This window comes from Aythya marila (genome assembly GCF_965140915.1).
Source record: "Aythya marila genome assembly, chromosome: 31".
NCBI classification, from domain to species: domain Eukaryota; kingdom Metazoa; phylum Chordata; class Aves; order Anseriformes; family Anatidae; genus Aythya; species Aythya marila.
Window position 1 is genome coordinate 91,269 of NC_139072.1, and position 61,122 is coordinate 152,390.

The window sequence follows — 61,122 nt, forward strand, 5'->3', positions numbered from 1 at the left end:
ATCTCCTCCTAAAGCTGTGGCCCATACAAGTCCCGTAAATTTTCTCCCAAACTCATTTCCTTTAGAGAAAAGCTCGATATTTACCACCCTAAAAAAAATATCACCCCCCCCCCCCACATTACCCATCATTATTTTGTTGTAACCACCCTGAGTAAACGTAGACCATAATTAACCCCAGGAAAATAAAAAAAAAAAAGGGTATCACATCACTCAGCAAAGCCATTACATCTCAGAAATGGCTGCAAAAAAAATATTTATTACTTCCTATGCAATGCATAATGAGCACGATTCAAATCAGAGCCAAACTCAGTGCTCCGGGTCACGTCATGGGCTCATTTTGATTTTATATAAATTCTATTTTAAACTTTCGATGTCACTAAGACGCTAATTTGAGCATACCCAATTTGAAGTTAGCCATAATTAAAATTTCTGCCTTGCAATTGCATGGGACACTAAGAGAAAACACGCCAGCTGTCCCCCAGACAGTGCAATTAAAAGGCAGGAAAAGAGTCGGAAATAGATTTTTTTTCCCTCCTGACCTCGCTGTTGGATTTTTTTTCCCTGTTCGATGGATGTTTTTGTGTGCTCATGGGCCCGCCTTGCACCGCCTTCACATGAGGATGCTGCAGAGTGGATGCGGGTGAACTCCTGCAGGTTTCCATGGTCTGAGCTTCAAGGACCAGCTCTGTGAGTGCTGTTCCGGTTATGTAGGTTTTTTTGGCTTTTTTTTTTTTTTTCTGTGATTTTTTTTTTGAGCGTGCTTGAATAAAAGTATATTTCTTCCATATTTCGTGGTTCAAAGGTCAGCGCCTGACACTGAGGCTGAAGCATTCTCTCTTTTGTGTCCCCGGAGAAAGAAAGACATTATTTTTTTCATTGCTGCCTAAGACACCTCCCCACCCCTTGGTGTTTTTCCTTCATTAACATCAAAGGAGGAACACTTTGCAGCCCGAATACAACCCAGCCGTCAGCCCAACATCTCCATGAGACGTCCTGCAGCCCTGGAGAATTCCCACAGCACCTGATGTTGTTCTGTAATACCCAAAAGTGGGGTAAAAAAAGGGGTTGTGGGGGGAGTTGGGGTGGGTCTTCACCCCCTTCACACAAATTTATGGTGGGGTAATGGGGAAAAGCCACCCCAAAGAGCACACACTGACAAGCAAGCCTAAAATCCCCCCTGTATGGTGCCAGAGGGACCCTTGAGAGCCCATAGAAGGTGCCACCATTGTCACATCTCAAGATTTTCATTATATGCTCGTGGGACTCGGCTGGGTCTGTGCCATGAGTTGTTCTCACCATCAGAGGTATTCACCCTCGAGGACTTTGAGCCTCTTCCAGGATACACCTCTTTATTTAAAGCCACCTCTTTCAACACAGAACAAGTACTCCCCTTCTTCCCATGCACACAGGAACGCTGTGGGTTTGACCACCCTGCTGCCTGGTTCCCCTTCTCCTGCTCAAGTTATTTTGGAGGTTTTAATTTCATTTTTGCAGGGAAGGGCAGCACTTTCTTCCTTCACGAGGTACACACTCCCTGCTTTGCATAAGCTGCTATTACCAACTATTATACAAATTACTTAAGCTGCAGCTATTAGACTAAAAATACAAGATGATCCTAGCTATAATGATAAAAGAGCAAAGAAAATATCTCTAGGGCATCAGACAGTCGCATGAAAGGAAAGCTTTGCCACTCTATTTTCCATTGCTCCTCCAACTAATGCTCATAATTAAGTAAAAAGGGGAAAGTCTTTTTGCTCTGCTGTTGTCTCTCTCTCTCTCTCCCTATTAAGCTATTTCCTTAATCAAGTCGCTTTCAAAGTCAAACTACAACAAACAGCCTCCCCTAGGGGATGCGTGGCCCATCACCAGTCCTTGAGTTAACTGTACTTACACACCAATCACCCGAAAAACAGCACAGAAAGTCTCTCTGAGGTCAAGTTGTGCGTGCATTTATGTGAGCCCAGTCTCCTCTCGATTAAGGACCTTGCTGAGGAAGACTGGAGAAAAGCAGAGCACGAAAGAAGAGAAGCAAGAAGCCCAGCTTGGATTAGTTGTGCCCTTTTGCATTGTTCTGGCAGCATAGAAAATGAGTTAATCATTGTTTATTTCTCATTGTAAAGGTGAGAGCAGGATAAAGTCGTCTTTGCATCTTGAGAGCCAAGAAACCCCACACTCACTAAGTAGAAACTCAAGAAAAATGCACAACTTATCCCAGAAAATGGCTCCTGTTCCCCAGAGCTTCCCTTCTGCAGTTGATGCAATGAAAAACCTCATTTTCCAAAAGCCAACCAGTTTGTGCTACAGAAAGAAACACCCAGAGGAGGAAATCACTGATAGTTCCAACTGTGGTAGGAAGAGTTTGATCTCACACCCCAGCACCCTTCATACTTTTAGAGCCACGGCATTTGGGGTTGTGCTTGAGAAAAAAAAAAAAAAAAAAAAAAAAAAAAAAAAAAAAAACACAGATTTGGTCACTCTGCCTGCACTTGTCATGAAGCAGCAGCAGATGTATTAATATAATATAATATTTGTATTATATATTTGTATTTTCACCTCTGGGAGGATTGTTGCACGGTGGGGATGAATCCAGCCCAGACCATTCTGCTTCCCAAATGCTCCACAACCACTCCCTGCATTGAGCCTCAAAAATAAAGAGTTGACTTCACCCAGAAGCCAGAGCATCCCTGCCAAAACAACCTGCAGCTTCCTTGCCATAAATCACCCCATCAGCAAGACCTGTCCCTAAAAAAAAACATCAGCAAGACCTGTCCCCAAAAAAAAGTAGTGGGTCTTCTCGTTTCCAGACTGGAGGGGAATGACTGGACTGGAGAGGAGCTCATCCATCAAGAGTTTCTCTCTCCAGTGCAAGAAATGCTCTTAGAGTTCACCTTCAAGGGCATTACACCGTGTTAATGGGAATATTCCACGAATCAATTAGCGGAGGTTGCTCATCGTGTGTGACCACCAGCCTTACTCTGACCGTCCCCAGATGCCCTCGAGGGACCTGAGGACTGGCATCCCCAGCCACCCCCTGATCACTCCAGCCTTATGCTGGGAAGTTCTGGTGTTCTCAAGCACGAGCACGGGGGACGAGGTGGAGGTGGCTTTCCTTTGTTTGCTCTTCCTCAACTTGCAAGGCTTCAGACGGCTGCGTTGGCTGCGGGACTCCATCCTCTCCCACCCTGGCAGCAGGCTTTCACTCCCACTCAATCCTCTCGATTTCTATTTGAGAAAGTCATGACTAACACCATTATGTCCATTCCCAAACAGATGGATAATAAGATCATCGACAGGGAGAAGGTTTCCGCCAAGCACAATTGGCACCGCAGCCTTTTTCCCCTTATCACCAGCTGTACATGTTGTTCTTCATTTTCTACTGTTCCTCCTCAGCTGTGGCCCCAGGAAAACCATTTTATGGCCTCGACAGGACCTCCCCTAGACCAGCCTCTGCATGGTTCTGCTACCTCTGTTGTACAAAAGCTTTACTTGTATTTACATGAAAGTTAGTGGCTTTCCTTCTCCCTGGCTGTTGGTTTTGTTCGGCAGCTTGGATGAAGTGGAGGCAGTGGTGGCGAGGAAGCCTGTACCTCCTTAAAGCCTTAAACCTCCTTTTTCAGCCCCAAATCACCACCTCCTGTTTCCAAAAGGATAGAAATTTGCCTCCAAATTCTCTGCTAATTTTTTTTTAAGTTCAAATAGGAAAAAAAAAAAAAAAAAAAAACAGCTCCAAAGTAGGTTGTTTTGTATTTCCTAGGAGGAAGCTATGGGGTTTTTCCACCTCTGTACAGCAAGCTGACAGACCGTGTTATTAAATCATATTGCGTTACGGAATCCTGAAATTGAACTAGTTGAACATTATTTCTGCCCGTCCGAAGTATCCACCTGCCTGTCGGTTCCATTCGCGTCGAGCTTTTGAGCTGCTTTAATAATTAAAAAAAAATATATAATGAAGTCATTCTTACAGCACTTTGTTAAAACTTAATATGCGAAGGAGATGATTCAGTACTGAGGCAGCACGAAAAGTGGGTGAGAGACAACATATAACCAAGTGACAAAAAAAATATAATACAATAAAAAATAAACGGAAAGCGGCGGCTGAACTATTCACCCGAGTCCAAAACAAGCTCGTGTTCCTTGCAGGTTCAGGACCTGCAGCTTGCTTCAGACAAGACAAAAATTGCCAGCGTGCCTCTCCAGAGCTTTTCAATATCATACAGAGCTTTTCACTTCAGGATTTAATTTCCTTTCTCCAGGAGCCGTTCCCCATCTCCTGATGATGGGAGGTGGCATTCGGAAACATCCAGCTGCCTGCTGGAGGATGTCTGCCCACCCTGCAGCAACCCCTTCCTAAAGCAAGTTCAAAAAAATAACAATAATCAAGGCTGAATTAAAAAATTTCTTCCAACTATTCTGGCACGTTACTCCTGAGAATGGGAGCAGTAGCACATTGCACGCAGCAGTAATACCTTAAACGCTTGTTTGATTGGAATTGCTCTGTTTGCAATTATTTTCCCTGAGAGTTACTTAAATACTGAAGCCACAATATGCCAGCGCCAGGCCCCCAACTTTGCTTCCTGAAAGAAAAATTAAAACCGCTTCCATTGAGAGGGAAGATTATCACTTCAAAATCCCATTTAAAGACAATTTTGCCTGCTCTAGGGTTGATGCATGAGCCTGTAAATCCTTCCTGACCACTTCAGGGCAGCATTAAGAAAAATTCCGGTGCAGAACTAGATTTATTTTGAGCAGCACGCCTGATCCTCAAGACAAACTTCACGAAACAGCGAATAAAACCCACATGGGCTGGTAAAGAAGACGCTGCCCATGCAGGAACCCACACAATTTCTTACACCAGCTGTAAAGCAGTGGTTAAGGTCAGCAGGTGAGTTGGGTGCTTCTGCCTTGCACCAACACTGCGTGTAACAGGGCACACCCTAGGGTGACTGTTCATTACAGCATCCCTCCTGGTCCTGCACACATGCAGATTATCTTTAAAGCAGAGAAATTTCTGCTGCTTGCATGTTTGAGCTCCCGAACATCATTCTTGCTCCCTTCTCTGCTCCTTTTGAAATAAAAATCTTGCTGCCAGACACAACGCACTGGCTTCCACTGCATCCAGCAAGCAGGGAGAGATGTCAGGAGTTAGCATATTTTATCACTTTGGACACCTCCACTGCAAGTTTGGGGCTTGAGAGGGACGTAGTAGGGGTAGAAACCTTTAATATTAATGTTAGGGAGACAAACTCTGCTAGCAAACATGCTGCTGCATTTCTTTGCTTTACCCTGGGGGAATAAAACCTGTTACTCGTGGCACAGGTCAGGTATTCTGGAGTAGACTCACGTTTAGTCATAGTCAACAGCCTGGATGAGCGTTAAGGAACAGCTGTTAGCAAAGCCCCACAAACAGCACAATCCTGTTCTTACTCAGTTTCTATTAAAGAGGCTCTCAAGTCACCAGGTATGATTTTATTAGGAAGGACAGGTCGTATAAAATACAGGCAAGTAGTTCATCAAGTCAACCGGAGCAGGCAGCGTGTAAGCAGCACAAGCAGCAAATAACCCAGCTAGCTTTCCAGGGAATTAAAGGCTGAACTTGATGGAAAAAGTCCCAGAAAAAAAAAAAAAAAAACTTAGCTGCTGGCTGGGGTCAGCCCACAACTTGTTATTGCCTTTCGACAGCAAAAGGTCAGAACACTTAGTCCCATTGCATGGAAAAGTGTTATTTATCACGGACAGACTTGACTGCTGTATGCTGGGCTATAAGCAGTAATACAGGCATTAATCTTGATGCTGCCACAGAGGTGAAAGTGGCCGGGTCGGGCACTTTTGGAATTTAATAGGAAAAAGTTCAGTGAGCTCTGCTACCAGATTATTTCGTTGCTGTAGAGGAGAGTTAACAAGCAGTGCTCCAGCTGTGAAATGAGAAATCCCTGCCAACATGAATGCAGATGCTTGCTTTGTTACCAGCAAACTGGCTAACCACAGAGGCACCAGCACACGAGCACGAGGATGCCACAAATCACGTCTGAGCACGCACACGAAGGAAATGAGCTCCATTTCTGTAAAGTTGGAAAAGTTAAAAAAAATAAAATAAATGGTTTAAGTTGTGGCATTTCTTTCGGGATTTCACTTTGAGACTGAACAAGCCTCGAAGTGTGAGGCATTAAGTGATGAGCATTATGAAGACTTCCACTTAGAGGAGCTGGGGCTTCAGCAATCATGCTGAATCAAACCAAGAACCACAGCGAGAAGAAGCTGAAAGACAGAGTGTATTTATCCTTAGTTCTGACGAACAGCAACTCCTTGGATGGGAATGCATCTTAACTTGGGCAGAGAACAAAGCCAGAATGCAAACCAAAGAGCTTTTCATCTTTAGGCTTACCCAGAAGGTCTTCTCCATCTCCATTTCCATCTCCACATTCCTCCTTCTGTTAATTTTCCTTCTACGATATTCAACATCTGGGGTTATCACAAAAACCAAGCAGTGGTCTTGGTTGTGTTTGCCCTAACCATTTTTTGGGGGTGATTGGTCTGACTTTTGGTTTCAATGCAGACTGATGCCATGCTTCTTCATTAACTGGAGCAAATGAGCCTCATCTCACCACCTTATGCTGTTCACAAAGCCTCGGGTCCGTATTTAACTAACAGACTACTAGCAGCAGCTTCCCTAAAAGAGGCACAAAGAGGACCACACGCATAGAGATTTTGCCAATTTGGTCTTCGTATGACACTGCTTTCCCTTCTGATGACTACCACAGCCCCCTACAAAGAATCACGGCGGAGAGCATCGGAGAAGAAATAAAACCCAAAGCAACCCTCTGTTAATGTGAGAGCATTCCCAGGAAGAAGCAGCGCGGTGCAATGAAAGAGTGGTGGCAAGCGAGATCAATGGACTTCGTGTACCTACCTTCTCGCCTTTCAATAATAATAATAAAAAAAGGATCATTCAGAGGTTGACATGGTAACCAGCTGCAATGTGGCACGCATATGGCACTTTACAAAAGGACGGCCCCTATTGAGGCAAATACGCGCTCGGGTCCGCAATGCAGCCCCGGTGCTCCGAGGAGAGGCTGCGTGCGGCGGGCTGGCATTAATTGCCACATCTCGAAACTGGATTTTGTTATTTTTGGAAGCCTAAGCCGAGTTCTGGTATTTTTCGTGCAATAATCTTAGACTGCAAAGTATTGAGAAGAAATGCCGAGCTCCAACCAGAATGGAGAGTATGCAACAAATCTCCCTATGAGACAAACTAAATTTATGACAAACAAGACAAATTAAGGCCAAGAATAAAACAAAATGAGCATCCCAATAGTGTGAAGCAGGTTGGAGAGAGCTCCAGCAGCAACGCAAGGATCAGGTTGAAACAATGTGGACAGTTTTGGGGATCTAAAGCAGTTGGATCACATTGGTGACCATGCAGCATCACCAGTGCACATTGCCATTTAGATGCCAAGAAAATGGGGAGGAAATCGAGCACTCCAGAAGTGTTCATCCTGATTTTCTGAACAGGTCAGCTCAGGACACACGTTTACTACAAAGTCAGCTCCTCGGGGTCCCCAAGGAAGACGCATTCTTCACAAACATCTCTACCCTTGCTAGCTGCCTCACCTTGCCCTGCAGAGCCCAGCACAATGCTAAAGCCTTTTGGGGAAGCCGTGTAGACTTCCCAGGAAGGAGAAGGTCAGAAAGCACCATGGTGAGCATGAATATATTTGAATATACGTCTCGTTTCGTCCACAGGGGATTTTTAAACACCAGATATAAGCCAATATTTCGTTAGGAGTTAGGGGAGACTGTGTAACCCCGTTAGCTTCACAGGGGAGCTTCGTTAGGCCAACAAGTCAAGTAGGGGAGGCTTTTGAGGGACCAACCCCAGCAGGACTTCGGGAAGATCTCACTTCAGCAGCTCCTTGGGATCCTCCAGGTCAGCTGGAAGCTCCAAACAATCATCTGCTTGGGTCTGGAGACCCAAGAGAGGTGAGTTTATGTCAGTCAGCTCCAACAGGAATGAATTTTTGGAGAGGAAAAGGATGGGTTCAAGAGATGACCAAGGGAACGTGTTCTCTGCCAGCGTTGACTTCTCCATATGGATGGCACCGATTTTAGAGCTGGCAGCAAGGCTTCATCGAGTAGCTTCAAAGTAACTCAAGATGCTCCCCATAAGGTCCAATGGCATCTTTTATGATTGTTTTAATGCTCCCCTGGTTATTGCTTCCAATGTACAGAGAGCCTTTTGTAATGTCTGCTTGGAGGACAGGGACAAAGAGGATCACTGGCTATGGAAGAGCCTCTTCTAGGGCAACAGAGCAGACAAACGACTAGGCTGAGCTGAAACCAGCCAACATCTGTAAATCCCCACTTAAAAGAAAAGTTTAGTGCAGAAGTCACATCTTGAACCAGCCTCCCAGCCTCACCCCTGTCCTCCTAGGAGGAAATCATCAAGGTCAACAAAGTCTCCTCATCTGAAAGCAGAGAGGCACCACGAGGCCAGGAGATGTGGGTGGAGTTGTAAAGGAGACGTTCAGGGGACCAAAAGGTATTTATTGGCCTCGTAAAGAGCCAGCAAAAGTAAAATGAGGAGGGAGCATTTGGCAGCAGATTTGTCCAGCCTCAGTGGCATAGCACAGAGATGCCAGGACTCACGGTATGAAAGGACAAATGAGGAACAAGGGGAAATAAGAGAAGGGGACAGATGACAAGAATAGGACGTGGGCTGGCTTTTCAGAAAAACCCGCTCACGCTGGCGTGCAAGCCTGTAACATTTAAAGGCTGCTGGAGCCTCGGCAGAGAAGGGTACTCTGATCTGCGATGATTCACAGCGTGAGGAACACAGATAGGATATCCAGCCATCTCTAGAAGGAGGTGTCACAATGCATTTCCAAAAAGCCACTCTCCGTCTCTTGTTAGCTCAAGGAGACAGCCCTGGAGGCATGGCAACAAGTGCTGAAACACGGTATTCCGCTGAAAAGCCTTGCTAACTCTTTTGCTGGAGCTTCAGAGAGTTACCAGACAATTGGTTATCACGGTGACAGTTCATGTGGGCTCTGAGGCGCTCAGCTAGGTCTGTAATTCCCTCTAGACAGGGATGGGGATAAGCAATGAGGTGCCGACATCCTTGTCAAGGCAGCAGGGGTTAACCTAACAAGTAGCACCTAATTCCCTCCTGCTTTATTTCATGGGCATAGAGCAGAATTCAAAGCAGCTCGGCCTTGCCTTCAGTTGCAAGGATTAAAGGCACGAATGCTCTCCCACTGCTGCACTTAGGAGTTGTAGATTCACAGTTCAGCTTGGAAAAGACCTCTCAGACCATCTAGTCCAACCCTTAATGCAGTATTAAAGACCACCACTAAACCACTCTACTAAATTCTAAATCTACACCTTTCTTGGAGACCTCCAGGGATGGTGACTCCAACGCTTCCCTGGGCAGCCAATTCCAATGCCACGAAACCCTTTCGATAAAGAAATTTCTCCTAATATCCAAGTTGTGCCTCTGGGAGCTGGATACAAGTGGGAATGGAAAATGGAGACCACTTCCAAAAAGCTCAGAGGAAAATAAACCCGACAACCAACCTGCTATTGTATTTTACTGCAGGCGGGCTGCTTGGAAAAGTTTCCTTCTCGTAGCAGCAGCACTGCCGTGCTTTCCCCTCCCAGGTACAGCAGGGAGTCAATTTGGTTTCGAGCCTTATGGGAAGAATATTTTGCATAGTTCCTCCTCCATCAAAGGATTGTTTATTAAACCACAGGGTCTAATTTGCTGGTTCCCCACAGGCATGAAGCAAGCTGATGGGTATTTAAGGTTTATATCAGATACCTCTCCCACACTGATGCCAATGGAATATTTCGGGCTGAACAAGGCATTTGCATTCTGCTCAACCTTCCTCCTGTGCAGGAAAAACACCTTCTCCATGGACTACAAGCCTCGCATCCATTATACATGAGTTGCACTTGCAATTCTGCAGCCTTTGCTTTCCTCCAGAAAGCCAGACACCAATAACTGCTTCTAATTTTGAAGTCATCAGCGATGCAAATAAATTCAGATTGCAGCCTTAAGAAATGCGGTTCCTCCCCATTTCAAATGCCTCCAGCCTACAGACGTTAACAGATATATATTTTCTTGATCTTATTCTAGGACAACACACAACTGGAGAGGGGAAATAGCTGGCGGCGCTCTGCTCAGGCAGCATCTATAGGACCAAATCCTCATCACACCGGTCCCAAAATGGGACCGCTGGGCTGAAATGACCACGGGGCAGTGATGCAAGTGCCTCCGAAAGCAATAGGAGCTCCTCAAAGCTGCTATTTGGTTTTGCTGGGCCACCTCGAAAGCCAATCCACCACCAGAGAAAGCTAGCTCGGGTTCAGCGGAAATATTGGCTGTATGTTTTACAAAACGATCGTCAACAGCTACAGTTAGGAGGGATTGCTGTAGTAATCAAGGATTTCTTAAAATAAATAAATAAAATAAAAATAACCAGGAGCTATAAGCCGTACTTGGATAGCAATTTGTCTGTGCAATTCGTAAGTCGCATTTTTACATCCGCGCTCCATTGTGTCTAGGAGTTGCTTCTGTTTCCTTCCGTTGGCATTTTTCCTACCTGGAGGCTTATCACACAGATGTTTGCACTGCCTGCTGCCAAGGCCCTGGATTTGACACACGCTGGCTTTTAATCTCCGAATTCACGCGGTTGTGTTGTGGCCAAACAACCGTCGGCTGCTCCAGCTCTCTGCTGGGGCTCCTAGCAAGCAGCTGGTGGGCTGGTAAGGGCAGGCATGGGGGTCCCGCGGTGGTGATAAGAGCCTAACACCTTCTCTTGGTATTCCAAAACCCACAGTGGAGGCTGCCCTTTATCCCTGTGCAATTCCAAATATCCTCAGAAGCCAGCTCCTGAAATCAAGGAGACCATGAACAGGTCGTGTCGGGGCTCACAGGGTAGTCCCAGGGCAATTCAGTGATGTCTCAGCAGTTTCTTGGTCCAGCTTTCATCCACAACATCGTTTTGGGGTGTATTGTCTAGTTTTGGTGCCTGGAAACAACATCCAACATGAGCACAAGTCTCCTGGGGACACGAGGAGAAGCCAAAAAGGTAGAGCTGGCACTTGGCACCTTGGGGTTTTAAAATCATGAAACAAAGAGAAAAATGGTGATGTAGGGAGACCTCAACATTCAGCCCTGTGCAATGGACACAACAAGCTCAGCGTACAAAGGAAATCCCTGTAGGTCCCTGCAAGAAGGAGGAAAGAGAGGCATGAGGTCAATAATTTGGGGGGAATGTCAAGGGATTTGAACACCAGCGTGCACCCAGTGCGTTACTTTCATGACCCCAAATTGCGAAGACTTCCTCTGCAGCACGATGCTCAAATGGAAAACTTGGGAAGATGCACCAAAGATGGGTAAAAACAAGGAAATATTTGGTTTAATCAGATCCAATATTCCCAAGCTGCAGAAGGAAGAAGCCTTGGACCCAGCTTTCCTCTGGGCACTTCTCGTTGTGCCATCATTAGCATCGGGCACGCACAGATTACACTCATTAGCATCCCTCCGTGCACAGCACCCATGTGTCTTCGTCAGGGAAGATGCTGCTTGCTGTAAATATTACAGCCTGCCCTATTCTGGCCTCTTTGGAGCGTGAATCACGTCTCCAGATATTTTTTTTCTGCTTGGTATTATCCAGGAGTGAGTCACGGGATGGGAGCGGGACGGCAGCGATCCTCAGCCCCAAACCTTCCTGGGCCAAGCTGCAATCAGTCCGCTGCCATAAATAAGTTTTTATTATTTAATTCCTGTAGTAAATTATTTAATAGACAAGGCTGCCTTCTATTCTCTGTATCAATAGATGACATTGTCTCAAAGCAAAGAACCGTCCCCCCAAAAATACAGTCTTTCCCTCTACCACACTTAAAAACCACAAGGGGTGAAGGAAGGATTTGGAGTGTTGTAGCTGCTTTGGCTAAAGGAACAGAAAAGGAAGGATTTTGAAGTGTATTTTTTTTCCTTCTTCTATACCCTTTTCTACATATGCCTGCATATTGTGCATGGAAAAGGAGTTTTTCCATGGCAAAAAAATGATTTTTTTTCCAAGGCAAGAAGGTCACTTTAGCAGTTCGGCAGCAGCACAGCCACCTTTGCATGGGGGATGGCACACAGCTCCGGAGCGTGTTCCTGTTCCCCTTTTAGGGTCACAGAAAATCCCAAAGGAGCCCAAATAGACCTAAACCAACCCTTCGAGCCCCCCTGCTTGGACCGGACGAGCCTCACCCGATGCCACAGAAGTAAAGATGCTTAGCCCTACTTACGCCTATTATTTTCAATTTGTTTTTTCATGAATCTATTTTTTCACGAGCTGAAAAAAAAAATAATCCACATGATTAACTGGCAATTAACAAGTAATTCCAATCACCGGGAAGAAAAAAAAAAAAAAAAAAGGAAAAAAAAAAAAAAAAAACCACGTTGTAATTAACGTCTCATTCCATAACTGCAAAGAAAAACCCTTGTAATTAACAGGCAATTAACGGGTAATTCAATCACTGAGGAAACTTGTAATTAGCAGGCGATTCACGGGTATACCCCATCAGTGAAAACAAAGTTGTAATTAACACGCAATTAAAGGGGAATCCTCGTCTGCTAAAAGAATAATTAACGGGTAACTAACGTTAATCCCGACTAATCCCCACCACCAAAACAAAAAACACCCAAACAAACAAAACCAAAAACCAAATAATTAAAAAAAAAAAAAAAGGCGTGGAGTTAAAGGCCAATTAAAAGTCTGGAAAAAACTTATAATTAAAGGCCAATTAATGGGAAAACCCTATTAGTGGGAATATATATATAGATACACATACTATACACTATATTAGTGGGACAATATATACACATAATATTAGTGGGTGTATGTATATATATATTAGTGGGAATGTATAGATATTACTTGGAATATATAGAGGTATATAAGTGGGCATATATATTATATTAGTGGGAATATATATGCATATATTAGTGGAATATATATATTATATTAGAGGGAATATATATATAAGTGGGAATAGATATATATTAGTGGAAATATATATTAGTGGGAATGTTTAAATATATAAAAGTGGGTATATATATTATATTAGCGGGAATATATATATTATATTAGTGGGAAAATATATATAAATACATTAGTGGAATATACATATACATATATTAGGGATACGTATATTAGGGATATGGTTTAGTGGGGACTGTTAGTGTTAGGTCAGAGGTTGGACTCGATGATCTTGAGGTCTCTTCCAACCTAGAAATTCTGTGATTCTGTATTTAACGTGCCGTTAAGGGGGAGCCTGTTTACCAGGAAAAATAAATAGATAAATAGATATTGTAATTAACTGGGAAGTCCTTTTGCCGGGAAAAATAAATAAATAAAAAGAATAATTAACGGGGAATCCCATTTACCGGGAATAGAATAGAATAGAATAGAATAGAATAGAATAGAATAGAATAGAATAGAATAGAATAGAATAGAATAGAATAGAATAAAATAAAATAAAATAAAATAAAACCCCCTTACAATTAAGGGGCAATCCCGTTCCCGGAAAAAAAAAAAAAAAAAAAAAAAAGTAAAAAAAGAAATGAAAAAGGAAAAAAAACTTGCACTTTTGGGGCATTTCAGCCAGAATTCGGATCCCGGGGTCGCGCCGCGCCGCGTCCCCGCCTCCCGGTGCCGCCCCCCCGGTGCCGCCGCTGCGCGGAGCCGGAGCGGAGCCGGAGCCGGGGCGGAGCGGAACCGGAGCCGGGGCGGAGCGGAGCGGGCGCGGCCCCTGCGGCAGCGGCGGGGGCCGGCTCCGCCGGTGCGGGAGCCTCCGCCGGTGCGGGAGCCTCCGCGGGGAGCGGAGCCGCGGCCATGGGCGGCGGGGGAGCGGCGGGCGCGGCGCGGGGCGCGCCCCCGCGCTAGGCTCGGCCCCGGGGAGAGGTGAGCGGGGATGAAGCTGAGGAGGAGGAGAAGAAGAGGGGGTCCGGGGGGGGGGTCGCTACCGGGGGGATGCTCCGGTTTGGCAGCGATGCCGCCGCCTTTGTCCTCCCGCTTTGGAGCGCTCAGCACCGCGGAAAATCAGGATGGTGATGGAGGTGGAGGGGGCTCGGAGGTTTTTTAATTTTTTTTTTATTATTATTTTTTCCTTTCTTTTTTTTTTTTTTTTTTTTTTTTTCCTTTTTCGCCCCACTAGTTGTTGATAAATTGCAGTGTCATTGTCGGCTGTGCCTGCCCTGTCTCCGCCAAGGGAGGTGGGATCCACCCTGCCCATTGCAGGCGCACGCCGAGCCCCGCGATGCAGCTTTTTGCAGAGAGGAGGGGAAAAAAAAAAAAGAGAGAGAGAAAAAAAAATATGTCTGGCTTGGAGTCGTGAAGGATGATGGCTACTGAGCCTTTCCAGTGCTTTTTTTGGGGATTTTTTTCCCTTTCATCACTCCTGGGTGGCATTGCACACCTGCTTGGTTTGCAGTCCTTTTTTTTTTTTTTTTTTTTTAGGATCTTGAGTGCTGCGTGCCCTTTCTGCAAGCAATATTCGGCTGTGCAGCCAGGGGACGGGGCGGTGCAGAGGGGTGTGAGAGAGGCCCCTGGCAGCTCGAGGTCACATCCAAGGGGCACGACCTTCCAGGCTTGTTCTCTCTCCAAAAAGGGGCGAAGGATGCTCTGGGTACCAAAGGATGCTCTGGGTACCAAAGGATGCTCTGGGTACCGGAGCATTTTTATAGGGGGTGGTTGTGCTGTCATTGAGCCCCATAAGGTGATTCTCTGCAGAAAATAGAGGAAAAAAAAAAAATGACTGCATTGATTGTGGAGCTGGCCTGAGTTTTTTCATCCTCACCCACCTGGCGAGCAGAGCAGGGCAGGAGCTGGGAGGTGCTGGGCCACGTTACCCAGAAAATCAGGGTGGAAGCAGGGTTGTGGTCTAGCAGAGGAAGGCTGGCTATGAAGGAGCCCCCAAACCACCTGCAGTCCTTGCCTGCCGTCTGCATTTTGCAGCTGGATGTGTGTCAGTGCAAACTCTTCCTGTGAAGCATGCAGGGCGCTTAATCTATTTATAAACCTAAAAAATACCTTTTACAGCCTATTAAAGAAAAAAAAAAATCAGCAGCAAGGATTGGTTGTACTTAATGCTCAATTTTTTAATGTGCCTGGATGACCATAATTCACAAGCAACCGACTGTTATTATTTTTTTTTCCCCCACCTTCTCATAATTTCGGGGGAAATTACATGTTCTTAACCTCCCGTGTGATTTTTCCAAGTTGGTAACCCGGGAGACTCGCCGATCGCCGGCGTTGCTGCAGGCAGTTGCAGCATTTTCTCTCTCGATGCTGGGGCTGGGGGATTTTCCTCTGCCTCGCTCGCCGCGAGAGGGCCCGTGCCCGCGTGCTTCTGGCGATGTGCACGTGGGGAAATCTCATCCCCACCTGGGATTTGCACCAGTGCTCCCAGGGCTGGCGGATCCATGCTATTTTTTTCCGAGCTGCTGGGGTGTTTTTAGTGGTGGTGTTATGGGAGAGTGCTGCTAGTGGAGCGAGGAGCAATGGGAAAAAGCCCCATGCTGTTAGAGTTGGTGTTGCCACTTAGCACACGGGTTTTATTCTCACTCTGAATATTTAATGTGGTTTCAGCATGGGGATTTTATTAGATCAGGAAAAGAGCTGTTGTTAAGTGGTCCGTGATCCTGATCCGTGGGATTTGCGCCGTGTGCTTTGATGCCTGATGCTCCCAAATCCCAGCAAAGGGCCTGGGTGGCTGCGAGACGTTGGGTGCTGCCCTTTGGGTGCTGGAAATTTTGCATGGCAGCTTGCTCGAAGGCTAAATGAACACGTTTATGGTCCGTGGTGTTGGCTCCTGGCGGGAGCAGCGTATTCAGCTGCTGTTGGCATCGTCAGCGAAACTTTCTGCTCGGTTAAAGCAGCTCCCATCATTTCTGGTAGTGACATGAATGGGGCGGGATGCTCCTGAGAAATGTGCTCCTAAATGAGCATAAACCAAAAAAATGTGTTGTTTGACATCTCACAGCCCCTGTCTTCATGATGGTTTTGGTTTCTCTCCACAACACGTGCTTTTTGGGTGTCCAAATCCCATAAGGACCTCTGTAGCTCCTAATTTGCTTGAAATAATTTGGTTTCTCTCCATAATATGTGCTTTTCAGATGTCCAAAAGCCAGAAGGACGTCTGCAGCTCCTAATTTTCTTGAAATTTTTTGGCAGGAAGTGGCTGGATAGAGATTTACTTAGTCTATCAATCCTTTCTGTGCCTCCCAGGTCGGGCCACGGAGAGGGGACGCTGGATGCTCAGACGAGGACGATGCGGGCAGCGCTCTGGACGGGCTCCCTGTCTGCTCCAGGTCTTTACATGATGTAGGAGATGGATGGACAAAAGCTAAATGCTTCCTATTGCATCTGCAGGTACGAGAGAAGCTTGTGCTGGCCTCAGCTCGTCCCCAAGGCTTTTAAATAATGATGGTTGTGGTTGATATTAAGGGGAACTTCATGGCGTGGACCAAGAGGTCTTTTATTTTTTGCTGCTTGAGCCCTACTTGGTTTTAGCTGGATTCCCCCCTGGTGCTCCTGCTGCTCAGTTTCCCTCTTCCCTTCCTTCACATGTTGTCCCATAGAAAGAACAAAACCCAAAAATCTGCTTCTAGCAGATGCTTGCAAGACAAACCCCTCTCCCTGGGTGAGACGGGCACTCGCTCATCCCAAATTGGGATTTTTCTAAGTGTTGGGTGCCTAGGGCAGACAACGTGACATCTAGCATTGAATTCATTTTGAAAAATGGGAAAAAAATACCGTTATCATCTGCATGAAGGATTTTTTTCACTAATGTGGATTGAGTAAAGGGAGTTTTGTTGTGGTGGGAAATCCTGGATCCTCTGTAAACCCAGAAGAGACTGGCTGCTTTATTTTGTTATCCCCGCTTCTCTGATCCAACTCTTAGCCCCAGAGTGGCAGGAGCTCACCGTCAAGCAGAGTGCCTGTGAAATATGTGCATATTCTTTTCTGGTCGGTAACAATCACACTTCCAGACAAATTTCGAGGATCACTGAGCCTCCGCTGAGCCCTGTCGTAGGCACTCAGCGCCAAGACCAAATAACTTCTTCTATCACTGCTCCGTGTGCATTGACTTTTCTCGTTCAGAGCTGAATTATTAATCTTCCCGTGGATTTTCTGTGGCACCCAACCAGCTTCAGACGAGGCTTTATAATATAAAAGTGTGAAGTTTTTGTTAAATTTTCCCCTCCGCCAATTTTAGCAGCTGCTTGTTTTCTAGGTGCTTGCAAGCATGCACTTTTTTGGAGAACAAATATATCCAAAATAGCTTTTTAGTCATTCCCTTGTGTTTTCCCCATTGTCCTTTTTTTGGCAAGCAAGCACTGGGCCAGGTGAGCAGGGAGCTTTAAACGGATGATATTTTACCGAGGTTTGTGCAGTCTTGGATGAAATTTAGACTCCTTTCCGTGTTCTGGCATGGCTCTGAAGGTTATGCTACATCCCCTGGGCTGCTTCCATCCCCTCTGGGATCTCGGGTGGTGACCGGCTTATAGATGGATGCCCACAGAAATAAGGACTTGGGGGCACTGGGCTGGAACTGGGCAGCACTTTGGCAACGAGAAATTCAGGATTGGGTCTTCTTGTTTAATTCTTCCCTCCCTTAAATTCAGGGCGAGGTGAGGAAATGCAATTTAGATGGCAGCATCAGTGCCCTCGTGATTTTGGTCCCCCTCTACCCTAAAATAACTATTTTACGGTACCTTTCTGTACGATTCCTGTTGTCGGAGCCATAGTGGCTCTCCTCAGTGCTGGGATCTCAGCGGTGTTGGAGCAAGTGGTGGTGCTCACGTGCATCCCACGCTGGGTCCCTGCTGCTGTGCTGCTCCCGGGAGGCTGCAGATCACGCTGACCTCCACTTGCCTTTGAACCCCGGGAGCTGGGAAGCGCTGGGGCTGCAGGGAGGAGTGGAAGTGATGGGAGGTGGGAGGGAGGCAGACAAGCAGCGTGTAAAAAAAGCTTCCAAATTGCTCTACTAAAAGAGTTAATAGCTCATGCCCACGTTGCTAGTGGTGTGGGTTTTTTTTTTTTTTTTTCCTTCGTGCATGTCTAACATGAGGCAGAATCAGCTCCGAGCTGGATATGCTTTGCATTTCGGAGCTGTATTTGCCTGTCTGCTTTCTGGGACGAGTGCTGGGAGCCCTGGCTGTGATGGAAATAATGCGTATTGATTGGAAAACGTCTTCTGGAGGCTGGTTTTGCAAAGCCAGCATCTTGATTCCAAGCACAGGCATGGTGGAGGAGCAGTAAATGAAATGCAGGGGTGCACCTCTTGGAATGAACCAAACAGGATTATTCCCGCAGGAATCCGTGTTTTGGGAAATATCCCAGCAAACTGGTGATGGGACTTCTGCCGTGCCTATAAATTGCTATATATATATGTGCAGGATGGAGCTGGATCGTGCTGGTTTTCGCGTTGGCAGAGGACCTTTTGTGGCTGTGATGAATTAGAAGTCTTTCTTTTCCCATTGCTGGCCTCCTTGGATTATTTTGCCAGCTGACCTTTATGTTCAGAAAAGCCTTCTTTCTCATTTTTCTGCCTGGGAAAATGGTTCAGGCTTCACCTTTTGCTTCAGCTCCGATGGAAGCCGTAGAGAAGGATGGATTAGGGCTGGACCAGATGCCCTTTGCAGGTCCCGTTCCGCCCAAAATTATTCTGCAGATTCATGGTATATAACAGCTGCCAAATGGCATTGGTTTGTTGTGGGTTTTTTTTGGTGTGCTCTGCGCTAGGCTTTAGTATTTCTGCATAATAATGAGCGATGGGTGGCAGTGACATGTTTTGCAGTCTGTTTGCTTGTCTGGGCTGAATTTGAGCCAAGCCTGGACCAAGGAGGTCATGTCACTACACGGCCGCTGTGACACCGGCTGGGGCTGCGACTGCTCCAACCACAGCTGGTGGCTCCTCCTGGGGAGCTGCTTCGTGCCCTTTGCTTGGGTAACATGAGGAGAGGGAGCCCTTATTCCACCCCCTTTTTAATTTTTTGGGCTTTTAAAACACTGATCTATTTAGGCTGGTTGAATTAAGCCTCTCCCTTCCTGCTGCCTCCGCTTGGCCTCCACGAGAGGCTGGAGGTGCGGAGCGGCTCCTCCTTTCCAGCTGGAACAAAGCACGGCTCCTGGCACGGGTCCCCCGGGTGACGTCCTCGTGAATTCCGAAATAGCCTTGCTCCGAGCTGCCGTCTGTCCGGCTCAGCTGCTCTGAGGCTAAAACATTTCACAAAAAAAAAAAAAAAAAAACTTTTCAGGGCAAAAAGAGCTTGGGTTCCCGCCATGCCCAATGCACTTGAATCAGCAAGAGTGCTTCGAGTGCTGCTTCTTTCCCTGATGTTATTTTTTTTTATTAAATGAGAGTTCTCAGAGCATTGTTATTTCTTTTTTTTTTTTCCTTCTTTTAAATGAAAAAATTAAGCTGGTAGGATGGACTTTGGTAGAGCTCCCATCAAATGCACAAGGGTGGTGCTGCCTTCTTCCAGACCTCGACTCCTCTCATCGATCCCAAATATTCACCAAACCAGACCTGCAATTTAGGAGGAACTTGGCTTTTTATCGAATTTCTAGGCTGCTGGTAGGAGATTGAGTGCTGATATCAGTGCAAACCGCTGAGATTTGGGGTTCTTCACTGGATGTGAAGTGCCCATGAAATGGTTTTTAAACATACGGAGGACAAGTGGTTGGGTCTGTCCTCCAAGACAGACCAGGGGAATGTGGCCACATTGGCAATTTGGATGCTAATTGAGCCTCTCTTCATTGAAAAATGAAGCCAGATTATATAGCAGTATCTGTTTTCACAGGTCTTCCTTCTCCCACTGTAATTAGAAGCCATTTCTGTCTGAAATTACAGACTCTTAAATCCACCTGCGAGTAGATCCCTTTCTCTGAACACCCCAGCATCACTCAATGCCATCAGCAACCCAGAGAAACCCTAGCAGGGGGCTGCTGCGTGGCACTCGGGCTGTTGCAGAACCCAGGATTTTGCTGTGATTGCACATTTTCCCTCCATTTTTTATTGGTGGGGAAATGCACAGCACCTAAACCAGGTCAGGAGCTTGGAGATGTCCATGTGCCTGCTTGGTGCTGGCTTTCTGTATTTTATTAACACCAAAACGTGCGTTCTTAATTTAATATTTAAATAGATATATATATATTTTGCATCAAAGGTGAGGCTAAGGGTGGCTAAGTTAGCCTGACCTCTGTAGTTGGGCTCATATTCCAGGTGGATGGGTATGAAGTTTGAATATAATAAAATACAATTTGTGGCTGTTTTTCTGTAAGGCTGAACTCCTGACAAGCGACTCAAATTGTAAGATTTGTTTTAGGGCTGGTGCTGCCCTCTAAAACTGCTTAATCCTTTGAATTCCTTTCAATAGCAGGATGCCCCAGGGCTGGATGTGCACAGCCAGTTCCCCTTGTGTGTTTTTTTTTTTTTTTTTTCCCTCATCCTAAGGGATATTTGCATGAGAATGAGTGACAGCACAGCATTTTGTGTAGGGAGTCCTGTGCCAAAATGCTGAGAGCCCTTCCAAGATGCCTGTTTTTGTCTTAATGCTTCATCAAGCACAGCCTGCTGCATCAGGTTGCCACAGCACGGGGCTGAATATTTGTCTTTAGGTCAAGTTTTACCCCTGAAATGCTTTTCTTTTTTTTTGGTTTTCTTTTAGGATGAGTCAGCAGCACGCGATTTGTTCTGGACCTCTGTCCAGGTCAGAGGGTTGCTTCTGGATTGCTCCAAAAGTTCTTTGTTTAAGCCAAAAGCAGAGAAAAAGTGGGCAGGAGGCTTGACAAAGCTTTGGTTCTTCGTGACACTGCTCTTATCTGAAGGTACCCAAAGCTCAGCCCGCACCCCATGGCAGGTTAATCCATCCTCATTCTGAAGCCATGAATTTCCTTCTTTTTCTCTGCTTTTTATCAAGAAAAATGTCCTTCCTTGGGTCCCTATAACTAAGATCTGAATTGCAAACTGCGTTCTATCAGTAAAAAAAGTGACATTCCCTGACAAATATTACCCAGGCAGAAGAAATGATATCACTCATGGTGTTCCATATGACTTAGAAAGCCAGCTTGGTTCTGATTTTTGCAGCACAATAAAAAAAAAAAATTGCTATAAATGAGCAGGAGATGACCAGGAGTGGCCTCCAGGTTGGAGAAAAGTACTAAGAAGCCGTGGCTTATGGAGACGAGGATGGGAACGGTGGGAGCTGGGTTCAGAGAAGAGCCTGCTGGAAGAATGGCTGGTTTGATCCGTTTGAAGTTTTCTCTTTAAAATGTAGATGCCCTCGGTTCTTCTGCTGGGAGCCTTCCCTTTGCTGTCAGTGAAGAGCGAAAATGAAAATTCTTGTCATTTCTCTGCTTTGTGCTTTTTTTTGTTGTTGTTGTTGTTTTTCCCTTGTATTATTAGTAGTAGTATATTTCTTTCCCTTGTATTATTAGTAGTATCGTTATCATCATCATTATCGTTATTGATTTTTTTATTATTTCTTGTTGCTTTTTTCTTTTCTTTTTCTTTTTCTTTTTTTTTTTTTTTTAAGCTGTATTTGCAGTTGTATTACATGAGCTCCCAGAGAGGCCTGGAAGCTGCATATAGCTGGGCACGTATCCTTTCTTTTGAGGAGAAATGGGCCAAGATTGGCTTTCATAGTTCCCACGGTGCTTGCAACTGGTGTGGTTGCAGTGCAGACCCCAAATTGCCCCGTGGCACAGGGTGTGAAGTTAGGCAGCACCTGGACCATGCAGCCAGGGATGCAATTCAACATACAGCTAACAGATTGTAGGGCCTGACAGCACGCCACGAGAGAAAATAACAGGTTTCAGCAGACGTGGTCAGGTTCCAGAGAAATATTTTGCATTTGGGGGGGAAACCTGCTAATATTTCTCGTGCAGCATCTCCGGCGTTGCTCTGTGGTGGGGTTGTGTGGGTCTGATGTTGTACACCAGGATGTGGAGGCTTGGAGACCAAGTTTCCTCTATCCCTAGAGCCTGTGAGGGCATCTCCATCAGGAATGCATGTGCCAGCGCAGGAGAATAATCTGCTAGGAATATTCCCTCCATCAGAAAGCATCCTGCAGCCCAAGGCTAACAGGACTCCTCACCGCTCCATGGGAATGTGGAAAAAATCCCATCCGTGCTTGGTAGTGGAGGCATGGAGCAGGACCAGGAGAGGTTTACTGGCAGGTTGTGAGCTGCTCAGGCACCTTTCTCCCCCGTCTGGTGGGAAATAATCCCAAACGCTATAAAGGTGATAACATTATTAAGCCCGGAGGCACCAGCAAGAAGTCAGTGTGTTCATCAAAAGGCACTTAAAAATGCTTTCAGCCTCCAGCCTCTCGCACTGGAGAGGTACTCATAAGTCTACAGAATTTTAAGGTGCTGTAAGTGATGGGCTACAGCCTATTAATTTGAAGGAAATCAGGTTTGCTCTTTGGGGTCTCGCCGAGGTTGCAGCGGTGGAGGTGTGGAGGTCGCTCCTCTTCTGTCCTGGTGGGTTTGAGGCTTGGGAAGATCCAGGGGGATCTCCTTTGGATTTTTTCTGCTAACAAGATGTCCTGGAAGCATTTCCCCTGGCATGGAGGGTGCTGGGATCCTGGCAGGATGCTCGGTGGGGCATTGGGATTAGCAATTAAATGAAGAATGAATGGAAATCAGCAAAGGCTAAAGGAAATGTGATGGGGACACACGTTGCGGGAGAAACATGTTTTCTGCCCCCCAAAAAACACGTTTTTATGCTCCAAAGTCTTCACTCCCAAGAGGGTGGCATGCTTTTGCTGTCGTGGTTTTGGCTCACCAGCCTGAGCTCGGAAGATCCCAGCTTTGAGGAGGAGATGAGCACGGGATGCTGGAACACAACCCTGGAGTATCCAAAAGGCTTCGTATGGTAAATCTCAGTGTCACGGTTTTCATTACTCTTTACTCACTAGAACACAATCCTCCCCAAAAAGGCTGCGATGATGAGCTCTGTCTGCTCTTACATTTACATTTTCTCCATGGCATACGCTCCATCAGGAGCTATTTGCCTTTGTCTGGGTGCTTTCGGGGAAAAAAAAAGAACTTTTCTGCATCTCAAAGCGTATTTGAATTTAACAAGAGGACGGTAATGCCTTTCCTGATGTATGCTGCATCCTTTAAAGTTGCTTTCTTGCGTATAATAGTCATTATTTCTCTACCTCATTTTCTTTCTTTTCAGCTGTTTGCAAAGGTTTTTACGAAAGCTGATTCACCTGTGACTGCTATGTAATACAATCGTTGCTGCCTTTTAGATGGTGTTAAAATGAAGCTTTAAAATTGTGCCTATAAAACACCAATTTATCAAATCCTCCTGAAAAGGGGACTGTCAAAGCAAGTTGTTTCTTTTTTTTACATCTTTATTGTATTATTATTAAAGGCTGGCAGAATATATGTTTATAGGGGATGATTCTACTTTGCATCTGCATCCCTCAGTAAAATGTCTTAGGGAATTTGAGGGATTTTTTTTTCCTATTTTATTCCCTTTTTTTTGAGGGATAATATTTTTTCTTATTTTTCCCCTTTTTTTTTTTCCTTTTTCCACCTTTCCAATCTGTTTTGTAATGACACCTGTGTGGTTATGGCTGCTGACCAAAAATGCAGCATTAGGATTCCTGTGTCAAGGACTTTGTTTAAACACTTGGAACAGGATGAATTGTAAAGTAAGGGAAAAGAAGAAAAAAGAATCATTAGCTGGGACCTGAAGAGACTTATCTTTAGTTGCAAAAACTTGGCAGAAGCTAGGCTTTGCTTGCGAGCACACTTCATTCCTCTTGTAGAAGAGAGGACAAAATGCGATGTCTTTCAGCAGCATAGGGAAGTGTTTCAGATATTCCTACTAATTGCAGAGTACAAACATGCCTTAGACTCCCTGGAAATGCAAAAAGGAATAGTTGAAGTAGTTTATTTCTGTATTTATGGTCAGCTCGCCCAGCTGGCTGTTGTGACAGAAGGGGCTAAAGGGGCTGTTGCTGGATGAGAGGTGGCTTGGAGGCCGGTTTGCATCCCCACGCTGCAGAACCTTGCTTAGAAATAAAAATAAAGGATGCATTGGGACTGTCATGAATTTTGGGGCTGTCCCAAAGCTGGGAGGGGACCCGTGGTCCTGGTTGTCACATCGGCAGGTGCTGGAGGATCGTTGCTTTCCTGTCTGGTTTCCACAGCTGTTTGCCATGGTCATCTCTTTTTCTTTTTTTATTTTATTTTTTTTCTTCTTAAACCAACAGCTTTATGACTTTAGCAAATTGGCATTAGCTTAGAGGGAGTTAGAGCAATATAAATCCCTAAGTGGATGATTTATTTTGTTTGGAATTCAGATGTGAGCAGCCACTGTCGATGAGCGAAGTCGGCTAATCCTGATTTGCAGCCCTTTAAATTATGATCAAAAGTGGTCACACAAGGATTAAGTGCAGTTCAAGTAATCTACTGGGAATGGAATTCAGATTAAACCATTTGCATCGTGTAAAGCCAGTCTCTGTTGAATTAGGCACCTTACGACACAGGTTTAATGCCCATTCCACGTTTCCCCACATTGTAAAAATCTGAAATTCATCGAGAAAATATTTAACACTTTAGATAATCTCAAATGTAGCCTAGGTGAAAAAAGAAAGAAAAGTTTTGTGTTAGGAATTGTATTATTATTCACATGGAAGGATGTTGTGGTTGCTGATGCTGACACATGCAGAGTCCAAACGGGGTCTTGGGAGAAAGCTTGGTCCTACCTTGCCCCATTGCAGGCATCCCAAGGGGGAGAGGGTGATGGCCAAGACCTCAGATGGCTCCCGCTCATCACTGCTGGTGGTTTTGGGGTAAACTGGCACCTCCTTAAATTATAGTTTAGCCACATCTGGTGGCGATGCACTATTTCTTCTGTCTGGGAGGACAGGAGAATTTCACTACAAGCTTTTCACACTCCTCCAGGTGATCATTGAGGTGAGAACGGGGGCACTCACTATGAGGCTCTCAATGGCTCTCCTCCATCCTCCCATAAGACTAAAGTTGTCTAGATGCTGCTTTTACATCTTACAGCAGCACTCACGACCCCAAATTAGCTGGCTGTGAGCTGAGGGTCGCTTTGCTCTACCCAAAACCATCCGAGCAGCCCCCTCGCCGTGGCTTGTGTGCCATGGGTTTGCCCTTCTCCTGCTTCACCAGCAGCCTCCGTGCATGCGAGGACTGCTGCTTTGCCATCTCGTTTTCCTTGCCCTTGTTTTCAGCAGCAGTAATTACGGGTCACGAATTGCAAATTGTGACCTCGCTGCTCCGAATGCGTTTGCCTCGCTTTGCTTGAGGATGTAAGTTGGAATGATGAGAGGGTGTCTATCCGTCCAGCTTTTGGCCTCTGCCTCCAGGATCATTACTCCATTACGCCATTTAGAGACCTCAGCCTGCCCTCCGCAGCCCGATATTTAATATATGACTCCCTTGGCACCGAGGACACATGAGCATTGTCCAGCAGAGGGAATCGCCCAGCAAAAAATTTTTGTTGGTGCAAATAAAACGTGGTTTGCATGGCAGTGCTTGGAGATCCAGCAACAGGGCTGCTGGCTCCTTCCCAGACGGTGTGGGGCTTGGCATTTTGGAGGTTTAATAGCAATTCGTGTAGCATGGGGAGCTTTCTGCTTCCGAGGAAGATGTACGGAGTCAGGGTGGTCTGCACTGGGGAGGAATCTTGTAAGCTTGATGGCTTTGCGTTGGAGTTTTTAGCCAGTTTGACCTTAAACTGAAGCCCACCACACAGCTGGAGCGCCCCTGGCATCTCGTCTTGCTCCTGCCAAACCTGTAACTATGCAATATTTGCAGTGGCTTTGGTGCTTCAGATGAATGCTCCTCCCTGGGCATCTCAGACATCTGCAGCTCGCAGGATCGAGCTCGGTTTGTTAGACCTGGGCTGTCGTCTCCTCCGATTCCCATCCCAGAGATACCGTTGCTGCGCCGTGTGTGTTGTTTTCTGCAGGGTACTGCTGGAAGAGAAACGATGTCTAGGAGAGATCCAGTGCAATTAGAGCTGCAGCAATAACCTAGATTTACTGGAGCAGTGCTGCCACTTATTAAGTGTAAGTGTGCAGGTCCTTAAATTCCCGTCGGGATTGTGTTTGCCTATTGGACTGTTTTTAAGTCCGCGTAATACCAGAAATGGCTTCTCTGCCAGAAACAATTCGGGAGATAAACAGCTCCATCCGTGCAGGCTTCAAACAAAGGTTTTTCCCTGAAGAAGGAGAACTTGGTGAAATAGCCCCTGGTTTTCTGAGAGCCAAATTTGCGAGTCTAAAGACGTGATGAAAAGGTCTGAACTTGCTTGATCTCAAAATCGCAGCTACTTTATTTTTCCTCATTGAGACATCAGCCTTCGGAATAATTTAGTACAGCTTGCTCCCCAAACAAGCTACACCATTATTACTTATTTTGATAGCGCCGCGAGGAGCTGCTTGCGTATGCACAAAAGCCACAGAAGAGACAGGCGTTGAAGATAAAACAAGGTTATTGCAGCGCAGCAGACTGACCTGGGCATTTTTCCATCTGAGCAGCAAGAAAGTGGAATAAATAAACGCTGGCACCACGTGCAGCCCCCTTCCTGGGAGGGGAGTGCTCTTTCAGATGGATTCAGCCGTCACTTGGTGTTGTCTTGAAGGAAAAGGATGAATGCATCGCTTCTATCTGCTGGTGCCAACGTGGATGAATAATTAGGCTGCTGATTTTTTCTTATGGTCTCCGCAGACCCCCGATGTATCCTGGCTGATTTTATTCTGTATGACCCAGAAAGTTATTGTGCATTTTTTTTGAGAGTGTTTTTCTGAGCGAGTTGTTCGGAAATAATTCATGTGGTCTTTGGAGCAGCTCAGCAAGTGGTGGAAGGGAAGGACGCAGCATTTTGGGGCTGGGAATGGGAACTTCAGCGGAATCCCAGTGCTCCCCAGTATGGGAGGGACTGGGGAGAGTCTCCTGAAAGGCCACCAAGATGACGATGAGCCTGGAGCATCTCTGGGACTGCTCAGCCTGGAGGAAAGAAGGCTCTGGTGGGAAATAACCAACGGGTGAGAGGATGCAAAAGCAGATGGATTGTTGTCCAAGAAAATATTTGGTTTCGGTGCACTCCTCTCCCTTCTAATTAGCTCCATAATTAGCATAACGCTGACATGTCGCAATCATTCTCCGCAGAGGGGAAGGGTCCCTTGTTGGGCTGGGGTCTCCCAGCCTAAGGCCGTGATTTTTAGGATTATCATGAGCAGAGTTCACCAATGGTTCACATCACAACACTCCTGTCTGTGTTTTTCAGCCAATTGTTTCCAACAGGTTGATTAGTAACAAACTCAAGGGCATGTGTGTCAGATTCTTCCTTACAAAATGGTTTTCTTGATTAAATAGTTTCCTAGTTAATCATCCTTTGGATACCCTCAAGGCCTGGGTCATCCTTGCCTCGGAGTAGGTATTTTGCATCTTTTCACGCAAAATGAAGTTAACAAAACAAAATTAATTAGTTATCACCATCAAGATCTTCCTGGTGCTATCTGGTGACAGGAAAAGAGGTGTTGTGTGCAGAATGAAATACATGAAATTCTTTAAACATAAGACCCCCCCCTTTTTTTTTAATTTTAATTGTAAGGGTGATCGGAACAGGTTGTGGAGCTAATCCAAGTCCATTGGATGCGGTCCCTGCTGCTGGTGACCCTGCTTTGAGTCAAGGGGCTGTATTTTTCTATAAATAATGCTTTAAAACCAGCTTCTTGAGGTTGAATTCCAACCAAGACATCTTAAATATCATGCAATCCAACCTGGCTTTAGGTCCTTGTCTCATGTTAGTGTTGGATTATGTTATACGTGGGGGTTTTTTGTTTGTTTGCACAATGACAAGGTAAACACAGGAGAAAAAAAAAAAAAAAAAAGCATTTAAACGATGACTCTACCTCTGATTTTTTCACAGCCAGGGACTTTCAGCAGAATTTTAACCGAGTTTGCCAATAGGTAGCATCATACAGATCACTTGCATCGCCTGCTGTAAAGTCACAGGCGTGAGCTGGGAAAACTTTGAAGCAAAGCCAGCGCTATTGAGGGCAGGTGCACAACATCAGGAAAGTATTTGCACATTCTGGGTCCATATAGCTGAATTTTTTAGCGTGTTGTTTCTTTTTTTTTCTGGTTCTCTACCAATTATTCTCCTCTTCTCTTTTCCATTTATTACACCTTTAGGGGATAATTGCCATTTCTTGCTGCCATTAGGCAGCAGGAAACCAAGCTTGGATAGTATAGATTTTTTTGTCACTTAAAGACAGCACTGCATTTTTCATATAAATTATGCGCAAGCTGTAGCGTAGGTGGGAAGGAGGTTGAGCCCTGAAAGAAAAACCCCCGAGACGTGACATGCCTCGGCTCTTTCCTTTATGTATTGCTCTAGAAATCAGCCTGACTAGAGCAAAGCCAGCTTTGCTGGGAGTTTTGTAGTGTGTCGAGGATTGTTACGGGCTTCGGCGTATACCTGGGTGCGTGCGTCTCTAAAATGGAGGAGAAAAGGGGTTTGGTGAGGATTTGAGTCCTTAACCTTCTGGATGCCCAGCAGTTTGCTATTAGGACCTGATTTTTTTCAGGTCTGAGATACAGAAGAAAGATGCAAAGACTGAGTTAATAAGCGTGTATTGTTCTGAGCATAATTCTCACCGATTCCTTTCAGATTTAGCAGAGAAGCTTTTGGAGACAGGGGAATGTGTCCTGAAGGGTGTCAGCCTGGGGCGACACTTCAGAGGCTTCCCGATTTTAGGTGATGCATGCAGATGTGCTATTCCAGGCAGGCAGAAGATGTTGTTTCTTATTTTGGGATCAGAAAACACTGATTTATTCCATCAAAACTCACTGAACGTCTTGCTGTTGGGTTTTGGGAATCCTCATGTAGGTTTTGCGCCTTCAGGACTGGTTTAAAACTCCTCTGTTAACTGAGTGATAATGCATGATTTTTTTTTTTTAATTATTTTTTTGTAATAAATTGGATGTCTGTTGGTACAGGAAGAGTTCGGGTGATATTTCAGAAACTGTGCAGAGGATCCTGAGCTCTTGCAGCAACATCAACGCCACAAGCTGATTTAGGGCTGCAGCAGGAATTGGGATTAGGAACCATGCCTGACATCCCCCTTCCTTGTTTGGCACTCTGAGTTGGTCTGGAATAAAAAAGAAATAAAAAATAAAATCGCTTTATGTGCTGTAGACCGCAGTTTACCACTCAAAGGCGTTAATATCTATGCAAAATCTCATTAAGAACCATAAAAAACAGTTTCTTTGCCCTGAATGTATTGACCATTTTCTCACCATACTTAATAGAGGAGGGGGGGGATAAGAATAATAAAATAATGAGAATAAGAGCATAACAATAGGAGAGGATAAAAAAGAATAAGAACAAAAAAATGTTGTAGCATAGTAGGAGGATAATGAGAATATACCAGATGTAATTAAAGTGATCTCCAATTCACAAGATGATTAGCTAATTCTTTTGTCTCAATAGCAGGACTGTTGCGGCATCCTCGTGTCTTCATCCTGGAAATAATAACAGGGCAAAAGAAAAAACTTTAACTCACCAATTTAATTATGATGCAGCTCATAATGGTGATATGTGGTGATCACTTTTTTTTTTTTCTTTTTTTTTTTAATAATCTTTGAGTTGCCCTCGTTTTCTCTGTGCTTGATACAGCAGGTCTATGCCTGGTGGGCCATCAGGGTAAGTCCTGAGTTGCTTCAGTTCAGAGGAGAATAAAGAGTTCAAAATATTTCTGTCACTTAAAGCATAGTGAGCCCAGTGTGGGAGCATTTTCTAAATAAAAGTGAAGGATCTATTATTTTCATCTCTTTTACTCCCATAACACTGAAAACAGCCAGGACAAATCTGAGGCCATCATAAAATCCAGAAGAACCAGGATTTTCTCCAAGCCTGAAGTAGTAGCTAGATTTTGAAATCTTTGTGTAATTTAGAAATTAAATTATATTTTCAGTAGAAGATACTATTTCCCCGTGCTGTGCAGCCCCAGACATGAAACCAGCTGGCTTTGGGAAACGTTCACTTCAACAGACAAAGGAGCTCATGCACAAAATGAACGTTAAATATTGAGCATAACCAGTATTGAGGGGAAGCTCTGTTAGATACTGATCATAAACCCTATTTTGTATTTTCTGTCTTATTTCTGTTTTCTCCTTGTATGCTTGGCTCGCTGCTTTTCTGAGAGAAGAGCTAGGGAAGCGAATCTTTATTTTGATTGAAAAGATCCCCAGTTTACTTTGACTTTCTTAAATCTTTCCTGGGGATCACAAAGGTAGGAAATACTAGTGCAAAGTATTCCTGGATCTGAGTATGGCTTAGGGGAAGGAAATCACCTTTGGTGCAACTTAATTCCTCCATCATCTTTTCCTGCTGCAGGCCTCAAAGCCGGAGTATTTCACTCAAGCTGTTATGACCTCTTCATCCGAAATATTTCACTTTCCTTGCTGTCAGTCAAAGGATTTGTTTTGGGGTCGGTTTTCTTGCTTTTTAATCCTCCTGATAGAGTGAGTTTCTGGGTCTACAGAGGCATTGAGACAGCATCTATAACCCATCGTGTGAATCCCACCTCAACAGATGGATGGCATCAACCAGATATTAGCAGCAGATGTCAAAATGACACCGATTTCTGGAGGGTTAGCCCCAAAAACACGCAGACCTCATCCCTTGGTCATGGGAGCCCTCAGAACAAGCTCTATTCTGTTGAGGGGGGGGATTAGAGAGACCTTTCCCAATGGATCTTGGTTTTGGAGATGAACTCATTTGCCAGAAGGTGTTTTGTGTTTTTGTGTTTGCTTGGCTTGTTCAGAAGCAGGTTGGGAAGTGCTGTGCCCTGCATGTTTCTTGCCTGCTTAATGAGCTGTGTCTTTGGAGCTGTGAAGCCAAGGTGATTTATTAGGAGCTCCGTAGGTTAGAAAACGATGAGCAAATACGATTTTGGAGCAGCTGCTGGTAGCAAGCAGAAGTTCAGCCTCTCTGCAAGCCATCGAGATGCTATGGCATGGTTGTGGTCCAGCTCCTCCATCCTCATCATCACCAAAACCTGCAGCAGCCCGGTGGCTCGTGTAGATGTAGAGGAGCTGGTCTGAGTTGGGCATCCCAATTCTTCACTTTCTACCTTATTCCTTCCCCAAACCAGCAAACGGGGTGTCACAGACTCCACACTTTTCCTTTCTCATTCATTTTTTTGGGAAAGGTCCCTCTTCCTCTTCCTTATTGTCTTGCTCTTGGTTTTGCTGCTAAATCTCGGGCTTTAAATTCTGCTGCTGCTCTGCTGTCCCCAGATTACTGTTCCTCTCTTGCAATTAATTGGCGTCCTTAGCAAGGCAATTAAGCTGTCCATCAGACTTCAGAAAGGCCTCAAGCTGAAATTTCCCCTTGTTCAGATCTGTCAGGAGTTTTGAGACTGACAGTATTATTTTTTTTAAGAGCTTTTTGAAGTTTCTCTGCATTTCCTCACTTCCCTGTGCCTGCGGTTTATGTTGCCATCTAGCTGTTGACTCACGATAACCCTTCCCGTGTCTGCTAAATGGTGAAATGTTCAAGTCACACGGCGACTAAAAATATATGCCAGCCGTTCTGCGTCGAGGAGCTGCAATATGTGGTTTCTGTGGCCAAAAGTAAGTTCCAAAATGTGAATCTTGATGCCTCCAGGGGAAGCATCCCCAGCAGTGGCATCCTGACGCTAATTAACCTTGCAATAAGCTGACGTTGCTGGTAAAACTCAGAACTCAGACATGGCACAACATAGGGTGAGGGGCACAAAACCCCAATGCCAAGCTGTTGTGGGTGTTTTTTAGGGTGCAAATTTCCTCTTTTTTATCTCAGGACTGTTTTGGTGGCCTGAAAAAGATGGAAAGGACTGCTGCAGCCACTGGGTATAGAAATACCCCCCAGAACCCCATGCTGGAGACCCTAAGGGTTGGGATGACGTTTGGAGACTTCTTGCTTTTGAACCACCTCATTGTACAGTTTTTGGTTTATTAATAGATTCTGGAGGGCTAGATTGTTTGCTAACCAAGCTCACAGAGCAAAATGAACGTTCAGACTCTTTTAATTGGCACCCAGGATTTCCACCACCCCCACCCCATAATGACAAAGCGCAGGAGTTTTTCTTAATGTTGCTGGCACATCTGTATTCCCCTGGAGAAATCTTCATTTCTCTAGCAGCATAAAGCTAACGAAGTCACTCATTTTGCATACAGAATTGACAGTTATATTTGAAATAAGATGAGGTGGCAGGGTCTGTAAATATTGTTATTGTTATTTTTTTAAAGCAAGATGTAGGTGTTTGGATGGCTTCGAGGGGGAGAGGGAAGGAAGAAGAACTGGGAGAATGGGAAGGACACAGCTGCATGCTGTGAATAATCCCCCAAATCTGCTGCTTTACAACATCAGGTTCAGCCTTGTCATGCCAAGCCCATTGGGAAGGAGCGGGGATGGGTTCATTTACATGGAATTGCAGTGAAATGTGGAAATTCCCATCTCCAGCCTGGCTGCTGCTGCAGAGCTGCTTGTGAGCAGCCACCTTTGCAGAAACCTGGAGTTTAATTTAATGTAATGGGTTGGTACGGCGTTTTAACTAGGCCAGTACTCCTGGATTTTGGGGATTTGGGTCCGGTTTTGCTGTTGAACAGAATGTACTGCTTCTGCTGAGTACCTGGCAGGAGGCTGAATCTCTGACCAGAGAGCCTCTGACATCTCCCAAATGCTCAATTTGATGCATTCTTGGGGAAAATGAGCTTAATCTGAGATAAAGTCAATCTCATGCGTTTTGCACAGTCAGGGTATATATAATTCCTGCGAATGGGAGTGGGACCTATTAACAGCCGAGCATTTGGCACAGGTTTATGAGCACTGGGGTGCAGAGCATGGTAGATCAATATTTAATTTTATTTTCTTGGGCACTTGGGGTGCCTTGTCCTGTATTCTGCAGTGGATGTTTGGGCCTGTTTTATTCTGCACCTTGTAGTTTCAGAAGAAGACCTGGCTTTTAGCAATTCTGCCTGGTTTCAAGAGGTGCTTCAGCAAAAATTGTGCAGAAATTGGCTGCCCCCTGTAGCGAGCCACCCTGTTTGGGATCCAACCCCTGTAGTATCCTCACCCCTTGCACTGCTGATAAAGTGCAATTCCCAAAGGGAATGGGACCTTTTAATTTCAGGATGGATGGCCACAATGCTGCACTGCATCCAAAAGGAGAATCCGTCACCTCTAGGACCTCTAACCCCTTAAAGAAAGTGCACCAGGCTCCCAAAAAGCAGCTTTGGTGCTCAACTTGGAGGTCACTTTGAAAGTGGAACAGCTTAAACTGCCCCTTTTCCACCAGGAGATGGGCCCTTTCATATTTCTAAAGATTGTTTCTTTGTATTTTATCTAAACCTCTAAGGCTTCAGGGCAGTGTTCTCGCATTTAGGCATCCAAACAAATTTAAATAACAATAAAATCTCCTTGAAAAAAAAAAAAAAAAAGCAGGCAGCTCTTCTATCCTTAAACTACCATCTCTTTGGTGTCCAGAGATAGCTGGTTCAGAATTAAGTTTGTGTGAAAGAAAACAATCTTCATTTAGAGAAAGAAAAAAAAAAAACAAACAGTTTTTGGAGAACAGGGCACTGACCCGAATAGCAGCTGGAACACATTAAGTGCTTCAATTAGCAAAGGCAATAGCCACTAAAGCCAGGATGAATACAGTCCCCCAGACTGATATTGTACAAAGGTCATCTACACCTATTTTGTTTTCCATCAAGTCATTAGATTTTGTTATTTTGCATCTTATTATTTGTTTTCTATGCTCGCAGCGTTGCTTAGTTTGGCTCTGTAGGTTTTCAGGAAGATATTAGTACATTTTTCAATCCAGAAAATTATATTAAAACAAACTTTAAACTACTTTAAAAGCAAATCTTGTCCAGTCTATGGTGGTCCAGGCCTGGCAAAGGCACTTTGTCAGTGAGGACACAAAGAAGGTCTTAACTTGTTAAGCATCAGCTAGATATGACAATTAATGGGGTTGATTTTTGAATTCTCCCCCCCCTTTAATTTTTTTAATTACATTTCCGAGGGCTTTGTGTGCAAGGGATTTACGTGCTTCTCCTGCACACCCACCAAAACCTGGGAGGGTGCATGCATTAGCAGAAGGTCAGATATTGCAAAGGAATTGAAGCATGAATAATTCCGTTCATTATTAATAGCTTACTCCAGTTTGAGATAATTAATTCACCAGAATGGACTTAATTGTATAGATAGTCATTTTATCCGATGGTAAATTGAAACAATCTCAGTAGTATATTAACCTCTGGAACATCCCGTTAAAAACCTGCAATTCTACAGAATTTGGAGCATCCTGTTGAACATGAATGAAAAAGGCAATATTTATGCATGCCGAGTGATCCCGGTCAGATGCGGAACCCGCAGGTCGCAGAGTCCGTCAGAGAGTAAAATAGATCTATTTTTAATAGTATTTATGAAGTTACGGACTTCACAGCAAGTTGGGATAAGGACAAATGAATTTAACAAACCGTTTAGTTATCTTTTTTTTTTTTTTTTTGCCTGTCAAAAAGTATTCCCCAACCAGACTCTGCATGCTGCAGTTCGCTGCACTTGGCTTGTTTTATCTTTTCTGACCCCCTAGAAAAATGTGTGCTGCTTCAATTCCCCTTCCTTCCAACAGTTAAATAAATCTCAGTGTCTGTGCATTAGTTGTTGGCTTCTAATGCATTTCTGTTTTGCAGAGAGGGTTAGCAGTGGTTCTAGAGAAAGGATGTTGCCTCCAAAAGCCCAGAACATTGAAGGCTAATTCATTTTTTTTTATTAGAAACGTGAAAAAGCATAAAGTTTTGAGGTCACCAAGGTTAGGACAGCATTGGATATGCTTTAATTTCCAACGTCTGCTCAATTAGAGTCATCTGGAGCAGCATAACAAAATTTTACATGAATATAATAAAAAGGGGCTGGAGTTTTCTGATGATTATCTCACAGCAGTGAGTGGCTTGGATTTCCATAATGCTTTTCATGAGGTGGAACGTCTCATATTGCTTTGCAAAGCATTTAATCAGCAGCCATGCTGAGGACGGCGTCAGAAACAGTGTCAGAAATAACAATCCTCTAATTCCATGTCCAACCAGGAGCATTTGGAAATCTTTCAGCTTTCAAAAGCAACTGTCCTGGGTTTCTGAAAGGTCAAAAAGCTTGGCCTTCAAGTTCAACTCTTGCATTCCTCAGCCTGCAGAAGAGGTTTTAATTGGGAGGGGAAGGTTGTGATGAGTATGCAGAAGCATAGTCAAGAGACCATGAGCGTTGATGAAGACGACCACCTGCCAGAAACGGGTCAGGCATGGTTGATCCACTGCAAAAAACGCGACCTTGTCAGTTAAGTAAGATATTTATGATGAAGGGAGAGGATTTACAGGTGCCATGAGAGCCCTACAGCAGCATCCTTAATTACTTATGGGTTCGACTTAATAAGTAATGGGGATGACCTAACTGCTGTGTGTTGTATGGAGGGAAAAAAGTCTTCCTCTGTTATGTGTGTGCTCCTAAATAACTAAATAATAACGCCTGCAGAGTTGTGCTCCCTTTTGCTTGTCAGGCGCTAGAGAGAAAATAAAGCTTTCTGGTGCTTGCATAGTATTTGTGCACTGAATGCTTCCAAGTAATCTTCCATTTTTAATAATTTGCATATTGTAGAGTCTTGGGGGAGAATGAAAGTGTTTAGACCCTATTCAATATTTATAGCTGTGCTTGCTCGTACTCTGAAAAAAAAACAGCTCATTTTCTTCCTGGATTAGGTAAATTCTTAATGTTGCAGATCATGGTATATTGTATTTTTTTTTCCTGTACATTGTGTGGGGTTGTTTTGGTGGTGCTGACTATCTGCTCCAATTTAACCGAAGTAAGGTGTTTAAAAGAGATGCCCTTGATGCTTTTATCCATGCACAATGTGAGAACATCTTGCTAGCTTACCGACAGCCCCCGTCTAGCAGAGGCAGCTCAGGCGTGCTATAGGTGATGCTAAGCCTGTGGCTGTTTGCATGAGCTCTTGCGGACATCCTCACCCAGCCAGCAGGAGCAGGCAGCACGGTTAAGCTCGCTGGGCCTGGATATTATCCAGAAAAACCTGTGTGCGTCACATTTCAATGCGTACAATTCCTGCTATTTAAGCAGCCCCTTGGGTGTTGTGCGTAGCACAGATGTTGAGGGGCTGAGTTCTGGTTTCTTCTTCCTCTGCATCAGGAAAATGAGACCAACCGGGAGACTGCAGCTGCAAGAAACCTTTGGAAGGGGACAAGTGTCCTTAACCAGCCTCTGAAAACCACAAAAAGCTGAGGTTTAGTGTTGCCTGGAGGCAATTATGCGATAATGCAGATGTTTGAATTAATGGCTTAATTATCTAGCTATCTCTAAACAGCAGTGGATTTTGCCAAGGCACTCTCTTTCTCTGTTCCTAGTCACAGGCTCAACCTCAGCTTACAAGAAGAAGAACGGCATGTTTAAAAACCCAAACCAAACAAAACCATCATATTTGGATACAAACACTCGCAAGCCACGTTCAGCCAGGCTGGCTGAGCACTGATTAAACGTGCGCCGGAGACGTTCAGCAGCGTGCTTCCTATTTCTAAAAATACTTTTGTCTCCATGCGCTGTCGTCTAAGGAATTTCTCTGGTGGAAAAAGAAAAAAAAAGGCTTATAGGTACATAAGGCTTATAGAGCTCTGCAGAAACAGCCTCTGTAAGAGGTGGGTGATTAATTAGCTGCTCAAATCCATCCTGAGCTCCTGCGTAGGGTCGAGATCTCTGTGTTAGAGCAAGCATGTTCCAGTTGGAGTTTCTCATTTCTGAAATGAAAGCCTTTTGGGGTTTATTGTTTGTTATTGCTTGAGTCGTGAAGACAGCTATCTCTGCAGTGGAAATCAAGATAAGTGACAAAAACAGAGTAATTGGCGCTCATAAATAATCTCCCTTCGCTGGCTGCTCCTGCGGTGCGTGTTATGCATACCAGAAGCAAGAACGCATTATGTCGCTTGATAATCCAATTTGAAATCATTTTAAAAAACAAATACTAAACCAGGGGCTTCGTTTTGCTTTTCTTTAATCCCCCACCCCCATTTTATTTTATGTTTTTTTTTTTCTTTTAACTTTTAGTGGTAAGCAAAGCTCTGAAGGTTCATCAACCCTTGCGGTTGGTTTGTCTCCTTAGGGAGTCAGATGGAGCCAGATTTTTTGAGGAATCACACTTTATCAGTCCTTCATGGTGTAAATTCGCACATTCCACTGATTCTCTCTTGCTGTTGATGATGTTGTAGGACTCCTCGTCCTACTTGCAGGGTACATGAAAGGACAAGGCACAAACTTGTGATCTCGGCTCTACGTGCACCACTCTCCACTCCAGCCTTTTTCCGAGGATTACGAGCATTTCACAAAGGAGCTGCTCCCCGGGGACCCTGAGAGGGCTCATTTTCTAGCTGGTATTGGATTTCCTCTCATGTGTAGCAGATGCTTGTACGATTATAGAGACGCATTCCCTTTCTGTTGAAGGCTGCAGGTCTTGCCAAATGTCTGTCCATCTGTCTCACCAGAGCACTCAACTCTTTCTCTGTAGTAAGACCACAAAAAAAATAATAATAATCCTCTTCACTTCTGCTTCTCAACAGCAAAGCTGAAATCAGTGCTGTATCCGAGGGATGCTTAGCGGTCAGAAATTAATTGTTATACACACGTACCACATCTTTTGCGGTGGAGGGGTCGCTTGCATGAGATTCATAATTCAAAGAGGAGTAAAATAGCCTTTTAAGCCTTGTGTGCCAGCTTATTGTCTTATTAAATATTTAGCATTTGTTTCTGAAGGGAACGGTGGTAGTTTTTGATGCTCAGTTTGCTACAGCCTTTGAGGAGCTTGATTATTTTTTTCCTCCCCTAAATGCTTCTGAATCCTTTACCCACGAAGGTCAAAGTGTAGCTAACAAGCTGCTTTCTTTTGTTCCCCATCTCTGCTGCACCTTTTGTTTCATTTTTTTTTGAATGAAAATGCCAGTTGGGATTAACTTTCTGCATGCTTTTTGTGCTCGAAGGCGGCGTGTCAGCCTCTCGACATACTCTGGCCAGTGACAAACATGGGAATTAGGAATAAACCTCGTGCACACCACCACGTGGAGGCACAGTAATGACCTGCTCGTAAGACTTTGGTTGGCTGACGTGCGTGTTAATTATCTGGGTGAGTTTTTGAACTGCTGTGTCATCTTAGAAGATGCATCCAACACGCTTCTCTTTATCCTCCATAGCAGCCTTGTTAGAAGAATTTTATATCAGGAGCCCAAATATGCTTCTGGGACAGCATCCCAGTTCTTAAGGCTAATTAGGAATGACAGTAGAGCTTGTTGAATAAATTCCATTAAGTGTGGTCAGGTTAATACTGAATTATGAGGGGTGTCTCTAGCTTTGTGTTAATAAAGGGGTGGCGTCCCCACCCCTGGAGGTATTTGGGAGATGTGTGGACGTGGCCCCAAGGGATGTGGTGTAGTGATGGGACTTGGTGGGTCAGGCTAACGGCTGGACGTGGTGATTTTGGAGGTCTTGGACATGATGATTTTGGAGGTCTTTTCTAACCCAGATGATTCCATGAAGAGAAGAGCAGGAATGTGGGCTTGGGGAACCAAAAAGGTCCCATTTTGGCAAGCCCAGGATGGCTGCGGGAAGCCCTTTACTGACCCTCTGTATTTTTGGGCAAATCACTTGGCAGTCAAGGATAAAACAGGTGAGCGAGTAGATATCACAAGAACTCGGGAACACCATGATTTGAAGTGTAATTTTAAACGTTTTGGGTAGGGCACAATCAATTGCTGGTCTTTGTAGCTGCTGTGTTCCTTCTTGCCATGATGACTGATCTGGCGTCTCCTGACAAACGTGCTCAATGAGGATTCATTCCTAAAACTTCTGCTTTCATGGCACCCGCAGTTTTCTGATTTAATGCTTTAATCAGGGAAGGAGGGAGAGAGAGAATCTGCTCCAAGCTAGGAGAAGAAATTGCGAGCCAGGAACAAGCCGTATGCATTGCAGAATTGTTCTGAGCAATTGCAATTTAAAAAAGACGTTGTTAATCATGATGTCGAGGGGCTTTACAAGTCTCTTTGGGAACAGCTTCACGCTGGGCAAGCCTCGTGAAAATGTCATTGCTTTGGGTGATGGCAGCAGGGTGGAAGGCAGGTAGGGCGATGGGAACATTGAACAAACCCTGAGTTTTGCATTTCTCTTGCAAAAGAAGAGCCCTGCGATGTGCTGCTTGCATTTTGTTGGTCATTCTCTGTCTTGCCAAGGTATCTGCAGGCAGTGGATTGACTCTTTGTGACAGCAGTGGGGCTTCCAAAAGGAGTTGGGATGTGTGGTGGTGCTATGATAAAGCCATTATTGGGTGTTTTTTTTATCCATAAACAGAAGACGAAGCTGTTGGGTGGTACAAACTCAGGGGTCATCTGCTTAACCGGCCTCCTCTTTTGCTAAGGAAAAGGAAATTAGCAGCATTAGGTGGCATCAATGCTTTGGGGGAGATTGGGTTAAAAAATGCAGTGAATTTCTGTTTCTTTTTAAGAGAAAGGGCCGAGGTTTTGCAAAGTATTCAGATGCTGAGGTGTGGGCACACCGTTGGAAGGGCCCCATTTAATTTTTCCCTGGTTCCCAGCGGGTTCCCAGTGCAGCCCAGAGGAGTTATTCCCTAGGCTCCAGACGCCTTGGAAATGCTGAGAGCTGTCGGGCAAAGGCATCTGTGTGCCCTCGCAACAGAGAGGCAAGGCAGCAATAGCAACGATTTTCGGCAAGACACTTCCCAGCAGCTGACAAAATGGCTTTCGGCAGTGCGTTGCAGAGGTCGGCCGATAAAGCACGCTCTGCTGGGTTACAGCAGAGCTTCTACATCCCGTAGACTGATTTTTCTCCAGCATAGCCCCATCGGTGCCAGCAGTGAGTTGTTCGAATGCATTAACACTGAACTGCTCTGAGTATTCCCATTAATTCCTCACATGCTAATGAGCAGACGTGTAGATTAAGTGTAAAGATTATATTTCCTTTTCAGTGAAGAAACGGATTTAGAGGTTTGCTGAACGTGGTTTAAAGCAGCCTCCTTATTCTTACAGATCACATTTTGGCTGTCCCACAGAGGGGCAACTCACTTCGCTTCCAATGTGTAATGCAGTTTACATAAAATTAGAATGGCATAAAATTAGAATGGCATAAAAACAGAATTGCATAAAAATAGAGTTGCATAAAGCGCAAATAAACAAAGAAATAAATCCTGATGTTATGCTGGTCTTGGATCCCTAAGTATGAGCTGGAAGGATGGAGTGATCAGCTTTGCAATGCCCTGCTCACAACTCATCTTCATCCTACTAACCACAAGGACAGGGATGAGCAGAAGGGAACTTTGGAAAGATTAAAATAAGTCTGTAGAAAGAGACGCATTTTTCCACGCAGCCCACTTTCTTCGTATCCAACTAAAGGTGATTTTTCACATGAATATTGTTCTTTTGTTAAAGCACTGTCTACAAATACTATCATTTCTTTGTCAGAGTAATGACACACCTGCCTGCATACATACCGAGCGTGCAATTTTATGCTTGTTAGACTTTGAATGGTGGGAACGGTGGTGGCATGGGATTTGTAATGAAATTATTGTCTGCCAGCTTTGTTATAAGTGTCATTAGCTGTCATCAATTGTAAAACATTTTGGGCTGGTTAAAATGTGGAAGCGGTAGAGTTGGTAGCATTCAGCGTTGAACACCTTCTCGTAGCAAACGCCTCGTAGTAGTAGTAGGTGGACACTTCATTTCTGGATGTTTCACTTCTTAAAAATAAGTCTCAGATGAATGCACTTCCAAGCAACACACAACTGTGGCCTGGTTAGCACTGGTTAATGGTCTTAGTGGTCATACTGGGAGAATCTGCACGCCATGAAGTGGTTGAAGCAAAGCCAAGTGCTGGGATTTGTGCTCTGTCCCGCAGCCGTTCCCACCAGGGATCGTGCACGTGTCGTTGTACAACTGTGATTGCATTTCACAGCCTTGCAACGCTCACTCAGTGCACCATCCCTTCCCATTGCCACGCTAAAAACAAAATAATTCGGCACATTTTTCCCATGTAGGAGGTTGGCTTTTTTAATTCACAAAGTTAGTGGGTTAATTGGGCGGAACTCCGGCTTTTTTTTTCCGCAGAGAAAACTGCCGTTTTCTGACTGCTTCCAGCTTTAAAGTCAGCATCAAACACACAAGAGGAAATACGTTCAGAAGGGGAAGGGAATTTCCTGGATGGGGAAAATAACCAAACAGACCTGGTGCGCTGAAATCAGTCCTCTTGAAGAGCTTGTGGAAGACCGAAGTGCTACCGAAATCCCCCACAGTTTGTCAGACACCGACTGTGCTTGGGTGAACAATAAACCCATTATTCCATTTGTTTTACAAAGTGGCTGACTTCTCGTGGCTTGAGGAATTACTCATCCTCTGAATATTAGGCAGTGAGCTTCTAACAGGGTTTTTGCCTTCTCTTGACCTCCTGCTTTCTTCCACTCTTTCATTAAGGCTGCTTTAAGAGGAACGGGGTGGTGGATGTGTTGCAGTCCTTAATGGGTCTTCCAATAAAGAATGAAAGCTCCTAATTGCTGATATTGGCTGTGCTTAAGTGTAGCCTCCATGAAAGACATACAGCAAGACTAAGAATAGCTCGTTTATGAGCGCGGAAGCTCTGAAGCAGCATTACCTGTTCTGTCCTTAAATAAAACATCAATATATAATTCACTCTCTGCTTTTCATCTTCAGCAGACCTTGGACCATTCATTAAAACCCACAGGAGCTGCTTCGGTTTCCTAATTGACGCTGGTCTCCTGGCTACCTCAACCAAGGATTGAATGGTTTCAGGTCAGGATTTTTGGTAGAGAAAACAGCTTAATACAGGGAAAGAGAGAGTGATGGAGCGCAGGTACGCACACAGTAAATCCATAAAGTGCTTAACCTTTTGGTGGCAATCGTCACTTAGATCCTGCTCCTCCTTCCACAGGAGATGGTACACAGTAGGCTTTAGGAAATGGAACAGGAACCAGCATTTTTTTGAGAAGTAAAAATAACAAATAATTAAAAAGAAAAAAAAAAAGATTTTCAGAGCTGTTGATGGGCTTGACAGATGATTGAGGCATTAGGTGAAGCAAATGTGACTTTTTCTTGTGTGACCAATGCACTTCCCCAGGCAGCAGGCGATCACCATGCAAATGTGGGCATTGGGAAAATGCAAATGAGTTCATTTGCATAGTTGGCCTGTCTGAACGCTAAAGAACGTGAGAAAAAAGAATAAACACTCTGCATTTTGATGTCATTTAGTATTAAATACTTGGGGGTTCTTATTTTGCCGTGATCTAGATTTATAAAACAAAAAGTTGTATTAACATCAATTGCAGTAATTTGGCTTCAGACTTAATATTCCAAATGAAGTGTTTGCAGCAAATCTGCTCCATGCCCAAGTGTATCAAGAGATGCACTCCCAGTGTGTTGGTCTTGGGGAAAAAACGGGAAATTAGCAATATGCTTTTTAAACATTTACTGGAAGCACTTCTTGCCCGGTGCCAGGTGGAGCGAGCAACAGTAAATTAAGCACATTATTTATTGTTGGTAAATTAAAGAGACTTTTCCAATGTGGTGGTTAATGCTGGACCAGAGAAGAGTAATAATGATGCTTCCCTCGAGAAAAAAATAAAGCTTTTTTCTGATGTTATTTCTAAAGATGCAGATGGTGAGCACCTGGTTTGTGCGATGAGCAGGTTGGCATGGCAGTGGGATGGCAAAAAAATAAGTATTTGGGAGATGATGGGGCTCGGCCTACTACCCTTGGCCGGGATATCTGCTGCAGGAATGCCTTGTACAATGGGTTTGGGGTTTTGTTTGCTGGAAAAGCAATATTTTACGGATGAAACATCTCGGGACGTGTTTCTATGTGATGAGGGCATGAAATAGATATTAGCCACCGCCTATACATTGCTATTTCTGCGCTGCAAGGAGCCAGGGTCTGCTGCATTTAGGATTGCGTGCTGGTTTTTTTTCATCATGGGGCAGCTCGGCAGCACTGCTAGAAACAGAATTGCTTTGGGCTTTTTTGGACCAAGCCCACAAGCTGACTTCGAGTTCCTATTTAAACTAGGGCCTTTCATTTTTTATTTTTTGGAGGATGGGAATTATTCCTTGAGGCTGGTAAAATAGCATTTATTATCCACCCTGAAGCATGTGCATGTGTTTTGCAGAGTGTAAGCAATCTCCATACCACAGTACCAATTTAAAGCTGTTAAAATGTGTTACATTTACAGCCAAGGCAATCCAAACTCTTTCCGACGGAGCAAAGTTAATAGCCCAATAGCTGCAAATTGTGGGAATTAAATATCCCTTTCTTTTAACATCGCTTAGACTTGAAGCGATAGCCGATGTTTTTTTTTTTAATAATGTTTTCCTGCTACTGATCTCCTGTCGCGTATCTCGAACCAAAAAATCTCAGCAAAAAATCTGAGATGTGGATGTACTGCCATTCATCTGCCAGCAAAACCTTTATTATTTCGGAATTACATGACTAAAACAATTTTTTTGTATGAATTTTAAACTGCAACCATGCAGAAGCAAACCAGGGCAATGAGTTGAAAAGCAACAGTTCAGGAAAAAAAGTTCTTTTTGCTTATGCCCTAGCTCTTTGCACAGTCCTATAAACACAAAGTTTATTTCTTTTACCGCCTTCTGTTGAGATGCTGTGGATTAAACCATCTTGAAAAATACTATTGTGTTACCAGGCAATCAGGTATATTCCCAATGCAGTTTTTAGGTGCTAGTACCAAAGCTGCTTTTAACTAGAATCCAGGGCCATAGCAGTAATTCACTTCTTTGCAGCTTTTCTTTTACAAGTCGCAATTTCCTTGTGACTGTCATATAGTTTGTAAGGGTAATTGCACTATGCTTATTGTTGGCTCTAAAAATCATTAATTTTAGTGCCACGGTTTCACATTAGCAACGTTTAATTATTTTTTAACAGAATAATGGTTGAAGTGAGATGGTTTTGAACTGGATTCTTACAGCCCAGATGGCAGTTAATCCATTAAAGTTGCATTAATATTTGTTAATGACAAAACAAGGGAATTACAACATTGCACAGCAGTCCATTTTTTTGGATAATTACGCATCTGTTAATCATTGATACCTCGCAGGAGTGAAAAGCTGGAGCCGTTAGAGGCAAGAAGGGTTCGGGGCGCAGGATGGAGTGACAGTAGGAAAACTGTTGAGATAAATGATCAGGAAGCAAGACATGAAGAAGATGCTTATTAGAAACAAAACAAAAAAAAAAATGAAGTTATAATACTTTATAAGTGATCAGTTGGTTTTAATTTTTTTTTCTCTGTGGAAAATCTGATTTCTAGACCAACTGTGCTACCGTAATTCTGTTCTTGAAAGATCTGCTTCCCTGTAAAGGAGCTCTAGATCCTGGTAACCCTGAATAAATGAAATGTATATACATGAAAATATAATATATATATACACACGTAGCATGAGACTCTGCTGACACCTCAAATTGTGCCCTTGTGATTCAGCAGGTTATTGTTGTCCCAGCTTTGTGCTGAACTGAGGATTAAGTCTTGTGTTGCATGGCTCGCTCTCAGAGGCAATAGCTTGTTATTTTACAGCATTCTGCATTTACCCACCACACAAGAGGGTTTGCACGTGGAATTAACTTTAATTGGTCATCTCTAGTGTGCTGGGACTTGTATGTGAAGTCAAACTACGTGTGCTGTTTGCAGGAAGACGACAAGGTTCTTCTAGAGTAGGGTTGTACCAGGACGCTTGGGCGAAACACGGAGTTTGAGTCCTTTACATTGCAGATGGGGAGCCTTCGTGGTCGCTTGAGTCACCACACTTAATGCTTAGCAATTTTCCAGCCAGCTGGAGGTGAAGTAGAAACGAAAATCAACCCTTGGTATAGCAGCCAAGCACTTCAGGTACAATGGGAAATAACTTGGCACGCACAAGATTGCACGGAGATAATTTCATTGACCAAAACCATGTGTAATTATGAAATTTAGTTTCTAAAGCTGCACAGAAAAAAAAAAAATCACAAAACATATACCTGCTTCTCCAATTAAACACAAGCTTGCTTTTCAGCAATGCCTTTGAAGGTGTTTCTCCTTCTTTATTTGCTGGAAAAGTTTTAGTTCTCTGCCACCGCCTGGGAAAAAGCCCTGGCCTTGAAATGTGCGCTCTCCAAGGAGCTCCCTGCTTGGTATAGGCAGGGCATAGATGAGCTGGGGAAAGCCAAAGAAAGCTGCTAGAAATCCATAATGGCAAAAAAAAATAAAAAATGAGGCGAGCATTACCACAGAGTAATGAAGCGATGCACAGTTCGAAATGAGGTTCTGACCCACGCAAAGAATAACGACAACGACAGTGTAAACCTATTTCTAATGCTCAATTAAAATATATTTACATGGATTTCTTCTTTCCCCCCTTTAGGTCTGCTATTTTTCTTACGATGGAAAGGCTGGTTGTCTATCTACTGGTTATTAGCACAGCCGTGAAGGCCATGATGTGCCCCAAAAGATGCATGTGTCAAAACCTGTCTCCGTCCTTCACCATCCTCTGTACGAAGACGGGGCTTCTCTTCGTGCCCCCCAGCATCGACAGGAGAACGGCAGAGCTGAGGCTGATGGACAACTTCATCACGACGCTCAGGAGAAAGGATTTTGCAAACATGACCAATCTCATTCACTTGACGCTGTCGAGGAATACAATAAGTCAAATCATGCCTTACGCATTTTTTGATCTTAAAGGCCTTCACGCTTTACACTTGGATAGTAACAGACTGACCTATATCAACGAAGATCATTTCAAAGGTTTGATCAACCTTCGACATTTAATACTCAGTAACAATCAGCTAAGCTATATCTCTCCCGGGTCGTTGGATGACTTCATTGAAACCATCGAAGACCTGGATCTGTCCTACAACAACCTTGTTAACGTTCCCTGGGAAACAATCGCCAAACTTTCCAACGTCAACACGGTCAGCTTGGATCATAATCTCATCGAGTTTGTGCCGGAGGGAATCTTCTCCAATCTTCACAAGCTTGCCCGTCTAGACATGACCTCCAACAAGCTGAAGAAGATCCCTCCCGATCCGTTGTTCTCCAGGATCCCCGTGTACGCCAAGTCCAAAGGATCTCCGCTGTCATCTTTGGTGCTGAGCTTTGGGGGCAACCCTTTGCACTGCAACTGCGAGCTGGTGTGGCTGAGGCGCCTCACCAGAGAAGACGACCTAGAAACCTGCGCCTCCCCACCAGAGCTGATGGGCAAATACTTCTGGTCCATCAAAGAGGAGGAATTTGTCTGCGAGCCCCCGATGATAACACACCGAACCCCCAAGCTAACCGTAACGGAGGGCCAAAGCGTCTCGTTGAAGTGTAAAGCTGTGGGCGATCCGGACCCCTACGTTCGCTGGATTGCACCCGACGGGAAGCTGGTCTCTAACACCTCTAGGACGATTTCTTACGAGAATGGTACCCTGGATATTTTGGTTACGTCTCTGACGGAGAAGGGCACGTTCACCTGCATAGCATCAAACGCTGCGGGAGAGTCGACGGCTCCCGTCGAGCTCCTCGTTACCCCGTACCCCAACCTCGCTAACAGCACCAACTGCGATAAAGACGCGGAGCCAGGCCCCTCGGATATTCTGATATCTGCCAAGTCGAGCTTTCCGAACGAAACGAAGGCTCAGCAAGAGAAGGTGGTGGTGGTTGCTGAGCTGACCTCGTCCTCTGCTCTCATCCAGTGGCCTTCTCAGCACCACCTCCCCGGGATTCGCATGTACCAGATCCAGTACAACAGCTCCTCTGATGACATCCTCGTGTACAGGTAACCCTCTGCACCTCCTCCCTTGTGGAGGTGGAAGCAAGAAAGAGGTGATAAGAGCGTAGGTTGAATTATTCCCTGCAATGGCAGCTAATTGCAGGCGGTGGCTGTGAACGAGGGGACAACTTTGCTCATTAAATTCCCATCGTTGAGGAGTTGTACTGTTAAAACTCATAATACACCCGCTTCTCTGCTGCCTCTCGAGGATCTCGAAGCCCTTTACAGCCATAATTAATCTTCAGAGTCCAGTTTAATGGACGGAGTGAGGCTGATGAGCATTATCTCAGTTAATACACCCAGGGAAATTAAGATGGAAAGTTTAGTTACCTTTCATGCTGATTAAGTGTAATTGCTTTACCTAAATATATAGGAAAGAGAGGAAAATCGAGATGCCCAAATCTGTGAGATGTCCAGAGATGCCCCAAGGCCACATTTTGCCTGTATGGCAAATATGTATGGCCATACTATGTCTCTTGTATATTATGCCAAACCTTCAGCCCCTAAAAGTCATCACGCAATTCCTCTATTCCACTTCCATGCTGTCACGGGGACAAAGCTCACGGAGGGAACTGGACATTGCCCGGGAAGCTTTAGGTGATGAATTTTGTGGGGGTTTCATTTTTAAAGGCGCTGATTCATCGGCTGGAGTTTATTTGGTAAAATTTACTCGGGAATAACTATTTGCTGCTCAGCTTCAGTGGATGTTGTGCAGATTTTTATAGTTGCTCCCTGGGCAGGGCGGTTGAGTTTCTGATTACATGCCTTGCTGCTTATAGGCTTTTGTTTGTGATTAGCTTGGGGGGGGGAAAGGGGTAGGCTGACATTAAAGCAGGAGCTAGCACTTGATACGGAGTTAATATTCCAGAGTTGTGCTTTTCATCAACTTCTCTAAACCAAGCAATGATGATTTACCTAATGTAATGCTGCTGGTTGCACTAAGGTATGGAGAGGAATAAGCAAAAGGGGAATTGCATCTAACAGCTGAAAGGCTGGGTTCAAATATACTGCTCTAGTAAGCAGTCCCCTAAGGAAGGGAATGTAGGGTAGTTGTTCCTCTGGGATTCACATTTCAAATGCCTACCTTTGCAGGCAAATTCTTGTTAAAAAAGATACAAAAAATAAAAAGGAACTGCATATGAAAAATGTTGAAGTCCTTGAAAGAGACTTTCACTTTGCAGCCGCTTGGGATTTTTAAAAGCCTCATCTTAAAATGCCCATCCTCAGAGTCCCTGTGGGGAAGGATGCCATCCCGGCGTTGCCATGGCTACGGGCTGGAAAGGATGCGGAAAGACTGGGCGAGGATAAGCAAGGACCTCTTAGGAAGTGGTGGGAGGGTGGTTGTTGGTATCTGATGGAGGGCGAGGAGCTGGCTGGGAGCTGAAGCCTCATTTAATTGTCATCTGCAAGCACATTTGTGACACTGCTGCTGGAGGGATCTGCAAAGTTGTGAAACGCAGGGAAACACAGAGCAGAGATGTCTCAATAGCGGTGGCCGGGGCTTCTAAGGGGCATTGATTCAATTTTTGGAGTAAATCTCAAAGTAAATCCAAGCACGGCGAGCGGCAGCTGGGGCTGGGCAGGCAGTGGGGTGCAGTGGGTGCAGGATAAGGGTTGTCTGGTGACATTTGTGCATCCTTTCCCACAACACTGGTCGGATGATTTGCCAGCCTTCGTGCAATCGCAGTGATTTGCTCTCGGCGAGTTTTAGCCTTCCCAAAGCCTCCGACTCATGCGACAGCTCGTTAATTAGTCAGTCTGTCAAGAGCTGAATCAAATGCTCTTACTGCCGAATGCTCTTGTGCCGAAAGAAGAGCCATGTGGAAGAAATGGGGAAGAGTGCTCCGTCTGCATGTCCCTTTCTCAGCCTAAATTCCCGTTAAGTGAGAGGCCCAGGTTGATGACCAAAGGATAAAACACTTGATGCTTTGACTCACAGAGCAGCGATTTCAAGTAATGTAATACACCATAGTATAATGGGCCTCTCCGAGATGAAAATTTGCGTGTTCTTCTTCAGTTCCCACAGTGAGCAATCATCAGATAGAGATCCTTAAAGGAAGTTTCGTGCTAAAGTGATGGGAGTGGTAATTGGGCGGCAATTCTGCATGTGCAGTTATCTGCACTGCTCCTACTTCAAGCCACGCTGTAAATGTCAGAGCGATTTAAGCTGAGCGCAGGAGCAATTAAGCAATTAAGCATTGCACACCGTGTGACTGGGGAGCCAGGAGCCCTCTGCTTGCTCGCTGCCCCTCTCGTGTGGTTAAGCCCAGCCCATGTCACCGGTATACAAACATCTGCTCCGCGCCATCAACCTGGTGGTGGATGGGGATGCAAAGGATGCGGAGATTCCCAGCAGAGGTGTGGAGATGTGCAGGATCCACAGCAATTCAGCCCTGCCAGAGGAGCTGGACGGCAAGCTGCCTTCCACCTCCAGCACAGGTGGAGCTCTGGCGCCGTGTAATTTATTTCTGGCAGGCAACGCCTGGGAAAAGCATTAAACGGTGCAGGATGCATCAGAGACCCGTCCCTTCCGTCAAGTTGAGTGGTACCACGGGTGAGCAGTTTCTATGGTAACTCTGCTTTATCTTGCGAATTTTAGCTGCTCCTTTGACTCCCTTATTTTTCCTCACCTTCCCGTTGCCTTCACCCTCTGGGTAGGTATTTCGGGGTAAGTGCACGCCTGTCTGTGTCTGCGTTAGGATGCTATGAGAGTAAAGGTGATGTTTTTCCTAATTTTCCTTCTGGACTGCTACCAATATTTCCGGCCAACTGGCTGAGAATAACGTATGCACCCTATGTGCATGTAAATGCACCCTAATTTCCCTTGCTGCTCCCACCTTGCAGCCCCACAGCATTTTCCCCAGTGCTGAATACGGAAAGGGGACCCCAAAAAATTAGGAGTTGTGCATCTGGCTCTGTTTGTCTCGGGTGAGTCACTTAAATTCCCTCTGGAGTGACCACGGCACTGACCTGCCTCCTGGGGAAGAGGTGAGGTTTGGTTAGCAAAACCAAGGGTAGGTGCTAGTTAGGGAGCAAGAAAATTGCATCCGAGTGAAGCATCGGGCACGGTGAGTAGCAATGATCCCGAATCAGTAAATTAAGGTGCAGGTAGCAATTTGTGGAAAGCATCAATATTGAAAGCAAGAGCTTTGTTTGTTTGCAGGAGAAAGGTCAGAAAGTGGCCCTGTGCTGCCGTTGTACGGAGTGAATCAAGAATCGTAATAGCCACTTTCTTCTCGGGGATATAAATGGGTCTGTATTCTTTAAACAGCTTCCAATCCTGATGCTGATTACAGTCCCCGTGCAGCTTGGACTTTCACAATGCTGTAATTTTAGTTTAACTGTCACTGCTCAAGTGGCCTGCCCAGGTTTCCAATGCTAGCCTCAGGGAAGAGATAGCAGCGGAACCGCCTTTCGATACCAAAACAGTCATTGTGCCAAACCTTACACAAGCTTAGTGAGGTAATAATTAATCCGTGAGTGAAACCACCCTATTTTTATTTTTGCTGCTTTGTCGTGAGGTGTATTTGTGTGTACATACAGAAATTCCATTTCTTCTGCCTGTTAAATGAGCCCATATACATATTTATGAAAATAACTCCTTTTAGGTTGCAGGAGAAGGCTCATCGGAACACAAAAAGGAGCGCAGGGGAGCGGTGACACGAACCCAATCCCCTGCAGGGGCTCCCGTTTTGTCTGCCGGTGTTTCCTCAAATGGCCAGCAAACTCAAACCCGTGACGCTGCCTTTCTGAGATGAAGTTCAATTTGTACCGCCGCTGATCGAAGCAGCAGATTACTAATGCTTCATAACAACCTGATTGATGCCCTAGTCAATTAGAAGCTGGCTCTCATAACATCAAAGGCAATAGTCTCCTAAGCATTGAATTTATTCTTTTATAGCTGGTGATCATCTAACTTTAATTAGCCACAACTACAGGCTATAAATTAGAAGATCAGTATTTAGTAGTGATGCTTCTCTATAGATAATTGAGAGACTGTATATTGCATAAACCAGACGATAATATGTCCTTGTTTTCACTGTTGAGAAGAAAAAAAATTAGAAATTGAGAGGCAGATCACTTTTAATATGGAGTACAAAGTACTGTTGTTTAAAGGGCAGAGCTGTCACTCTCGGGGAAAAGGTGATATATTGCCAGATCGATATAGCAATGATTACATCTGTTGCGTGAAAAGCAGTTGGAATCAGCCACGCTACGTCTGCTCAAAAAAATAAATAAATCCTTAAATTAGTTCAGTGCGGTGCAATGGAGAAGCATCAGGACGATGCCAGATTTCGAAGACCTTGCACGTGCCCCGCATGGTTGGAGGGATGCGTGTGGGTTGTACGAGATGCGTTGAGAACGATGCGGTGATTTTGGTGTATGTGGGGATTGTCGGGGCTATCCATCATATCTGTGTGCCAGCAGCTCATCAGGGCTCAAGGAAATCCTGGTCAAATGGTCATGGTTGGGTTTCTTCACCTAGATAACCTCAAGAAAAGAGGAGGGAGCAAAAGAAGTTGGGAAATGCGAGAGCCACTGGTGCCTGGAAATAGGAGGGATCGCGTGACTGTCGCTCTTTGGGTTGCGTTTTGGTAGCTTTTTTTTTTCCTTATCTTGCGACGTAGCTGTTGTCATGGCAGTTCCCAGGCTTCTTTAGGGAATTTCTCCTTGGAAACCTCCTCAGGTTTCCCTTGATTGGAAAAAAGCCTTCTGGGCTCATAGCTGGTGTGCGCTGAGTTAATGAGGATTTCCCTTCTGCAGCTGGATTCCTCGCAGCACGGGGGACATTTCTCCATTGTCCTCCCCACGTCCCTTTGGTCTTCGTTAAAGAGGCTGCCCAGGCACTGACCGCTTCTGGAGCTTCACCATGGCTTATAAAATAAGCAGACCTCGCAGATTCAAATATTGGCTGGCAGTTGTTGCACGATGGAGCAGAACATCCAAGCGTGAAAAATCAATGTCTTTTTTTTTTCCCAAACATTTCAAGTTTTTGAAGGGGGAAAACCTTCCCGTGCCACCCTAGCTGTTTCAGAAGTATGGTTTTTTAATAGCCCAAGTGAGAATCGATGGCTGCCGTTGCTTCTATCGAAAGTTTTGGCATGATTTGTGTGAAAGCTTCATAACTCCATCTTTCAGTGCGTGGTCATTTCATCTCCAGCCTGTAGCATCAACCACGTGAATATAATTCTGCTGAAAGATGCAGCCAGCAGCCTAGGTTCAGGAAGAGACGAGGATTTTATGCTTAGAACAGTCTTGTTGTTGTTTTTACCTCCACAGATGCCATAGATCACATTCAGATCTCCGTGGATGTTTCTGCGAGATAAACAGACTCTACACTGATTGCTTTTTAATCCCTTTAATCAGTTGAGTAAACTGGGTGCTCGGGAGCTTGTTGACAGAATTGGTTCAAAAAGACAGAATTGGTTCAAAAAGACAGAATTGGTTCATAAAGTTTCCAAAAGGTGGGGTCCCTCCAACACCTCAACCTCCCCATCCCTTCCTTCCCCCCCTGCACCTTCCCCTCCGACTGGAACCATTGAAAGGGCACGAAAGAAGTTCAGTTTTGCAAACCATATTACATTTTCTTATATTACCGTTAATTAGAGTCTAAACAAACAAACAAAAAAAAGCTCCATCTCTGTTTCAAGCTGCTCAAGTTTATTTTGGGTTTGGGGTTTGCTTTTTTTGTTGTTGTTGTTGACAGTGTTGCTAGGAAATATTTCCAATCCCACAAAACGGTGTTTTGTCAAATTTTTTGTGAGCAGATTTCACAGTTGAGCTTTCACCAAAGGGCTTTACTTGTTACTGGCTGACTGCAGATGGCGGGGGAAACTCTGGCGTGGATTATGGGATGGAGGCTGTTGCTCTTAAACCACTTACAGGAAAACGATTTGACAGATTTGCACCTAAAATTGTGGTTTCAGCAGTGTCTACAGGCAACAGGAGGCTGAAATGTGAATTAAGATTTTTTGATAAAAGTCTAATTGGTAGTTATGGTGGAATACAAATGTGAACATTTCTTGAGGAATTAAAAGACAAAAAAAAAAAAAAAAAAAAAGCAAAAGCCCCAAAAAGAATAACCAAGGAAAAGGTTTTTGCATCCCCCTTGGGAATCTCGTGGCAGATAAAAGTCTTTCACTTCCTGCATCACTATTGTGAAATGTCTTTCATTCAAAGTAATTATTTCAGCAGATTTTAATTCTGAGAGCTCTGAGTTGGAGACAGAGCCATGGTTCATGAAGAGGCTGATGAGTTTTTATCCTTCTGAAACCCACGGTGTCCCCAAATCCAGTCTCTTGGGTTGTCACAGGTCCTACAGCACCCTCGATAGGCCTGGCCCTACATAGTCCACTCCACTTAAGCTATTATTAGGTTAAATTAAGTATTCCTGGGAATGTTTGTTCTGCTTTGTAAACCCTGGACCATGGGTTTTAGTGGAATGAGAAAGCTCTCAGGTGACACATTTGCTCCCTATACCTACCTACGTGCTTTCTGGTGGTTCCTCCTCATCCGTGCCTGGCCCTAAAGGCCTGCCAGGTTTGTTATAACCATTACAGGCAAGCCCGTGCTAATTGTCAAGCTGATTCGATCTTTTCTAGCCTTACTACATAAGGTAAATAAGCTGCAGGGAGGACAGAAGTAAATGCTCTGCAGGCAAAAGCAAGAGCACACGCAGAGATTCAGTCCTGACTGACTGCATACGCAGTTCTGAGCTGTCCTTCCGAATTTGTAGAGATTTCCTTGAAACTTCCTAGATATGCCAAAATAGCTGCCTTTCCCTGGAGACATGCCTGGCCAGAACTGCTTAGCCACTGATGAATCCTTATCTGCTGCCTTATCAGGACTTCACGCTTCTCCTTCTCCATGTAGTTGAAAATAGCCTCGCATTACCAGAAAAGCCGATAAAATTCAAATACATATTTGGCCTTATTCAACGTTTGTGCTGAGGATTTAGAACCTCCTCTTTTGGGATGATGATGACTGTAGAAGCATTTCAGCGCACTGTAATACAGCACATGCTGTACATAGCTTTCCATGGTAATTAGTCAAATTTCAATACCAAGCCCTTCACTGAATAATCCCGACAATAACGTATTGCAGAAAGTTGTTTGAAAGAAGAAAAATGAGCATCAAAGGCTGCTGAATAAGCCAGATAATGCGGACATTAGGAAAACGGTACTTTGCATAATTTTTTGCAATTACACCTCCCTCTCACAGATGGGCAGGCTCCTAAACACTACAAGATGCTTTCTGCGTGGTGTTTGCTATCGATTGCTTCTCATTGCTCAGCTGGTCTTCTAGGCAGTGCCTGCCTCTGCCTCCTGCAGCCGTTCTCTATGACATCCCTTAATTTTTTTTGCGTGTTGTGCCCCGAGGTTGGGTGACAGTTTTGTTGATGTCAAGCAATTTTAGACGTTGTGCCACGATCGGATGCAGTTGCCAGCGGTATTTGTCTAGGGGGCACGGCTGATTTTTAGCGGTGAAGGCAGACAAACAAAAATCTCCGCCTCGTCAGGCGCATCCCTTCAGTGTGACAAGCAAAAATCTTCTCTTATGCTTAGTTTCTGTGCAGTTTGGTATTTGAACTGACTCAGTGCTCATGCTGGGATGCCCACAGCCCAGCAAGCTTTAAGGATGAGGGAGGGCTGCTGGCCAGGATAGGCCATGAAGTTAGTTCCCCAGTCCATCTCTTGGGGTGGTTGGTCACTATAAAACAGGGCCGAGCGGAAGCCTGAAATGTTAATTAGCTATTTATCTGATAATTGGTCACTGGTATGTGTTCTGGGATGGTGAAGGTCAGGCCATGAATAATTCCAAGGGCTTGTTCTGCTGGTCTGCAGCAGTTGCTAACCTTGTACGTTTTCCCATGCATTAATGCTGGATTTTTTTTCTCATTTATCTTATTTATCTCAAATTTATTTCTCATTATGCACACACTAGGACTTGTTAATACTGTTTGGGTGTTTCAGTTTGACAAATGGGTCTTTGCGCAGCTTCCTCTCCATCCCTGCCTTTCCTGCAAAATGAAAAAAAAAAAAATCTCATTAGCCCTAAAGCCCAGCCCGTGGCCACATTCTTTGCAGGTCATGAAGCTGCTGTTATAAATGAAGAGTTGAGGTTTGGGAAATTCAGATTGGAGATAAGGGGGGAAAATATCTACTAGGAGGGTAGTTCAGTGCTGGAATGGTGCCTGGAGAGCTCGTGGAAGGTTTTTTGAAGGGTTGGCAAGGTAGACATGTGGTTGACCTGATATTCTGTTGCTGGTAGTACTGCTCTTAGTGGGACACTGGGCTAGAGATCTTGGGGGATTTCTATGAATGATGGTACATGGGCATTTTTTTTTTCATATTTACAGAAAATTGGTTGTTCTACATGAAGTAGGCATGCGTCTGGAGATCATTCTTTTGAAGGTGTAGCTCTTCTTTCTTTCCAGTCTAAGTACATATAGTCCAATGGATGACTATGTGGAAAAAAAAAATGTATGACAAGCAGATAGTTTGGGTGTTTTTTTTTTCCCCTCTTTTAATCGGAAACAGAGCTTACAATTCTTCTGTTTTTTCTTCTTATTTTAAAAGGCTTGGTGGCCAGGAGAAGGCCACGTTCCCACTCACTTTGAACAAATGTAGTTTGTTTAAACTGACTCCTCTGCAACAGCACCACTTCGCTCCAGCGAGATATCTGAGCCAAATATACAGAGAGCTGATCTGCTGTGAGATATATTGGGATTCATATGGTCATTACCGTGGTCTGTGGGAATGTGTTAACATAGCACACAGCTCTTCTCCTGGGATCCTTTTCATCTGTTGGTTTAGTACCCATTCATGCTTCTTTGTGGTAAATGAATAATTGGAATTTACGCAGAACAATCCCAATGTTAGGGCTGGATCAAGGGGAGGAGGTCAGTCTGTGCTGTTATTTGGGTAGAGAAGACGCCACGTAGCTGTGAATGCACGTTTTGCTCTAATTGTTCTTACTGGCTGCCTGATTACGAGACACTGAGCACCATGGAGCTGCTGGAAGGTGGGAATTAGGTTAATCTGTGGACCAAAGGTTTGAATTTGCCTTTTTTCCTTTCGTCTTCGCAATGTGCTTCCTGTGGGTGTAAGATTACTGGAATACATTTTAATTACCGAGTGTTGGAGTTGATCCTGTTCTGCCATTTAAGCCCTTAAGTATGTTCCTTTATAGATTTTCAAACGTTGACAGTATTCCACTCTGCATGGGGCACGTAATGCCCCCTTTTAGGCTGAAACTGCAGAAATTGAAGATAATGCAGATCAGAACAATAAATCAGGTCTGACTTCTCCTCCAGCCACCACAAGCTTGTGCATTCCAGTCCATGTTTGTTTGAAATGGCCGAGGTAAAGACATTTTCACTGCTAAAATCTGTATTTTCCGTCCCTACCGAGTAACCCAGGGAATGCTAGCTGTTTCTGCTTGTTCCGATTGCCATGCTTGTCTTCTGCTCTGCTGGTTTCCTTACAGCAGGCACTGATAGCTTGAATTGGTCTCCTTAGGTTCGATCAGCTTGGATGTTTACTGGACTTATTTTCTTTTCCAGGATGATCCCTGCTGCTAGTAAATCCTTCTTCTTGACTGATCTGGTTGCAGGACGTGAGTACGACCTCTGTGTCCTTGCTGTTTATGATGATGGATTGACATCTTTGACTGCAACCAGAGTGATCGGATGCGTGCAGTTCACAACCCAGGAGGAATACAAGCAGTGCCGATCCCTTCACGCGCAGTTTCTTGGAGGAACCATGATCATCATTATTGGGGGCATCATTGTGGCTTCAGTTCTTGTCTTCATTTTCATCCTCCTCATGAAATATAAAGTCTACAACAATCACCACAAAAACAAAACTACTAAAGTTAATAACGTCTGCTCTCAAACCAATGGAAGTCAAAGTGGCTCGATGGCTCGATCCACTTCTAAACTGGCAGAGAGGCGGGAAAGTTTGCACCAGGAGTGCTCGGGATCTTCCAGCAAAGGAAAAACTGTTGTAGACTTGGATTGTGAAAAAGTGACTCCAACCAACACAACCTTTTTAACAACCGATGCGTTATCTTAATGGCCATTTGACAGGACACACCAAGGTGGTATTGCTTGAAACATTTTAATGCGAGTGGTTGTATTTTAAGCTTCACTACTATTGTCTATTTTTAAGATCAGATGGTTTAAAAAATATTTTTTTAATCTGTAAACAGTTCTTGCATTCTTAACTATTTTGTTTCAATATATTAAATATAAGTGTGTGATTTACAAGATTTTTTTACTGGTTCTTTTATAGCATACACCTCTGGTATCAAGGCAGCAACATAGCTAAATTCTGACTAGGTTTGTCTGTAGTGAAATGCACTATTTTTTCATTTGGTTACTGACCAGCAGCAAAGACGTACTCTCAGGATCTTCAGACTTCTTTTCTCACAGCAGAGTCACCAAACTACTCATCTCTTCAAGGAATGATGTGTTATAGAAAGTCTCAATGCGGAGTTATTTATTGCCATAGGTATGTTGTATACATGCTGCTCACAAAAGAAGTAAAATTAGTAGAGGTTCCCTATGGAAAAAAATAAATAAAAATATAAGCACTACTTTAAAAAGAAAAGAAATAAAGAAAATTTAAAGTACTTTAAGTACTTTACCATATTCTCTTGGAATTATTCGCTGGCACAGAAATATGGACTCGTATTGTTTGCTTTGTAACAGCTGTTATCTGTCTAGGCTGTGCCTTCGAGAAACCTCCTCTTGTTCTTGGAAGTCAGATTTACCTCTGGGCAGGACGAAGCCCCCGCTTTTTGTTCTTCCTAAATTGTAAAACTTCACAAACCGGTTGAAATCAGGTGTGTTCCACTGTGCACGTTTTTGCTATGCTGAAAACCATGCCATAGTCTCCCGCTCTGAAAGCTGAAGGTATTTTTCTCTCTTTTTATTTCGGTGGTAAATTTGCTGAGCGAGGACCCGCAGACGAAAGCTCCCGTGTCCTGAGGCACACTGCACAATCTCACTGTGACACCTCATCTTCAGATGGCTTTTATACCAGTCTCTTCTTTCTGTAATGCTGCATGAAGTGTAATGTAACTGGCTGATAGATGAATTATGTGAATGTGTCCGGTCAAGTCATTTTAACGCATCATATGGAATGAAATGTTCCTTTTGTTTCAAGGGATACTGGCAAATCGAGATGGACCCAAGGTTTAGGTTTTGAAATATGCACAAGAGGAATTGGTGACCTCGACCAAACAAAATGTCATCTCTGTCATCCTCATTGGTCGCTGATCCTTTGCAAAGTACCTAGCTCTGTAAACAAAACAAGAGAAAACAAGGATACCTTTTATTTATTGAAGCTCAAGAAACGGAACGAAAAAGCAATTGACAGGAGAGGCTTGCGAGCTGAGTGACTTTCCATCTTTTCAGGTGATTGAGATCTAATTTAGCAAAGAAAAGTATTTCTCCTAATGTTGTCCCTTTAACTGTCTATAAATATTTCTCCTGTTTGAATATGAAAGAATGCTCAAGAAAAGTTACCTGGTGGACAGCTGAAAGCTGTTTAACTCCACTAAAATTAAATACTATATTTTAATACAGTTAGTCTCACTAATTGCCTAAGTAGGAGGCATTTTCTTGAGGTCTCTATGATGCCCAGATTTGGTGAGGTCCACGTTTTGTTCTGATTACCAAACATAAATTGAGAAAGAAGTAACTGGGGGAAGGGAGGGGAGGGGGATGTCTGTTATCAGGTATATTTGTTAAAGTGAGATAAGGTTGTGCAGCTACACTCATATCAGTTTTCTTTTATTTAATATATATATATCTTTTCCCACTCACAAAATTCAGTGCTGGAATTTGAACGTGCTTTTCTGAATTACTGCAACCTGACTGCTACGAGTATCATGAGTGGCTCAGCCCACCTGCACATTAAATCAATTTATTGGTGACATCCTGCCATTTTCTGCCAGTAGCAATTTCTGTCATGCCCTTTTATTTGGTACCTACATGCTAAGTATGAAAACTCTTCTGTTGCTGAGCAGCATCTCATGGGATTCAGGGGCTGGAGCTGGAAATGCTGTATTTTGACAATTTGCGGTGTGTACTCAGGTTGTCCATCTCATCTTCAAACTGGTGTGAGTTGTGCTAGCATCATCCTTGCTTGCCTATGACAGCAGCAGCAAACTGGATTTGTTTTAACTATTACTCCCTTAAATAGAATTGAGGTTTGGTGATTCTCTCCAGGTTGTTTTCAGATCTCGAGGTTGGAAGTGACTCTGAGCTCCTGATGTCTCTGTTATACAAGCAGAAAGGTGTGGAAAGCAGCAGAAAGCCAGAGCCCACTGATGAACCCTCTGCAATTACTCTATATAAAGTTAGGGAGCAGATTATTCTGGTAATTATATATATATATACATATATATCAAAGAAATAACAGACAGTGCAGTCATTAGACAAAGCCAGTATGGGTTCACGAAGGGCAAGTCCTGCCATGTAAACTCATGATCTTTTTAGGACAAGGTTACCCACCTGGTGGACAAAGGGAAGGTAGTGAGTTTGGGTTCATTTTTTTAGTCTTTTGTTGTTATTTTTGGATTTTAGCAAAGCTTTTAGTGCTCCCTCAGTATCAGCTGGGCATGGACACCATAGGATGGAGGAACAATTAGCTGAAGGGTTGGGCTGAAAGTGTTGTAACTGGGATGGCATCAACTTGGTGGCCAGTCACTGGTGGTGCTCCCAAGGCTTATTTTAAGTCAATTTTTCTTCAATATTGCTAGCAATGACCTGAACACGGGAGTTGAATGCACGCTAAGTTTATGGGTGATGTTGAATCAGGAGCCATTGGTTTTCTTGGGGGTTGTAGAGGCTATACAGGGAGATTGTGGTAGATCAGGAGGCAACGCGACTTGGACGTGCCCTGAGGAGGGCCATGAAGGCGGTGTAAGGACCGGTGGCCATGGTGTGTGAGGAGCAGCTGAGGGGACTTGGGTTGTGCAACTGGGGGTGCCTGTGGAGCCTCCATGATGGGACAAATGGTGGTAAAAGGTGAGGGAATGGCTCAAACTGTGTGAGGACATTTGGGATAAGTCACATTTGAGGTGCAGGCCCCACACCTGTGGGTGCTCACAAAGCGCGTGGACAAGGCTCATGGCGACCAGGCCCCAGGTGGGCCTGTTTGGAGGACCGGAGGGGCGCCATGAGCAGGACTCGCTGGTCCTCCGGGGGGTCCCTTCCTGCACAGGCCACTCCGCAACTCTATGGTCCTGCCCTCCAGGCGCATGCGCGGTTCAGCGGCTCAGCTCCCTGCCGCCACAAGGCGGCGCTGCACGCAGCCCCCCCCCCCACCGTGCGCATGCGCGTTGCCCCCCCCCTCCCGCGGTATACTGGGAGATGTAGTCCTCCTGGCCGCCAGGTCCCCCTCTGTTTGCATTTGTTACACTCAGAGCCCTCTTTCTCCTTCTTTTCTGCGTGTATTTCACCCCACAATGCTCATTTGGCCACCAAATTCCCTCAAGGCGCCTCCAATTTCCAATTTTCACCTGCTTGGCTACCCCAGGAACCTACCGGCACCCCAATGTGCCTTCTGAGGCGCTCCAGTGGCCTCCATTTGCCCTTTCAGCCCCCTTGCACCCACCATCAGATCCTCAGGACCCCCTCATTTGGTCCTCCTTGCACCCCAAAGCCCCCCGCTGGCTTTCACAGTACCCCTAAGGAACCCTACACCTGGCCCTATGGACTCCACAATACCACCTGGGTCCCCTCTGCAGGCATTTATTATGCCCCAGAACATTCTGGTGCCTCTTCACCCCCCTTAGGCCCTCTCTATTCCCCTCAGAATCCCTCCTGAGGTGCTCCTTAAGCTCCAAAACCATATATTTTTTCCATAGTGGTTCCCTCAGCATCTCTGCGGATTTCCCAGGACTATTTCTGAGGACCTTGTGGTGTCCCTGAGCCTTCTTTCTGGGGGGTTTTGTGTGACCAGAGGTGTATATGGGGGTCCTGGGAGATTCCTGAGGGTCTGGGTTAGTCCTGGAGGGCTTGGAGTAGGTTTTATGGGTGCTGTGAGGGTCCTGGGTGTTTCTGAGGGGGGCTCTCAGGGAACTTGGAATAATCTGGGAGGGTCTTGGGGTTACTGGGAGGATCCTGGTGGGCTCTAGG

General features: G+C 44.7%; 1 protein-coding gene across 2 annotated transcripts; it reads left to right on the top strand.

The window, feature by feature from the left end:
• Positions 1-13,231: 13,231 nt before the first annotated feature.
• On the top strand, positions 13,232-57,561 carry LOC309888928 (leucine-rich repeat and fibronectin type III domain-containing protein 1-like protein). 2 transcript variants are annotated; one of them, XM_082781582.1, is made up of 4 exons: positions 13,232-13,955; positions 16,281-16,424; positions 45,582-46,976; positions 56,536-57,561. In XM_082781582.1, the coding sequence occupies exons 2-4, from the start codon at positions 16,384-16,386 to the stop codon at positions 57,044-57,046; spliced, it is 1,947 nt and encodes a 648-aa protein (XP_082637708.1). In that variant the 5' UTR covers positions 13,232-13,955; positions 16,281-16,383; the 3' UTR covers positions 57,047-57,561. The 2 variants fall into 2 exon arrangements, with proteins under 2 accessions (XP_082637708.1, XP_082637709.1); XM_082781583.1 differs by lacking the exon at positions 13,232-13,955 and adding an exon at positions 14,607-14,679.
• Positions 57,562-61,122: the final 3,561 nt, after the last annotated feature.

Excerpts from the sequence above, each read along its gene's own strand:
- LOC309888928 (XM_082781582.1), top strand. The coding sequence starts at position 16,384 with ATGGATGGACAAAAGCTAAATGCTTCCTATTGCATCTGCAG. Across the intron at positions 16,425-45,581 it reads GCTTCCTATTGCATCTGCAG|GTCTGCTATTTTTCTTACGA; the intron begins GTACGAGAGAAG and ends TCCCCCCTTTAG. Across the intron at positions 46,977-56,535 it reads GATGACATCCTCGTGTACAG|GATGATCCCTGCTGCTAGTA; the intron begins GTAACCCTCTGC and ends TTTCTTTTCCAG.